The sequence below is a fragment of the Quercus robur genome, chromosome 8 (assembly GCF_932294415.1).
Source record: "Quercus robur chromosome 8, dhQueRobu3.1, whole genome shotgun sequence".
NCBI lineage: Eukaryota > Viridiplantae > Streptophyta > Magnoliopsida > Fagales > Fagaceae > Quercus > Quercus robur.
This window is the reverse complement of record NC_065541.1, coordinates 23,826,379-23,898,467: the sequence shown is the minus strand read 5'-3', so window position 1 is coordinate 23,898,467 and position 72,089 is coordinate 23,826,379. Positions and strand designations below refer to the sequence as shown.

The 72,089-nt window shown below is 35.9% G+C and overlaps 4 protein-coding genes across 5 annotated transcripts; 1 reads left to right on the top strand and 3 right to left on the bottom strand.

The window, feature by feature from the left end:
• Positions 1–8,311: 8,311 nt before the first annotated feature.
• Positions 8,312–12,966, top strand: LOC126695045 (probable protein phosphatase 2C 39). 2 transcript variants are annotated; one of them, XM_050391654.1, is made up of 6 exons: positions 8,319–8,505; positions 9,944–10,061; positions 10,822–11,070; positions 11,179–11,455; positions 11,921–12,075; positions 12,272–12,966. In XM_050391654.1, the coding sequence occupies exons 3-6, from the start codon at positions 10,876–10,878 to the stop codon at positions 12,407–12,409; spliced, it is 765 nt and encodes a 254-aa protein (XP_050247611.1). In that variant the 5' UTR covers positions 8,319–8,505; positions 9,944–10,061; positions 10,822–10,875; the 3' UTR covers positions 12,410–12,966. The 2 variants fall into 2 exon arrangements, with proteins under 2 accessions (XP_050247610.1, XP_050247611.1); XM_050391653.1 differs by lacking the exon at positions 9,944–10,061 and having other exon boundaries at positions 8,312–8,505.
• A 14,537-nt stretch (positions 12,967–27,503) lies between these two features.
• On the bottom strand, positions 27,504–29,495 carry LOC126695044 (squamosa promoter-binding protein 1-like). The gene is made up of 2 exons (XM_050391652.1): positions 29,080–29,495; positions 27,504–28,014 (listed from the first exon to the last, which is right to left on the bottom strand). Exons 1-2 carry the CDS (start codon positions 29,424–29,426, stop codon positions 27,822–27,824), a joined length of 540 nt encoding a protein of 179 aa, XP_050247609.1. The 5' UTR covers positions 29,427–29,495; the 3' UTR covers positions 27,504–27,821.
• A 16,555-nt stretch (positions 29,496–46,050) lies between these two features.
• LOC126696068 (uncharacterized) lies at positions 46,051–47,460 on the bottom strand. Its single transcript, XM_050392852.1, has one exon. The coding sequence runs from the start codon at positions 47,458–47,460 to the stop codon at positions 46,051–46,053; it is 1,410 nt and encodes a 469-aa protein (XP_050248809.1).
• Positions 47,461–53,880: 6,420 nt separating this feature from the next.
• LOC126693943 (uncharacterized) lies at positions 53,881–55,435 on the bottom strand. Its single transcript, XM_050389997.1, has 2 exons — positions 55,155–55,435; positions 53,881–54,414 (listed from the first exon to the last, which is right to left on the bottom strand). Exons 1-2 carry the CDS (start codon positions 55,287–55,289, stop codon positions 54,040–54,042), a joined length of 510 nt encoding a protein of 169 aa, XP_050245954.1. The 5' UTR covers positions 55,290–55,435; the 3' UTR covers positions 53,881–54,039.
• Positions 55,436–72,089: the final 16,654 nt, after the last annotated feature.

Below are 72,089 nucleotides of genomic sequence, written 5' to 3'. Positions count from 1 at the left end.
TATCAGCCACATTTAGATAAGAGCCTGAAAAAACAGTGGAAAATTTAGTGAAAATATAAAATTATATGGGAATGATACAGAATTTTTCAACCAATGTCACAAAAGAATTTTTCTTTTTTCTTTTTAAAGAAAAAAAAAATACACACGGCCTTCAAATGATCACATGGGATAACCTTAAAAAATGAGTAGGGATAGCCAAAACCCAGCCAGTATTGGGTTTTACCTGACCCGATGGGGGATTCAGATATTAGGGCGGGTTTTTTTCCTACACCTAAGCTTGTTTGATAGGGTACGGGTATTACCCAACTCAACCTGATGATAATTTTATTTTATATATATATATTGAAAAAAAAAAGTAAAATTTTTTTTCCATAAAAAATCTAATCGGACCAAACAATTTCAAATGCAGATTCAGAAATGAAATTATTAAAAATGAGATGTGAATAATGCTCCTTCCTGCGAATCTACTGTCAATTCTTTTTGCATCATTTCTCTGTTAGCCATTTCAAATACAATTTTGACTTTTTATTTTAAAAAAAAAAAAAAAAAAAAAAAAAAAAAACACACCTTATAGATTTTTTTGTGTTTGGATTTGGAAATTTGTTGGGAGAGCAGAGAGATGAGATGAGAACTGATGATTTAGCAAGGGTAATTTGGTAATTTTCAGAAGAGCCCAACGGATTAAAATCAAAACGCGCATGAGCTTTTTGTTTATGGACCTCCAGAGCTCCATAACTCAAACACGCATTCTCTTTACAAATATAAAACGCAACTTTTTTCCAAAAAGTTGCGTTTTATACTTACCAAACACTATTTTTGGGCTGGCTTTTTTGAAAACGCGCGTTTTGGGCTTCAAACGCTGAAACAAACGGGTACTAAATACAAAAAAGAAACACATAAACATTAACATAGAGGTGGTAGGTTTGGATTTTAGGTACTCACTGAGGAAATTTTGGAGCTAGCGAGTAAGGGAGTGTTTATATAATCCTTGATTGCCCAATTTGACTAATCACTAAGGTGATTGGCATCCTATGTTCCCTTGTATATCTCATCCCCTCCGTGGAGGTTGGCTATGGTTGGGGCAAGATAAAAGAAGGGGATTACAGCTTAGTTTTTTTTTTTTTTTTTAAACCCACGTGACAACCACTTAGGCGGTGAAAAAAATAATATTTTAATATCATAGTTAATCACATCAGCTTTTCTTTTCTTTTCTTTTCCTTTTTTGTTTAATTGTACCCATAGTTTTGAAACTCAAATTGTTCAAATAACCCCAAAAAAAAAAAAGTGAGAGGTTCAAGATTTTTGAAGTCGAGTTGCAGGGACAATTTTGACACAATACGAAAATGTTAGAGAGTAAACTGACACATTTGAAACGTTAAGGACCATTTTGACACATAAGAAAAATGACCGGGACCAAATTCATGATTTACAAATTTTTAATTGTACCTATGCATGTGCATGAGATTCTAAACTAGTTAAAGTTAAAGACAAGGACATCAAATCCTTATCTCAACCACCAAAAAGGGTGGAACTACCTCTTGGCCTTAGGATTATTGGCTAAAATCATGCACTTCTTAATGGGTAAATTGGCTATTTAATCCTCTTTCTTGAATATTTTAGTCAAAAAGACCCTCTTGTGAAATATTTAGGGCAGTAGCCCTATTTTTGAGCCCAATCTTAATAGAGTAGAATTTTCCTTGCATCTCAATATCTTAGAAAACAAGTTATGTGTTATTTTTATTTTTGGAAAGAACTTAATGTTTGTAAAATCAAGTTGTACATGTATTTAAGTAGAACTCGATATCAATAAAATCGATTTCTTTGTACATTATTTTAAGAAGAAGTTGATGGTAATGAAATCAAGTTCCAAAATAGGACTACGAACCTAAATATTTCAAAGGAAGGCTTTTTGTATAAAATTTCCAAAAAAAAGATGGTTAAATGGCCGATTTCCCCCTTCTTAATGCCTTGTAAAATGAAAGTTCAATTTTATTGAATATTCAATTATTCAAAAATAAATGAAGAGTTCGATTTCCCCCTTGTAAAAAGAAAATTCAATTTTAACAAATATTCAAAAACTGTTTTCCCTTGTGCCTTTCAAAAGTTTTCTATCTTGTATCAACAAAAATTGGTTTGTCATTCACATCAGTATCCTCAAATATTTAGCTAAACTAATCTAAAAATATTTACTTTTACTAGTTTAGCTATCTATTATTTTCATACACATATATTAGCCTCAATACTTTATCAACATTGAAATTTAATGTAACGAGGATAGAGGCTCATTACATGTAGTGATGAGACTATCCTCCTTAAAATTTTTAATTAATTTAGTGAGGCTGACGCATGCTTGTTTTGATTGAGTTTAGCTAATTTTTTTTATGAAATATTAAATTGGTGGGATTGACGTGAATGCTCATCTATGTTCTTTTAAAAAATCAGTTAAAAATAATTGGATTTTGATTAATCCATTTTTTTTTTTTTTTTGAGGGGGTTGATTAATCCATGTTCTTTGAATAAATTCTACTATTATTTTTAAAAAATAATTATTCAAAACTAATGATGGAAAATTATAAAGATATGAAGATCTAAATTCTATAAAATCAATATGCCGTAGGTATAAATTGTTTATTAAGATACATAGGCAATTAAGGGTTGCTTCAGTAAAAATCAAAGGTCTAAATAAGTACACATAAAAACACAAGCTATTAGAGTTATTTTATTTTATTTTATTTTTATTTTTGAGGGAAAAGACTACTTACTTAAATAAAAGAATGTTGGCTAAATCAACTTGAAAAAAGAAACACAGTGTGGTGAAACATCCTCCATTCATACAATAAAATCTGAAAACACCAAAGCATGTCTAGCCAAATTATGAGCTACTCTATTACCTTCTCTCCTAACATGAGAGTAATGTAATTGATTAAACTTACTAAAACAAAAATTAACATCTTCAATGATGAGACCATAGGATGACAAGGGATGATCCTCCTCTGATAGAGCCTTCATAAGAATAGAAAAATCACCCTCCAAAATAGCATTTGTAATACCCAACTTTGCAACAAACTCTAAACTCTCGTTTGGGAGGAGGGAATGAAATGAAATGGAAATGAATGAAAAGAATAATTTTAGAATATCTTTCCCTGTCTTTTTTGGGAGTTTAAGTGGGAGGGAATGGAATGGGTAGGAGGGGACACTCATTCCTCTTTATTCCCTTAAAACCTCAAATTTTTATTCCTCCCAAAATTGGGAGGAATGGGAGGAAATGAAATTAGATTTAATGAATTTTTTAATAAAACTCCCAAAATACCCCTATATATTCAACCCTTTATTTTAAAATAGGAGTCTAATAGTAATATTTTCATAAAATGATTCTATTTCATTCCCTCTATGTTACTCCCAAACAAGGTTACTTACATTCCATTCATTGTCATTCATTTCCATTCCTTTATTTTAAAACATCCAATCAAGGTTACTTAATTTCATTTCATTCCATTCAATTCCATCCTTTTCCATTCCTTTCCCTTGCTTAAGTACATTCCATTCCATTCCATTCTATTCCCTTATGATCATTCAATTCCATTCCATTCCCTTATAAACTCCCAAATAAAGCCTTTACAGCTACCGAGGCTTCCACCTCCACGGCTTGGTAAGTCTAGGAGAGTTGTTGCGATAGAGAAGCAATGACCATACCATGGTCATCTCGAATCACAACACCAATGCTAGATTTATTCTCTACTGTGAAAGCAGCTCCATCAAAATTAATTTTGAGCAAACCGAAAGAGTAAGGGGAGGGGGGGGGGGGTTTCCATGAAACACGATTCCGAGCTTATGGACGCACTTGACGAGGATATAGCTACCAGAACTCATGATACTTGTCTGAGGAAATTTGAGAGTGGTGGTGGAGAGGGTAAGTTGGTAGAGGTGTTGTTGGATGCCTTTTGGAAAATGGATTGATCTTTGTACGAAAATTTGTTATTTATTTATATTTAAATATGAAATTTAATAATTATAATAAATAAGCATTTATAATGATTTTTCTTGTGAAATTATAAACCTCAAAAATTTATATAGCAAAATATTATGAGGCGAACTAAAATTTACTCAACACAAAAGCAATATATATATTTTTTGGTGGCCCAATTAGCTTTGTTTCAAACGCCAGTCTTTTGAAATCTGCATTTAGACCACCCCGACAATTGCATAGTAGGATATTCATCTAAGTACAAAAATTGTTTAGAATCTCCACCGAATTAGGCCCCATCTTGGCAGATGCCATCATGCTCTATCCCAACCTTCTTAGTAGATCCTTGGAACCCACCCATTCCAGTGTCCATATCACATATACTTCAGAATCCTCAGTATGTCCTCCTTGCAAAACACCAGTAGATTGCACCTCTTCACTGGATTGAGAAGTTGAAACAATTTTATTGTTGGATAATTCTCTAGGTGGGATTAGACTAGGGGTGTCAAATGGGTGGGTTTGGGGTGGACATAATTGGGTTGGGTACATAAAACTCATTTGCCTATTAAAACCCATTTAATTAATTATTTCTAACCCAAATCCAACCCAACCCAATTATTATGGGTAAACCCCAACCTATCTAATTATCTAATTATCAAAATTACAAAAATGCCATTAAAGTGAAAATCTCAACACCTTCTTGGATTCCTTTTTCACTCCCTCTAATCTCCATTCTTGGGATTAAAAAATTCCACATAAGCACATCCACATCAGCAATTATATTAAAAATCCAAATAATTTTTTTTTTCTATTTTCTCTCACTTTCTTGGCAACCAAACAGCAACAAATACAAAGAAATGTCCTTTCAAGCTCAAAAATTTCCTAGAATTTCGAAAGCACTTGGCACTCAGTCAGTGATCAGTCGTTTAGCACCTCTTCCGCTTCTCCACAACAAAACCCAGCAACAGCAACCATTTCCATTTCCTCAAAACCCTTTCACCTGCACACGGCGTCGTTTCGACAGTCACCCTCTCATTTTCCCCAAAATGAGTTCACGGACTGTACCAACTTTCGCATTGGACAGCAATGGCGATTGCACTAACCCAAAGAACCAGAGCATTTTGGAGTTGGTTTCAAAGCTCTGAATAGTGTATCGGAGTAACGACTTGGACCAAGTCAAAGAGATTTTGGTAGCGAGAGAAACGAAATAGAAATGAGAATTTGAGAACGAGAAGAGAGAGAACGCGTGTTGATGATGGGGAAATTCCAGAGCCCATGAAATAAGCAGAAAATAGCTTTAATTTTTGAAACCCTAAAAATTTGGTACTTGGAAAAGGGCTTTGGTCAAGAGCGGGTTTTGAATGAGGATTTGCCTTGCTTGTTGCTGGTTCTGTTCAATTAGAGCTTGTAATGCGAGAAGAAGAATGAAACAAATTCTATTGTAATTTCTATTTTTGTCGAAGAGATTAGGTAGTGTTTGGAAGAAAAGAAAATTTCGAAAGTGAAGTGAAGGAAAAGGATGAATGAAAAGGAAAAATAATTTCTATTTTTTTTAATGGGAAGGGCTGAGTTGAATTTGGGTATATTGTTTTTGGGTTAAATGGGGCTTAATGGGTTTTTAGTTAAAACCTAATAATTATTGGGTCTAATTGGGTTGATGCCCATTTATCCCAATTAATAATTGGGTGGGTTTGGGTTCAATTAGAGTGAGTGGGTTTGGACGGGCAAATGGGTTTGGGCTTACTTTGTCACCCCTACCTACAATTAAGAACTTATAAGTATAAAGCCTCTTAGAAACCTACTAACTGACTATAGCCTATTTGATACAAATAGAAGTGATATTCTGGACTTTTATGTTTGAATGTGCGTATCATCCTCATAAAACAAATCCCTTATTTATACTAGAAGCTTTTATTTTGATTGCATTTACTTCCATATACTTGGGCTGGAACTCCCCTTGTAACTGCCTTGAGGTAACTGTTACCTCTCTTGTGCTTCTCATGTGTTCTTACTTAGAGAAAACTGCTCAAGGTAACTCCTAATCTCTAGTCTCCAACAGATTAAAGCCATCGGCCTCTCTTCAGTGCTTTAATCTATTGTTAATTCACTAACGACATGGCAATTCTATTGGCATTCATTTTCCGCACGTCTCCTTTTTATTTAGCACGTGTTCAATTTATAAATTTTTTTTTTTTTTGAGAATTAATTTATAAACTAATTATATGGCCTAACAAAAACAAAAACAAAAAAAAAAATTACGATTTTTAAAATAATTGGAAATTCTGTTAACTATTTTGAGAATTGTGACACCCCAAATTGTGATTATTGGATTATTTGAGTATGTGTTGTGTAGATGTGTGTTATGTCCCAAATTAACTGTTTATTAGGTGGAAATTGGGTTCATAAGTGATTATGAAGCGGTTTAATTGCAACTTGACTAATCATTTTGGAATGGTAACTCACATGTTGATAGTGCTTTCGTCGAATTTTACAAATAGTATCAAAGCAAACCTAGTCATGTCAAGAATTGGTCACTAAACAAATCATGATTTATATGGCTTTGGTCAAATATACAATATAGTAAGAAAGATTTCATATAGTTTTGTTTCTAGGTACAATTTAAAAATAAAAATTACAATATCTAACCTAAATTTTATATTTGAGTTTGGAGACAAAGTTATAAAGTGGGAAGGTGTTACCCACACATACCGAGTCCTAAAACTTGTCTCATTAGCAAATGTAAACAATTTACAAACAAAAAATAAACCACAATTCACATAAATTCACCACATTCCATAAAATAAAAAGTGCATTAATATATTAAAATAAGTAAAAGATGAACCAAAGCATCACATTCCCACAAAAGTATTAAGGATCATAGATCCTAAAAAAATATTAGGAGGATGGAAAATATTTGTGTTTTCCACTATGTGTGTTTGGTAGAGATAATGAAACAGTGGAATGATAGATAATAAATTACTATTATATGTTTATTAATAAAAGTTAAAGAATGAAAAGTGGAAGGGTACTTGTATAATTTTTTATTTAATGTTATTTCTTTTTCTATTTTTTTTTTTCAATTTAGAATAGAGGTGTGCATGAGTCGAGTTGAGAAATTCTCAACCCAATCATATGGATTGGGTTGGAACATTTTCTCTTGCTGAAAAAGGGAAAAAAGATTTCATCATCTATTTATGAGATATATACATACATACATATATATATATATATATATATATCAATAAATTAATACAAATTCATACAGTATGCATAAATTGTATTCTAATTTTCATTAAAACTAATTCTCAACACACCAATATCAATCAAAAGAAACTATTAAAATATGGTTAATAAACTAAACTTATATATATATATATATATATATCGGGTTGAGTTGGGTTGAAAATCTACCAATGATCAATGCAAACTCGACCCTACCCAAGACTAAAACAAAAGTTCTAATCCAATCTAATCAAATTTTTTGTCCCATTTTTTTTTTGCTACACCAATAGAAACTTGCCACATGTCTGCATATTAATTAAATCCTAATTTTATGCATTTTCTAATTTTAGTTTCCTTAAATAACTAATAAATAAAAAAACCAAATCATATCCACCAGTCCTCCACTACCACCAACCATCACTGACACCATTACGAAGAGATCACCAAATGTCATCAATGGCCAACTGCTACCTTTAGCCAGCCATCCACCACTGTAGACTAGTAACCAAAAATAAATAATAAAAAATCCCCCAACACATCCCCACTAGTCACCACCACCACCCTTCTCCAATGTCACCAAGAAGAGATCGTGGTGTAGTCTATTATTAGTTGTTATTGTTAGGACAAAAAAATAATTTTTATATTAGTTTCAAATTTAAACTAATAATAACTACTTATCTGTAATTTATTTGTAAAAATATTATAGACATCTCTCATTTCTTTCTTAATAATTTTTTATTTTCCCTTTTCCTACATCTTCCTTTTCATACCTACCAAACATAGCAGAAAGCTAGGTACATCACATGGGTGATCTTTGGTCAGTTTCTATTGGTCATTCGAGCTTTCATACACCCGTTGGTATTTATTTATTTTTCTCTTTTTAGTTGAACAACACCCTTGCAAGTTGCAAATTGCTGATCAATGATAATGGCCACAGTTGAAATGGATAAGGTAGAAAATTAGGAAAAGAAAAAAGGGGTGAAAAGAAGAAAAAGTAATAATAATGGTGAAAAGGAAAAGAGTTGGAAAGAAAAGACAAAGGGGTGGCGGGAACGCGTCTTGATTACTGCGAAGAACGCGGCATTATTGTTGGGCAAAAACAGTGGGCGTGTCAACAGGACTTTGTATCCTCATCTATAACACTTCACACCTGTCCTTCTCTCCCCTTTACTCTCTCTCTCTCTCTTCTCTCTCTCCACTCTTGGCCACTATTTTTGCTTCATTTTTTTCAATACTATTCTACTTTACTTAGTATATTTATAGGCTGCTCTGCATAAATAGACACCATGACAGGCAAAGAAATCCTCCACAAGATGAAGGTATTTGTTTTTTCCACATGTTCTTTCGTGGCTATCTTATGTTTTTGTGTCTGTTTTCTTTTTTGGGTCGTTGACCTACTGCTTCTTGGCTTTCCGTACGATCTGTTTTTTTTTTTTTTTTTAATTACTTTTTTTTTTTTTGGTGGTAGTTAAGAGTTGTTTGAATTGCATATTACAGACACACACAAATTGACATCGACCCAGTTCTATAAACTTTATGTTTGGTTCATTTTATGATATCATGATTGATTTCTTGTGGATTCCAGTAATAGATCCAATCAAGATAAAATTTTTCTTTTGAAAGTGAATTTTGTTTACACTTTTAGATTTCTAGTAATTAATCTGAACCATGAAATGGCTTCATATCAATTGGAGAGGATCATAATCAACTTACTTTATAGGTTGGAATGAGTGTATTTTATCATTTGGTACATGTTTCAGGAACTTTTTGGATGCCATTGAACTAATACTTATGAACCGAGTACTCTTTAGATCACCAAAATTTCACATTAGTAATGTCCAATGCCTATTAGTTCACACTGACATTTGTGATCATCAAGTATAAGAGAATATCATTTTTCTTATAAGCTACTCTACATTCTTAGGCCAATTACGTGTTAGCTCTTGGTAGTCATATAAAAATTATAAATTTGAGACTAAATAACTTTGTTTAAATAATATTTTAAACGGGTGGCTTCAAAGTAAATACTATATTTTTAAAATATTTAAATTAAACCCTTGAAGACTGTTACATATTGAACCTCTGGTAGTTTCTAATTGAACCCTTGAATTTTAAATCTTATTAATATAAACCTGGAACATTTCGGGATTGATTTGGGGGTTTGATGTTTTGGATTTGATTGAGTACAACTTTAATGTATTTCATAACTTGTTCTGAAACATATAATGAGAATGTCCATGATTATAAACAAAAATATAAGAGTATAAAATAACCTTTTGTAATTCATTATATTGTTTGTGTTAGGTTAGATGATAGCCTAACTGCTCTTTTCTTCCTTTAAATGATAAAACATTCCCCGTCTATGTTGCATTTTCCACATTGCTTCTTGCTTACTCACATGAATGGAAAGGCACCTAAGAAATCCAAACAAACAAAAATCCATTGAAATTCTTAGAAACATAAATATATATATAGAGCTCGTTAACAGCATTGGATTGGGCAATCACGCATGTGTGCATCTGTGTCTGTGTGCTCGCAAGTGCATGTGTACACGGACTATTTTGTGTGTATGTGCGTGCGTGTGAAACAGTAGCATCGTTTTGTCTATTATTCTGCCTCTCTTTTTCCTTGTAGTGTTGTAATACCACGTGCTAGACTTGACTAAATAACAAGGCCCTTTTTCTCAAAGAGTTGTTCCTTACTCTGAGCATCTTTGATAGTCTAGTTCCATATTTCATTTCAATCTCTGTAAAACAGGTTCTGGCAGTGGAAGTGGTTACATAATTTTTAATATTATGTGCCAATGAACTCTAGCTCAACTGGCAACTCCTTCCCTTGTAACGCAGGGTGAGGTTGTGGGTGCATGACCCAGTAGGTGTGTGTATAACTTATCAATAAAAAAATAAAAAATAATTATAATAATGGTCTGCAACATGGAAAATGTATTTTGACATCTGATAGGATGTTTCTGCCCGTCCATCTCTTTCACTATTGCTGACAGAAATAAACATATAAAGTTAGTTCAGATGCTGTGCATCATTGTGTTGCAATGTTGTTATTTATATAAATAAATATGCTTAGATTTTAGTTTGGAAGATGTTGTCAGCTTGAAGGAATGGAGGTCTTCTGTAAGCAATATGAAACATTTGCTTAGTCTTGCACCTGAAATAGTAACAGCCAATGGTGAATCAGAGTTGCATTGGGTTAAGGTCTAAGCATTTTATATTCGATTTATAGCCACGAAATGCTTAAAATTATTTCAGAAGGGAACTCTCTCTCTCTCTCTCTCTCTCTCTCTCACACACACACACACACACACACATGCACACCAGGTTGCTTTTATTTATCTTTACAAGATGCCTCCCCAACATAATAAAACATTCATATAAAAAACGCAAGAAGGAAGGCTTGTTCTCAGTGACTGATCTCTCCATGCCTTAACAGTTTGGCTATTCCACTTCCTCTAAATCCCCCACATACAACTTGTAAAGTGGAGTGTAATTAGACTTCTAGAATGATGGTTGTAGATTGGTGTGCTTATGCCTGTTTATTTATCATTCTGAAATGGTTTACTCTCATGTCCTTCACAAAAGTATTCTCGTTTGGATTGGCCATTGTGAATATATTTATTGTAGGAAAAGGTTGGGTTAGGTTCATCAGATGCTGACTCTGGAAAAGGAAAGAGCAAGATGTCAAAGAACATTACGCATGGCTTTCACTTGGTAAAGGGAAAATCCCATCATGCCATGGAAGATTATGTCGTTGCACAGTTTAAGCAACATGACGACAAAGAGCTTGGTCTGTTTGCAATCTTCGATGGTCATTTGAGCCATAATGTACCTGATTATCTGAGGTCTCATTTGTTTGACAATATTTTAAAGGAGGTAATGCATGCAGTTGAAAGACACGTATCTATTTCGTTCCCTATATATATATGGTATAATTTTTTATGAATGTATCAATATCTTAATTATTTTTCTCTCTCCAATTAGACTGACTTCTGGACGGAACCAGAGAAAGCGGTCAAGAGAGCTTATCGTGTAACCGATGCTAACATTTTGGAAGAAGCAGTTGATTTGGGTAAGGGTGGTTCAACTGCAGTTACAGCAATATTGATTGATTGTAAAAAGCTGGTAGTAGCAAATGTTGGGGATTCCCGAGCTGTTATCTGTAAGAATGGCGCAGCCAAACAACTATCAGTTGATCATGAACCAAGCGTGGAAAGGGGGAGCATTGAGCAGAGAGGCGGTTTTGTATCAAACTTTCCAGGTAACCAGATTTCTTCAATAGAAGTTACTATTGATCTGAGATGACATTTTTTTGATGCCACATGAAACTTATATCATTCTCGTGTGTGTCATAGCATTTAACATAAAGTTATTATTTTTTATTCCTTTTGATGGTGTCCACTCTGCACATTTTAGATGATACTGAAAACTATATTATTGTCGTCACACTTAGTTGCAAGCAATCCAACTAAGATCTTTGTTTTATTAATCATCAAAGATCATAAAGTTGATGGATTTTTTTTTTTTTTTTTGGGGGGGGGGGGTTGATAAATATAAACTTGATGGAACTCTGAAATAGGTTTGCACTTTCTGACCTTCGGTGCTAGTGCTGTTGGCTACAACTACAGAGAATAATTAATGTCATCATCTCCAGCAGTTTCCCACTCGGTGCAATGTTTTATTTACATCTATTTTGATATTAAGATTACTACTCTGATGAGTGCAGGTGATGTTCCACGAGTTGACGGTCAATTGGCAGTGGCAAGGGCATTTGGTGACAAGAGCTTGAAGAAACACCTGAGTTCAGAGCCTGATGTATCAGTGGAGTTTATAGAAAATGACACAGAGTTTGTTATCCTGGCAAGTGATGGATTATGGAAGGTTTGTTTTGTTATAATTTCCGGCCAAGCTACCTCTTATTCATTTATTCATGTCTACTTCTGTTTGATAGTACAAAACATATTACATCAGATTGTTTTATTTAAATTGAACTTCTTTTTTCTTTTTTTTTTTCCTTTGAATTATGTTTTGTACTTCTAATGGACTGATTTTTTTTTTTGGCTCAATCTGGTGCCAGGTAATGTCGAACCAAGAAGCAGTAGACTGTATCAGGCAAATCAAGGATGCTAGATCAGCAGCAAAGCACCTTACTGAAGAGGCACTTAATAGGAAGAGCACGGACGATATTTCCTGCGTAGTTGTAAGATTTCAGTGAACTAAGGATTGCTCTCCGCGCTTATGTTTGGTAAAAGTCTCTGTTTCAAGTGATGTTTTGACATCCGTTGTGTAGAAATAAAACTGATGCCTTACATTGTGCCATATTAAAGGCTTTTATTTTGGGTTTCTCTGTATCAGTGTCTAATGTGCAAGCAAACCGTGAGAGAACTGCCTAATTTACTTGTTCTGGAAAATAGTGTTCTTCCCTTTCTTTTGGGGTAATACCCTTGAGAATCTAGCTTCCATAATAAGGAAAGGGAAAAAAATGTAAATGAATTATCAGGCAGAAAGGTAGGTGAAATGTTATTGTTTCTAGTTCTTTTGAATTGTAGAAAGAATCATTCGTGCTGGAGAATGCAGTCGTGTTGGTTGGTCTATTGGACAAAATAGACTAATAGAAATTGCTTTGTAAAACATGCTGGGACCCAAAAGTATCTTATGTATGGTATTAGTGTATGAGACCCTCTTTTTATATGTATGTGGGACTCAATACAGATGGGACTTTCATATGTATCTTGAGGGCGATGTTGAATATAGTCCAATGTTCTAAATACCGATTCGGTGGCTGTTTCATATAGTCCAATGTTCTAAATGCCAATGCGATGGCAGTTTCAGTTTGTCCATTAAAACAAAATATGTTTATATATATAATGCAAATTTTACTTGATGCTTTCTAAATTGTCTATTAAAACAACTCAGACTTGATGCTTTGGGCACTGTTTATTGTAGGCGCTGCCGGGTAGTGCCATAACTTTGTAGTTTCTTTATTTTTTTATCATTCAAGTTTACCAAAAAAAAAAAAAATTGCACAATCAAAATTTGACTAAAATTCATTTTAGTCAACTTTACTCTTGTTTAATTAAGTTATTTAAGTTTCAAATTTATTTAATTCAGGTGTTTTTTTTAATGATCTATCCAATTATGTTAAAAATTAAAAATATTTTATTAATTTTTTATGTAGGAATTAAAAAAAAAAAAATCTTTTCATTGGTTAATTGCATATTTAATGAATGAAAAAAAAGTTAGAGAACTAAAAAATGAATTTTAGTCAAATTTAGAAAGTGTAATTTGCATTTTAGTGTGTATGTCCTAGTTACAATCTACTCAAAAATAAAAGAAAGACAAGGCATAGATCTACCTATCTAAAAGAACTAAACTCAGAGACTAGGTTACAAAATTGGAAGGTATTAGACACCGATTCTGCTTAAACAGAGTCTGGTCTTCTAGACTCTAATGACCAATCACATAAATCTATCTTATGAATGTATCCTCTTTTTTAGAAAAATTCAGATTTGTTTTTGTAAATAAATAAAATTGATTTGATTCGTTAAAAAAGAAACAAGATCTGTTTTTGTGTAGATTAAAAAAAAAAAATTGTAAAGAAAATCAAATCTGTTTTTATATAAAGAAAGAACAAGGTTTTTGTAAAAAATATTAGATGGGAAAAATTAAAAAAGGTGATTTTATTAAGAAAAATTAGATTTGTTTTGAATAGTAAAAAAAATGATTTTTGGTTTATATGTAAAAAAAAAAAAAAAAAAATCAGATGCGTTGTTGAACATAAAATATAAAATAATTTTTTGAAAGATGACTCACACTCATGCGATAAAATTATTTTACATGCATCACACATTATGAAAAAGAAAAGACTTCAATCTAATTTTTAATTTCTTCTTTTAAATCCCAAAATTTGCACTTGAGTCAAAGAAAACTTTTTTTTCTAAGAAAATCAAATTTGTATTTAATGAAAATACTGATCAGTTTTATGGGTTTAAAAAATCAAAAATGCATTTAATGAAAATGCAGATCAATTTTTGGAGTTAAAAAAATCAGATTTGAAAAGTTTAGATATGTTTTATATGTTAAAAAAAATATAGATCTGTATTTAATGAAAATACAGATCAGTTTTATAGGTTTAAAAAAATCAAATCTGCAATTAATGAAAATGCAGTTCAATTTTTGGAGTTAAAAAATCAGATCTATTTTATGTGTTAAAAAAAAAAAAAAATCTTTGATAGCAGATTTTTGAGACTTAAAAGAAAAATCATAACAAAAAAATATAACAAGAACATGCTTTAAAGAAAAGTTTAACAACACATGGCAATAACATCAGAAATCAAAATAATAAAAACACCCTAAACATGTTCATGCTTCATCAAGTAGAATTAATAAAAAGGAACAGAAAAAGAAAAGAAAAACTAGCTCTTGCATGAATGTGCTCTTCTTAGTAGTGAAGGAATATTTCAAGGTTCAAAGAAATTTATTCAATTCTCTTTGAGACCTAAAATATTTTGCATACAGAAAAAAAACTCCTAAGGTCAGAGCCTCCAGAATGTCTTTAACGTAAGAGGGAAAATAAAAGAAGAGAAGAGTCAAAAAGAGGGGAGTCAAAGAGCGTGAAAAAGTGTGCTAAATTCTGAGATGCAGCATCTATTTATAGAGGCTGGGATGTTCGAAAAATTAGTTAAATGATCAGAATACAAACTGGGACACGTCCTTACCTCTAAAAAATTGAAAAAGGTAAGGTTTATTTCAATTCAAATGCCCTCGGGCCGAGGCCTGCATTTATGTCAATCAGTACTCCAAAAGTGCCGAATGGCCCTTTTGGATTCTGGTCTCGTGTTCGAGTTTTGGTCCATTTTGGACACATTTTTTAAGGTTTTTTGAGTCAGGACTTGCACTTAGACACGTTTTTAATCCATATTCTAAAAATTAAACTCATTTTCTGATAATTCAAGTCTTTTCAACAATGATTATCTTGTAGATAAATACTCCAAAAAGTCTTGATTATCCACAATTTTGTTGTTATCTGATTATCCTCTTTTATTCCCATACAAGCAAGCCTATTTTTGACACTCATTAGCAACCAATCACAAAATTATTTAATTAATTTTAATTGTCTAGCCAATCAGAATTAATTTAAATTAATCGTGCGTGGTTGGTTCTATCCAAACAAAATGCATGCAGACCGTGCAAACTTGATCATGCTATATCTTTCAATCCGACGGTCTGATTTGGAAATTGGGCATACCACCGTGATTATTAGAATTTCAAGATCATTTTTATGATATGCAATGAATGAATTAATGCATGTAATGCAATCATGAATTTTGGGTATATGAATGGTCATTCTAGCCATCTTCCAAAATTAAATTACGGGTGCAAAATCGAGTATCTATAGCATTATACAAGAAATGGCAAGGGTAATGCTTCTCAACAAGGATATCCCTCAAAAGTTTTGGGGTGAAGCCATGAACATATCATGTCATATTGGGAATAGAATCTTCTTTCGAGCGGGTACCAAGAAAACATCTTATGAGATTGTGAGAGACTGCCAAACTTGGTGCCTCTCAAAAAAAGAGAGATTTTGGAGTCGCCACTTATTTTTTATACAAAAAAAAAAAAAAAAAAACTCAATTTAAATATACATGACTGACTTATTTCATTTCATTGATTTAGTAAAAAATTGCATATTTGATAAATTGAAAATTACATGGCTTTGGATCCTAGTTACAAACTACCAAAAATACATGCCTTTTTGTCCTAGTTACAATCTACCCAAAAAAAAAAAAAAAAGACAAAGATAAAGCCTAGGTCTACCTATCCAAATACTCTAAATTTGGAGGTTAGATTATGAAATAGGAAGGTGTTAGGCACCCATTCCGCCCAGCCAGAGTCTGGTTTTCTAGACTCTTGTGACCAATATACCCTTTATGCATGACATGAATGATATGTTGCACACATGAAAAAAAAAAAAAAAAAAAAAAAAAAAAAAAAACTAAATCACACAAGTTTATTTATGAATGCATCCTCTTCTTTGTAAAAATAAAAAATTCAAATCTATGTTGTAAAAAAAAAAACAAAAAAAAAATTGAATTTGGTTTAGAAAAATTAGATTTGTTTTTGAGAACTTAAAAAAAATGGTTTTTTGAAGAGAAAAATTCAGATCTATGCTTATTAAAGAAAACAAAATCTTTTGATTTGAAAATATATCTGATCTGTTTTTTAAGAACTGAGAAAAAAAAGGATTTTGATTTGTAAAAGATCAGATCTGTTTTGTGATAATAAAAAAAAAAAAAATCAGATTTGTTTTTATATGTGTAAAAAAATATGAAAAAGATTTCTTGAGAAGAGGATTTCATTCATGAAATAAATTTATGCTATGTGTACTAAATAAAACAAACACAACCATTCATGATCCTTTTTTTTTTTTTTTTTTTTTTTCAAAATCTACTATGTTAAAAAATTTAGATCTACATCTAATGAAAACGTAGATCAGTTTTTAATTTGAAAAAAAAAATTTCAGATTTGCATCTAATGAAGATACTGATCAGTTTTTAATTTAAGAAAAGTTCAGATCTACATCTAAGGAAGATGCATATCCATTTTTTATTTAGAAAAATTCATATCTGCATCTAAGGAAGATGTAGATCCGTTTTTGATTTAAGAAAAATTTAGATCTGCATCTAAGGAAGATGCAAATCCATTTTTGATTTAAGAAAAGAATTGATAACATGCAGATTTTGAAACTAAGAGAGAGATCATAACAATAAAAAAAAGAATCAGGAACATATTTTAACAAAATAAGTTAACAATTCATGATATGCATATTTGACACAACTACACTAAAATAAATAATGCATCATCACAACAAGAGCAATATAAAAAAAAAAAAAAGGTTAATAAGAAACAACCTCTTGCATGGAGCACTCTACTTCTTGAGAGGATATTTTAGAGTTCAAAGAAATTTATGCAATTATCTTTGAAACCTAAAAACCCTAGCTTGAGAGAATATCAAAATGGGGATCAGAAATATGAGAAAGTGTCTCTCTTGAGAGCATAAAAGAGTGTGCTGAATTTTGAGATCCAGTTTCCATTTAAACACTAATTATCAACCAATCACAAAATTATTTAATTAGTTTTAATTGTTTAACCAATCAAAATTAATTTAAATTAACCATGCGTGGTCGACTCTACCTAGACATAATGCATGCTGATCATGCAAACTTGATCATGTGATATCTTTCGATCCATGGAGCACTCTTCTTCTTGAGAGGATATGTTAGGGTTCAAAGAAATTTATGCAATCATCTTTGAAACCTAAAAACCCTAGCTTGAGAGAATATCAAAATGGGGATCGGAAATATGAGAAATGTAAGGGTATGAGAAAGTGTCTCTCTTGAGAGCATAAAAGTGTGTGCGCTGAATTTTAAGATCCAGTCTCTATTTATAGAGGCTGGAAGACTCCAAAAAATAGCTTAGATGATTAAAATGCGAATCTGAACGCATCCTTCTGTGAGTAAGTCGAAAATGATGTGCCTTATCATCACCTGAAGAGAGTTAGGCCTTAGCCCTTAAAGGTGCCATTTGGAACCTTGATAGTGCCGATTGGCACTCCAAAAGTGCCAAATGTTACTCTTGGGTGCTGATTGCACTTTTGTGTTTGGGTGCATTTTGGACACCTTTTTTAGGTTTTCTTGAGCCAGGCTTTGCACTTGGACGTGTTTTCAATTCATATTCTAAGATTTTTATCTCTTTTTTGGATAATTCAGGTCTTTTCAATAACAATTATCTTGTAGATAAATACTCTAAAACAAATCTTGATAAAGTTCAAATTATCCACAATTTTATTGTTATCCAATTATCCCTTTTTTGCCTATGCAAGCAATCCTATTTTAAACACTAATTATCAACCAATCACAAAATTATTTAATTAATTTTAATTGTTTAACCAATCAAAATTAATTTAAATTAACCATGCGTGGTCGACTCTACCTAGACACAATGCATGCTAATCGTGCAAACTTGATCATGTGATATCTTTCGATCCGACAGTCTAATTTGGAAACCAGACATACTATCATGACCGTTAGAATCTCAAGATCATTTTTATGATATGCAATGAATTAATTAATTCATGTAATGCAATCATGATTTTTGGGATACATGGATGGTCATTCCAGTCATCTTCCTTGATTAAATCATGGGTGCAAAATCGAGTGTCCATAGAATGCCCTTCATTAACAGAGCTTGGAAAGCGAATGTCAATGTAAAACAAAGACACTGATTTTAGCGGCCATGATAATTGAGTTTGAATTTTCAAAGATTTCCTAGCCCTCAAACCTAAAACTTTGGATCATAGAACTAGTACCTTGCCTTTTAATAAAAATGAAACTACTTGACCTAACTGATAGCTGATGAACTTAGGAAATGATTCTTGACAATTGATGTGACCAAGAGGCTTGTCAATCCTGATCTTGATGAAAGAACTATCTGCGACCAAGGGGCTTTTCAACCCTGATCTTGATAATGGAGTTGTCTACGACCAAAGAGCTTTTGAACCTTGGTCTTAACAAAAGGTAATTGTCTATGACCAAGGGGCTTTTCAACCTCGATCTTGATGAAAGAACTATCTGTGATCTTGATCTTGACGAAGGAACTGTCTGTGACCTCAATCTAGAGGAAGGAATTGTCTGCAACCTCGATCTTGATGAAGGAATTGTCTGTGACCTTGATCTTGATGAAGGAACTGTCTGCGACCTCGATCTTGACGAAGGTACTGTCTGCGACCTCGATCTTGATGAAGGAATTGTCTACAACCTCGATCTTGACGAAGGAACTGTCTGCAACCTTGATCTTGATGAAAGGTCTGTCTGTGAACAAGGTGCTTTTCAACCTCGATCTTGACGAAACGTTTGTCTGTGACTAAGGGGCTTTTCAGCCTCAATCTTGACAAAGGAACTGTCTATGACCAAGGGGCTTTTCAATCTCGAATTTGATGAAGGAACTGTCTGCAACCAAAGGGCTTTTCAACCCTGATCTTGATAATGGAGTTGTTTGCGACCAAGGGGCTTTTCAATCTTGATCTTGACAAAGGAACTGTCTACGACAAAGGGGCTTTTCAACCTTGATCTTGACGAAGGAATTGTTTGCGACCTTGATCTTGGCGAAGGAACTGTCTGCGACTAAGGGGCTTTTCAACCTCGATCTTGACGAAAGCTAATCATGGGGCTTTTCAACCTTGAAACCGGAGCTGGAATGTTGATTAAAGGGCTTTTTAACTTTGACCTAGCCTGTTACCTACAAAAGTTAAAATTTGGAATTAGACTTTAACTGATTAGTGTTTTGTTGTTCCCTGGCTTTCTTGAAATGTGTGATTTTCATTTGTCCCTTCTTGATTTGAACTTTTTATTTTTATCAAGAAAACTTTGATTTTTGTAGTTCTTTGAAAAAGATTTGATCTTTAAAACTTGAAACTTGGAATTTGAGACTTGAACTTTTGAAATTTGAAATTTTGAGATTGAGACTTTGAAATTTTGCAACTTGAAATTTTGAACATGAGGTTTTGAAATTGAATTTTAAAATTTTGAAACTTGAAATTTGAAAGATTGTAAACTTGAAATTTTGAAACTTGAGATTGGAGATTTGAAACTTGAGATCTTGAAAGATTTGAGATTTGAAAATTGAAATTGGAAATTTTGAAAGTTTGAAACTTTGAAAATTGAAACTTTGGAATTTTGAGACTTGAGATTTTGGATTGAAATTTGGAACTTGAAATTTGAAATTTTAAAATTTTTGCAACTTTGGATTGAAAATTTTGAGATTTGGGATTTGAAAATTTGAAACTTGGGAATGAAAATTTTGAATTGAAAATTTGGGATTTGAAAATTTTAGACTTTGAACTTGAATCTTTTATCGTTAATCCGCTCCAAGAATATTTTTCTCTTCTTTTTTTTAGAATTGATTTTTGATTTTTTAGAAGAAGAAAATAAAATAAGGAAATTTTTTTTTTGGGAGTTGACTAAGTCAACTTGACTCAGCAACGCAGCTGAAACTTAAGTGTAAGGGCCGAATTTTGGCCCCCCATTTGTCTTATCTCTCTTTTCTTCTTTATTACTTCCTCCTTCATCACCTTTCTTCTACCATTAAAACTATTCATCTTCTTCCTCCACTTGATTTTCCTTCTTCTCCTCACCATTTCTTCTCCAAAAAAACTCTTTTCTAAGCTTCTCATCCTTCCTTCACTCATCTCCCTCAATATTTTCTTAGATCCTTGTGTTCTTGAGCACTTTTGCCACACACCCATTTTTTTGTGAAACCCATTTTCAAATCCATCTTTTCTTTGCACCAACATGTCTTCTTCTTCCTTTGGATCCTCTTTTCTTACTTTTCACAGCAAGAATTATGATCAAACATTTGATTGGAATGATGAGGAAGGGCTCCTTCAAGACCCCAAGATCCAAGCTCCATGTTCTCACATGGACATCAAGGTGAGTTTTTCTTTGGTTTCTTTGTTTTGAAAAATGTTGTTTCATGCTTCATCAAAAGTTTGATGGTGAGACATTGTCATTTTGTTGTGTGTTCTTATAGGAATTTGGGGCATTATATGGTTGATCATGTTGTAATGTTGGCTTTTGAGCATTTTTTGAAGTGTTGTATTTTTTGTCATGGTGTAATTTAAGCAATGTTGATGGCTTATGGAACTTTTGGTAACGTTGGCAATTTGTGATGTTGTTGGATGAATTTTGTCTTGGATTTTGGGGGCATTGGCATTGTGAAAAATTTGTGTTGTAAGCTTGCATGAACATATTCATGATAAATGTGGGAAATTTTGTAGGCATGTGTAAATTTATTTCATGGACATGTCAAAATTTTGTGGGTATAAGTATGTATAAACTTTTGGGTATGGAAAATTTTCATGGATATGGAAGAATTTTTATGGGCATGAAATTTTGGTTATGGAAAATTTTTGTTGGGTATGTGATGTTGGATCATGGAAAATTTTGTGGTTATGATTTTGGATATGTGGTAATTTATTTGTGCATGGACATGGACATGTGGAAATTTTTTTTTTTTTTTTTTTTTTTTTTATGGTTATCTTGGTCATGTAGGAATTTTTTCTTCATTGCTATTTTGGACATGTAGGAAATTTTTTGATTGTGTATGGTTATGGGAAAAATTTGGTAGTTGTGTATGGACATGTGAAAAAAATTTTATTGCGGTATAATTTTTGGTGGGGGAATTGATTTTGAATTTTTTTTTTTTGTGGGAATTTTTAGGCATGTGATTTTGGTCATGGAAAATTTTTTGGACATGTGATTTTGGTCATGGAATAATGGGCTAAATTTTTATGTTGCAGAGCCTCAAGAGTCGAGGTAGTCTACAAATGTTGAAGAGCATATGGGAAGCATTGTCTCCTACCATCAAGAATATCATCAATGATGCAGGCTTTGGTACTTTCTTTGAAGCTTTACTAAATCAAGAGACTCATGAATACAAGGACCTCCAGCTACTCCTTGCTTTGTTAGAACGCTTCTAGGACACCACATGTACCTTCCATTTTCCAGGCATTGGTGAGGTAATGTTGACATCTTACGACTTTTCCGTCATCAGCGGCTTGAAGTTGGGTGGTGAGAGAATCCGTGTCCATGACTCCCTTTCTTCAAATGAAATCAAGAAACTTCTAGGTGTAATGCCTTCCAAAATGAGGAGTAAAAATGTTCATTTCTTGTGGCTATGTGAGAACATTACCAAATGTGATACTGTGGCAAGGGGTACCCGCATGTTCATGCTTCTTTTCATTGGGACTTTCTTGTGCCCAGATTTAGGCAGTACAGTGAATCTACGTTATTTATGGAGCTTGAGAAACATTGAGCAAATCAAGAATTATGACTGGGGTGGTATGGCTTATGCTACCCTTTTGCATATCATGACTCAGCTTTCTAAGTGTAGCCTTTCAAGCCTGGGTGGGGCTACATTTGTATGGCAGGTGAGGTTTGGAATTTTTGGCTGTGTGGGTTTTGAAAGTTATTTTGGCTATGTTGTAATGGTGATTTTAGGTTTGAATGTATGAATACTTTAGAGTTGGCCCTTAAGTTCGGGAGGAGGTTAATGGCATTTTTCCAAGATTTCTCTATTAGTTGCCCAAACATCATTTGTCAATGCCCTCCAGGCGTTCTTTGGAAATTTGGCGCTTGGTGATTGACAACTTGACTACTGATGATGTGAGTCCTTTCCTTTGTGTGTGTGTGTGTGGGATCTTTGGTGCTTAGTGGTGGTTTGGTCATTTTCTCATTCTAGGTTCTGTTGTGATTTTTCAGATGTCTTTGAATCCTTGGGTTGGATATGAGGAGTATGTGGAGTGTGAGTGGGCTTTGGAGCTAAATAGCCGTCAGGTATTGTTTAAGTGTGGGCATGGAAGGTATTGGTATCTTGGTAATCAGGTGTTGCCTCAGGTTCAACATGAGTATCCTCCTACAACAATTCCAGTTCCTCCTTGTCCCTCCATCCAGTTGGCTGACCATCTAAATGATGAAGAAATTGGTTAGACCCGTGTTGGTTTTGTGGTTTCAGGAGTAGCAGGGACTTATTCTGAATTTATTCGAACTCATCGGCAAGGTTGCCTAGCTGACATATTAGTATTTGTCTTCCTTTCTGAAGTCAAATTTTCATCTTGCATATTCCTTTTCCATAATTCTACTTGGTGACAACATTTGAATGTTGGATTTTTAGACTCCATCTTCTGAAGGAGAGGAAGAAGAAGAAGATATTCCTTCTCCTTACCATGCTGGTAACTCTTCTAGTTCTTTCATGGAAACTTATTCCCATTTTCTGGCATGACAATATGAAGTGATGAATCCTGATGGAACATATAGTTCCATGCCTTTGAATAGGCCAGAGCACACACCAAACGTCCTTTGGCCTGATCCGCTGTGTTCTTGAATTTTTAATTCCTTATCTTTATCTCTTCTTGGTTTACTGAATGGCTCCTGATCTTGGAAGCAACTGATTTTGCCAGAAGAACTTTGGAGGACAGGATCAGAAATCTTGAACTTGAGAATTGTCAATATGATCCTCAATTTTATGCAAGTCAAGAGGGAAATACTGAAGGTGGTTCCTTTAAAGGTGGGTTGAGAAGGTCTTTTTGCAGGCGGACCTGAAGTCCCAATGATGTTTGATTTGTATTTTTAATTTTTCTTGCATAACAAAAGGAAGTGTTCCTTAGATAATCTTGTATTAACTTGCATGTTTAGCTCTTTGTCCTTGGAATTGCCTTGATCATGTAGAGACTTTAAATGAGACAAGTTTAGAATTCACCTGATGAGATCTTGTAGTACCAATTTAAACTTATCTTAATTTTATAGATGTCTCCTCACAAGAAAACCACTGCCAATAAACCTCATAAGCGTCAACGATACAAAGAGGATTGCTTCCGAGATAGAGATGCATCTGAGGCCTTCTTGGAGTATTATAGGGATGCAGTCATTATTGTAGGGAGAGAGGTGGATTTTAAGTCTCTTAAGGGCACTTTCATTCCTGAAGTGTTCAGAGACCGCACTTGGGCTCCTTCTTTCATAGGCTTAGTGGATGTGTATCATATCCTAATTCAGGAGTTTTTCTCAAATGCCATTATGGAAGGAGATCACCTAAATTGTTGGGTGAGAAGGAGGGAGTTCATTGTCTCAACCATGTCTATCTAGAACTTCCTACAGATCAAACCAGTAATCCCGAAGTCTCCTCTTCCTTATGACAAGAGGACAACATCAGTATCGGTAATAGCTCCGGATCTTAGGGGAGAACGGAAGAAACAATCCTTACTCACTACCAGCTTCTCTCTTGCTATGAGAACACTGGCCTATATCATGCTCTTCAACCTCTACCCAGTGAGGAATCTGACAACTCTCTCTCAACCACAAGCATTATTCCTTCATTACTTGTGCTAGAAGAAGGACATAGACATTTGTGCTCACATTTACCATCTCTTTACAAAGTTTGTCAGCAAGAAGAAGTCCCAGATGACTCAACCTTTCTCGAGATTGATCATGTCATGCAACATGAAAGGGTCAGAATTCCTTCTGATTTGCCAGTCATGAAGAGGGAAGACCAAATTTCTGCTCAAACGATGACGAGGAGCAAAGCTCATCTTCGTGGTCTTGAAGAGGGAGAAAAGAAAGTAGAATGTGAGGACACTGCTCATAAGGGTGGCAACACTGATGAAGATATTGACAACTTCACCCTTGGACATGAAGATATGGAAGCCTCACCCTTTCAGTCTTAGGAGCAACCGCAAGCTCAGCCTTAGGGAGAGCTATATGCACCTCCTCATGCCCCCAATCGCCTCGATCTTCTTCTTGATCGCCTAGATCACCTGCAGCAATCTTTCGATAAGCACTCAATCTACTCCACACGTTAGTTCACTTATCTTCAAAAGCAAATCACTACTCTCTCCACTCAGATTAAAGATTTGGCGAGCATGGATTAGCACCTTTGGCTATTTCAATAAAAAAAGGGGGAGTAGTATTTAGTTGAGGGGGAGTATATTTCGAAGGGGAGCAAAATTTTAAGACCTTTTTACTGCTCTTATAGTTTATTTACTTTGATATATTCATTTACATTGCTTTATTTTAAAGCTTTCAATACTTTAGTTTAAAACTCAGTTTATCTTTAGCACTTTGTGTATCTTGGTTTTTATAACCGTTTCTTGATGCTTTGAGTTATCTATTGCTTCTTGCTTTATTTTCTTTATTGCATCATGTGCTTGTTGGACATGCAATTAATTTTTGCACTGCTCTTAATTGCTCGCATGTCCAAATGATCATTTACTCGTTAAATGTTCATTGTGGTCATCTCTTAATGACTGTTCATGTTTGATCATGTTATGCTATAAGTTCATATATCTTTTGTTTTACTTGATCGCATTTTACTTGCTTTTTATACATGCCTTGTATTCTACTTGTCTCGTATTTAATGAAGCTAATTTGTTATGTGCAAGTGTTTCAGGATATAGGTGTATATAGTTCAAGTGCTTCACATGTTTTAGATTTAGGTGTGAGTGAATTTTGCCTCTATTCCCATACTCACGTTTTAAGTCTAGAGTCTTTTTAGGGGTTTTGTCATGAAATAGCCAAAGGGGGATATTGTAAAGTTGTGATTTAATGTTTTATGTTGGCTTTAATTTTTTTTCAAATTTGATTGTAATTCTGTTCAATCATTTCCCTATATTTTTGTGGGATTTAATGTAAGGGTTGTGTGAAAGTTTGGTGAAGAACTTGTGAAGATGAGGATTTCACAATTAGCTCGTGACTGGCTCACGATTGCTGACCCACGAAACAGGCCATGTGAAAAGCACATGCTAGAATTTAAAGAAACTTTGACAAATTGGATTTCGTGAGTCATTCACGACTCAGGCCAAGTCACGAATGACTCGCGAAACTCTTTGCCTGATTTTTTTTAGTGTTCCTTTTCTCATTCCTTTTCCAACTATATATAAATCCTCATTACCCACGAAATGTAAGAAGCAAAAGGAGTATTCACAAGAAACTTTTGAGAAAGAAAACCCTTACCAAACACTTAAGAGTTGGAGATTGTTTACCCACAATCCTCTACATCATTTCACTAGAGTTTCCATTTACTCCTACCTTTCCATCTACACATCTTTGAGAGGTCCTTGGCCCAAACACTTACCTCACCCATTGTTAGTGTTGAGAGAAGTTTTGGTGCCTATGAGAAGCATTGGAAGAAGCCATTGAGTGGTGGATGTAATTGGGTGGAATTGCGGGATCCGGATAACTAATGGAGACAAGACTCTGAGAAGTTTGTTGATAGCAGGAGTTTGGAAGGCTCAGGTACATTGGGTAGATTAGGCTTGGAGGGACTTTTTGATATTTGTGTACTCCAACTTATTCACTACTAGATTGATTTCGGCTTGGATGGCCGTGGAGAGATTTTTCGCTGAGTACTTTAGTTTCCTCTTTGATAACACGTCTCAGTGTTATCTTGTGTTTGTATCTCTCTTCCCTACTCTTTAAGCTTTATATTTATCGCTTATTGTACTTGCTTATGGGTTAGAGTAGTGTTACAGTTTATTGAACTTCATTTGCTCTTGTTCCACACTTAGATAAGTTAGAGTATAAGCAATTAAGTCGTAATTTAAAATTGGGGGTCTAAACAAGCATTAGTGTTTTCACACTAATTGAGCTTTCATAGGCTCAAGTCTAATTCTACTTTGTGTGCAAGTCAAATCTCCTACTTGTACTAGAAATTTATTAGTCTAGGATTTAGTCTACTATATCCATGTTATAGTTCATTGTAACACGGGTTTTGTATTACACTCTTATATAATAAAGATGTAGCTTTTAAGGGTTTTTCCTCTATGGACATAGGCCGTAAGAATGAACCACGTAACCCTCATGTTCTTGTATTCCAATTTTATGCTTCCCTTTTCCGCTTCTATTCAAGCATAGTCAACATAGAATATATCATAGCTAATATTTAACATGGTATCAAAGCCACCTTCTTGTGGCCATGGTTTTTTGTTCTTACGGTGTGTTTAAGAGCAATCTTTATCTTTCTTGGTGTTTCTTCAGTCAAAACTCTTTGGTTTCCCATTGCTACTGTCAAAACTCTTCGGTTCTTTGGTATAGTCATGCCACCGTTAGAAGGTCAACACTACAAGATCATGACCATTGCCTTCCTCAAACCACTGTCATAGAGTCAAACTTCATTCAAGGAATCTTTTCAACCTTATCAAATCTCAAGTTTTCATCAAGCTTCCATCTTGAATTTGAGAGGGGGTGTTAGAGATATATTAGCTCATTAGTATAGGCCCAAGCCTAATTTTACTTTGTATGCAAGCCAAGTCTCCTACTTGTATTAGAAGTCTATTAGTCTAGGGTTTAATCTACTATAAATACCAATGTTATGGTTTATTATAATACAGGTTTTGTACTATACTTTTATATAATAAAGATGTAGCCGTTAAAAGTTTCCTTCGTAGACGTAGGCCGTATGGCTAAATCACATAAGCCTATGTTTTTATGTTCCTATTTTATGCTTCCATTTTCCGCATCTCTTTAAACATATTCAACATGAAATATATCATAGTTAATATTTAACATTGTTTAATGGCATCAAGCGATTTCAGTGTTGAAGTGAAATATCTCATCCAGCAGTGGAGGTTTTAAGTCTTCGAAACGTGCTTATCTATTATAGACTAATGTTGCAAGGGAGCTCTATGCATCAAACTGGAAATTCTATCACTCATCACTCATCAGGTTGGAGAGAAACTTAGGATATAAATTAAGTGCTCTGTATAGATAATTAGAGACCAGGTCCTTCAATTTCAAAACTTATATGAGAGGGAAGTACATAGAGACAATCATAATTACTATAGAACACTAACTTAAGGCCTATTCCACATAGCCATACCAGTTCATAAACAATGACATAAGTAGAACCAAAACAAACAACCCAAGGTAGTTGTTACTTGTTACAAGGACGGTCTCCTCTTAAATATTATGTAGATACGATTTCTCAGTACGCAGCATAGAAAACTATCAATCTTATGCAGAGCAGGGCATGTAAGGATGACAGAAGAGAGAGAGCGTGCCAGGACGCGGAAACCATTGATCTTATCGCATCTGGAGTTGCTTGTAACTGGAATTCCCTGGGATTGTTACCTGAATTCTGCCACTATGATCATCAGTTTGCCTACTCTGAGTTTCCTTTGACTGGTAACCAACCTTTCTGCGGCGCTCATTATGTCCAGCCAAGCGTACGCGGCAGCTTCTTTTGGCTTCATCAAACTCTGATAGATCATGGAACCTATATGGTCCAATTACGAAAAGTTCTCAGATACCATCAAAGTTAAATTCACTGAAAGAGCATACGACATAGAAAAAAAAACAGCCTTGTCCTAGTTTTATAGAAGTGGTAAGTGCTAAATGAATTTATAGGCAAGGGACAAATGAAGCTTTAAGTTCAGCAGAGACAATAATATCTACAAGTAGAAAGTAACTAAAAATTCAAGCAATTTATGTTGATACTGTTGTTCGAATGCCATAACCCTTTATTTATTAAAGGTATTCTTTGAAAACTTCCTTTTAGAAAAAGTTCCTGTTACTGCAACTTGAACCTGTCTTATGTGGTAACTTTCTTTAATTGCATTGCCTCCAGTGTTGGAATTAGAGGGAAGCTCTTTCATTGAATTTAGGGCTCTCCACTACTTTTGGCGAACAAGTTAGCACATGAAATCTTCTTGCAAATGTCTAAGACGTTTTAGTATTTTAGCGTAATAGTTACATTGCGTAACATTGGGTCAAAATAAAGTATAGAAGAAATTCACATGTTTTAGGAATTATTTTTATTTTCTGTCGTTTTAGTATATGATGGAATACACATACATTTACATATAGAAGCCAAACTGGTGGTGGAAGTAATGCTAGGAATCACATTCCAAGTCTGCAAACATATTCAAAGGTTTAGAACTGAAAATTAGCTATATTGGGGTCTACAGGTCATTGTTGCCATACATCAAAAGTTTTGACTTGTTTGTTTTGGTGAAAAACTTCTAAATTATGCCGATAAAGTTAGTTCTTGAAGTATTCTTTGGAACAGAGAATTATTCGAAGCTTCATCTATATATGTGTGTGTGTGGGTGAGAGAGAGAGACGTTTTTAACCAAAAAGAAATAAAGGATGTAGCTTGAAAATTCTGGGAGAATGATCTAGGAAATTTTTTTTTTTTTTTTCACAGAGGCAAGAAAATTTTCCTTATTTACATATAGATTATGATCATCAAGTAAAAAGAAGCAGAGGCCGTGCTAGTTCTACAATATTAAAGAAACTTGAATCAGAAACAATGCTAAAAGAAGGTTTAGAGATCCTGGACCTGCTGCATTGCTGACAAAACCGTTGCCTCTGCCCTGCAACAATCACAACAGATGCCTTTGAATGAAGCTCACACACTTTATGACGGCGATGGTAACGCTTTGCATCAGTTAAATCAGCTCCACATTTCTCTGCCTGACAACACGGCGGTGACACCCCACCAGCACCACCACTAGTGCCTCTTTTACCAGAGAAAACAGCAACTGCTCTCTTTCTCTCATTATCTGCAAAGCTCATCATTTCACCACCTCCCTCTTCTTCATCCAAGTCATCATCTACATCTTCTTCGACTTCCTTGTAGACCTTCTCTTTGAAAGTTCGCTTGCCTTCAAAGCTCCTTGCTTCCATTGAGAAAGGTTGCAAGAAGAAGGTAGTGGTGGAGAGTAGTGGAGAAATGGGGTGGAACTTGGGAGTAATGTAGGTGAAGAAAGTGTAATAAAAAGGTGAAAAAGGTGAAGCAGGACCACAAGCTCCATTGTCTTGAGTGTGTCAGTATATGGTGGTGGAATAGTGAATAACAAGATGTTTATAAGCTAGTTTGGAGAACGGTAAGTTATGATTTGCTGATGTTGGAAAGGTTTGATGAGCCTAATTTTGTTTACCATTGGTTGGTGCTGTACCGATAGTGTGTTGGAATTACATGCTAGACTTTTGGAGGGTGTAGATTACATGCTAAACTGATTCCTGTTTGAGGGTAGGAAGTGCATGAATTATCACAATTCATTGTTAAGATTAAGATATCAGACGTACACGAAAAGTTTTTATTGATAATTTGGTCTTTGTAGGATCTAATTTCATAGTTGATTTCTATAAAGTGTCATGATGATTACTATGAAGGATCATTATTTCCCATTTTAACTCTAAATTATTACTTGCATGTACTAGTTTAAATTATGGACCATTGTGGTCCATCTGGACTGAACTTGAGAAACATTCTGATCAAAGTGTTACATAAATTCATTGTTCCTTGAAATGGACAATTGGTGGTAGAGCCACCTAATTTATAGGCGATTTGATCAGTGCCTGGGTCATAAAAGTCTTATTGAAATAATTAGGATACGTACTAGCCTAAATTCCTTATCATCTTTAACCTGTACTGTCATATGATCATGATACACAAAGCGCATGGCAGAGACCAAAACTTGACTAGAAATTTAAAGCAAAAGAATGAGTCTAGGTTGAGTAATAGCTAGGGCTAGGCACCTTGAACGTCTTTAGGATTGACATTTGAGGCAGCTGGATGGATGTATCTTCCTCTAACAGGACATAATTTCTTCTTTATTGATTTTAATGGAGAACTATAATTTTCTTTTTAGTTGTAATTTGGATGCCAATGACTTCACAACCTAAATAAAAAACAAATGCCAAACAGACGGATTCATCGACTTTATATAGTACTAGTCTTTCATTAGACATGGGATCTCTCACTGTGTCTTTGCTAAGCGAAGAATATTTGTGTATGAGCTCTATGTCTCTTTCTTTTTGCTATATGAAGGAGATGAATGAAGGAAACTCATAGGCATAAACCTTGAGTTCAACCTCCAATGTGATTTAGAATATCTACTCCATGATCGAATGTTATATAAGGCAAACTTCTTCATAAGTGGATATGAATTGCACTGCATTTCTAAAGCCTGTAAAGTTGTTCTTGTTCACTATGAGAAGAGGCTTGAGAGGGACACATCATTTTACCAATGAACCCTTTATTCAACTATACTGTACGAGTGCCTAAAATCACTTCTTTTCAGTTATACATACAAGTAAAAATGTACAGCACGGTACCCTCTTTGTTTGCCTTCAGATGGCCTGTATATCTTTAAATCATGCTTTATCTGCCCCTTCTACTTTACCTTTTCCTGTAATAATTTCATGAAATACAACATATATTTAAATTTTTATAAACCAATATTATGCCTCAATGTTTTTTTTGTTCGGCATACACATGAATAGAAATCTTACATGGAGAAAATTTTAAAAACTTGAAAAATTAATATAATATAATTGGGTTTAAAGTTTTTTTTTTTTTTTTTTTTTTTTTTTTTTTTTTTGAGAAGAATTAGTTGTTAAGTTAGAGACACAGGGATTTGGGTATTGGGTTTAAAGTTAAACTTTTGGGTTAGTGGTGTACAGACCACTTAGCTAAGTCTGTAATAGAGTGGGCAAACTGGTCATTTCCTTTGGGGAATCTTAGAGCTCATTCCAACCATTCACGTGTCCAAGAAATAAATAAATCAAGTCCACACATCTATCCTAGGAATATCTAAGGATTCAGGGGCAGTTATGAAAATTCATGACATAATATTCCAGGTTTGGACAAATGGAGAAGGTGTGCCAAGATAAGGAGTAGGACAAAGAGACTAAGAGCTCGCTGTTGCATTGTGGTGGTAGCATCAGGGCATGCCCACTACAAAGATCCAATGTCATGTAATGTTTGAGTAGTCGAATACAAACAAAGGTGCTGAGGACCAGTACTATGGAGTGCACCCTTGGCCATCAGGCCATGTTGTTGTGAGTGTAACCTTAATGCAAACAAGGAACTCAGTAGGCTTTGGCAGTACATAATACTCCACTCATCTACTATAGTATCAGTCATGCACAACTAGCTACCTAACAAAGAATGGCATGACAATATAGACTCCAAAATATTGTAGCAACTTTTGTACTATGTTCATATCCAATTAGAACCTTACAACTGTTATGCTTACTGTGTATTTTGGGTTTATAAGTTATTATGAGGAGCCCTATTGTAATTTGGTTAGTTTTTTTGGAGTGTAAGCGTAAATGTTGCTAACACTTTCCTACGGTGATTCAAAGTAGAGTTTTCTCTCTCTACTTCAAAAACTATGATTTTTCACCTGGACTTTAGTTTTTAAGTGTTTCAAGGCTTTTAGACTTAGGTTATTAGGTTACATGGTATCCTTACTTCTTATCATGGTTTTGAAACCTAGACTATTCAAAGAATGGAAAAATAGAGAGGTTTAATGTTTTTAAGGTCAGATCAAGATTCAACCAAAGTCAAACCGTGATATGTCATTTAATTTTTTTTAGTAAATTCAATTCATAAGTTATGTTTATATATAATAATTTTTCATATCTGACTAACACAATGCTTGTGGCCAAATGGTTGACATATTAGATATGTCTAATGTGTAGATTATCTACCTTATATTAAAGTCTCAATTGGAGCCTCTAAAAGCTATTATCCCCAACAGTTTCCTGGCTTACAAATACCTTTATGTACTTGAGTCTATTGATATTATGGACAAAGGGACCTTATATTTTGTTATATGAAGGGACCAAGTTGGGTAGCCTTGCAACAAAATGAATGTCAACACTACCACACATTAGCATAACAGATCAAATTAATGACATGACCTTGCAACATGAATTAACATGATAAGTAGTTGATTTAAGCATTTTACAGAAGTCATAAGTTCTTCTTGTCCGATTTATAAAAAAAATTAGAAGAATAAGAGGCAATGGTTTAGAAATGTTTCAGATAATTATTAGTTATCTGATCGTATTTGATATGTTTTCTGTTAAATTTCAGCTGGTACAAAGTGATGTAGAATGATAGGGTATGGGCTGTTAAAGTCAAGAGTTCGGAGCATTTTGGGTAGTGCTTGGCTGCTCTTGGGTAGTGTTTGGATCCATACATGTGTGTAATAGACACTGCCCATTTAACAATATCATCTGTAATGCAAGTTACAAGGTTTACAACTTATCATTGCCAAGAGGCAAGGCCATTGACTAGTGAAAAGAAACGAAAGTTTAGGCAGTTTCTTGAAACGTTATAATACCCAGAGAGATAAGAATCATAAAGAAGTTATATAGCCTGCTACATGAACTTGGAAGACAAAACTGTTTTTTCAGACATATGCCATGATTCGGCCATAGGACCACCGTGCTCACTGGCTTCCGCGTCGCCAGTGAGAATCAACATCACACCCACTTGATTTTTGTCACACAATAATGTGCCCATCACCCTCAGCATTGAGTTGGATTTTGGTCCCATCATCGCTCTTGGATTCTTCCTTTTTTTGCGGGGCCCTTTAATGATAGAACCTTGATCATCAAGCATTAGGACTTGAATTCAAGAAAATAGGTCCACATGAAATTTCAAATTTGAAATTCACAAAAATTGTAAAATTGATTCTTTTCTTATGTTTGCTGGATATTGATCAAGGTTTGTTTGTTTGTTTTTTTTTTTTTGTCCATACGGCTAGGGGGGAAAAAAGAACAAAACTAAAAAACTAAAACAAGGAACAAAGAACAAAGATTTTGTTACTCTTGTAAATAGACAATATATGTGTATTAATTATACAGAATCGAAGATTATGGAAATGAGAAAGGTGCTATTCCTGTCTGTAAAAGAGGATAAGATAGCTGGACAGAGGTCCCCTACACCCTAGTTCATTGTCAAATGTCATCCAATGTTGAGTTGGTTGGTCCCAGCAACTTCAATTTTGACGAATCATGCAGAAGGTAGGTCACATATATGCCCAAAATTTCAGCTTGTTCTATCCAAAAGTTGTCCAGATTAGATCGTGCGTTTCAATAGCTCAATTAGTAAAGGTTTTTGGTCGTCGAATACTATATAGTATATAGTGGTGATAGTGTGGTACCTACACTAACTATGTATGTCCATTTCACTCGCACAAATCTAACTAGTGGCTTTATCAGAAATTGCTTTTCTATCGCGTTTTCTTTTTTATCATTCCTCCTGAACTCTTTATCTATCAAAATTATTCGCCAAAAAATAGACTGCGTATCAGATACCAGAACCCCAGTATTTTGACACAAGCGAGTCCGACACTAAGCAAGGCATTTTGTATGTGGACAGCTAGCACAAAGAGCACATATGCAGTCCATAAAGCTACTCAAAAAGCCTCAAGGACAGTCCAAACTTAGGTCTGGTACAGTCCTTTCTCCTTTGCATGCTTTCCTGCTTTATGCTTTGAATGTCATTCTTTTTTTTTTTTCTCATTATTAGCTTTGATTTGGATATGTTTGGAAGGATGAAAGAGTGAAAAAATAGAAAAAGCTGAAGAGAAAATTAAAGATACCTTGATATTTTCTCTTATTTGGTAGAATAGAAAGATGGAAGTAAAACAAAAAAGATAGAGAGAGGGGGGTATTTTTCTATTCGGACTACCATTTTAGTCATTCCAAAAATGGAAGGAAAACATAAAAGAAAATGGAGTATCTTACAATATAAGTCCATAATCTTAACCTATGGTTTTAAAAACAATTTAATACCCTCTCAAATAGAAAACAATTTAATACAAGGGTTCCTAGGTGAATAGTGTAAGGGCATATTAGAAATTTCATACAAAATATATATATATATATATATATTTTAATTTATATACCCCCTCTCAAACACTTATATATAAAATTATTAATCTATCTTGAAATATCTAAGTAGATTGTTCTATAACATTGTTAACATCAGTTATATAATTTAGAAATAAATAAAATTTGTTTAAAATATCAGGTTCGATATCTGTTATCCATGTTCATTGTATATAATCATAATTTAACCGTAAGTAAAGTAAACAAGTAATGTAATCTTAGTTTAGCAAAAAAAATGTAATGTAATCTTAAGTTTGCTTATCATGAACAGTGTCTAGATTTGATTTTTTTTGGACAAGCAATCCTGGTGGTTTTAACTACATTAAATGATCATGTGCATCTTTTTAATTTTAACTCTTGCGTTTTTCGAATTTCCATGTAATTATGCACTTCATTTGGTTCAGTTTGGTACACTACATATAATTTACTCATGATTTCCTTCCTTACTTTTTCTTCGAACTCAAGTTACCTTCAAGCTTTTTTTGAGAAAGAAAAGTTGTCTTCAATCTTTCACCTTTAGTTGGAGGGAATGCTAAAGATAACAATATTGAATCTAAGTTAATGTCAAATCTATTATCCATGTTCATTCTATCTAGTCATACTTAAGTGCTACCAAATTAAGAATAAAATAATATTAATCTTACTTAAAGTACGTGTAAAGTAATTTTAATCCTATTTGTAAGTAGATCAAGTAGTGCAACCCTAGTTTGTTTAGGATTTTAACTTACTATAAATACCTTTAAATGAATTTGTTAGAGTGAAAATTCACCTTTAGTTGGGTAGTCTAGAGATGTCGATAGAAGATGTTTTCGAAGAGGCAGTAATGGAATATTTGATGAGCTTGCAAAAGAGAGAGGACTGATCGTAGGGGGCACTAATGTGGCACCGGCCTAAAGGTCTAAGTCAGGAGTCCAAAGAGCTAATATGATATTGTAGTGAGTTAAAACCATATGTGTCTCATGGAGCATGTTTTAGCATTTAAAGCACATCTAGAGAACATATGAAGAACATCTAGAGAACATACCTCTATTTATGGAGATGTGTTGCCTTTTATAGCTGTCTTCCAACTGTTGGTTGTCTATCAATTAATATTGTGCATTTATATGATTGGAGTAATGGCTGGCATCTGTTGGCTTTTATTCTTCCATAAATGTTGGTATAGAGTGCTAGTTTTGGATGATACTTATCATTTATTACTTTGATTGAGCCGTCTTCTAACTTAATGGGCATGTAGCTGTTGGGTAACAATCATTCGTTACTTCATTAAATACCTTTATTAGTTATGTTTTTCATTCATTGCTGGATAGTTGGTGGTAGAAGATGATCTTCTTAAATAGATGATCTTTTAGGTAAGATTTTCCTTCTTGATTTTTTCGTTTAACAGAATTCATTATAATATAAGAGAAATGTTAACGGATACCTTAAGAGTATTGGTTTAGAAACTATTTTTAGAAATATTTTATGAGAACATGATAAAGTAATAAAATGTTTTGACAACCTTTTATATTTCCCATGAAAGTAGTGTCAAGACTTTCCTAATATGATTTATTAACAATTGTCCTAAAGGTACCCGTTAACATGACCCATAATATAAAACTTAATGGTAAAGATTTAGCCATTAAGAACTTTTCTCTATGGACGTATGCCTTTAGGTTCTAACTACGTTAATTTCCTATGATCTCTCTTTTTATCTCTCCACCTTTATTTTCTTCTTTCTATTTTCTCATACATCAATGTAGTTTTGCTATCTTTTTACATGGAATTAGAGCTATATTTTATATTTTCTATTAAAAGTTATTTATAATGACTTGAAACTTTACCAAACAACATTAAATTTCCCTTGATGGAAGTTCTATGTTGTGTTAGATATATGTGTGTGAATGGAAGCTCTACATAGAAAAATGTAAAGAATATGAAGAATTAATTACTATAAAACAATGGGTTTCAACCAGTGGTATTAAAGCGCAACACAAGCGTATAACCCAAGGGAATTCCTCCCACAAAATAATACAAATGATCTTGAAAAGGTCCATAACTGAAGTGTTAATGAGGTTTTGAATTCAACTTCACATTGCAATATCATTTGGGAAATCAGAAATGACAGTGGCACTGAGTGAGCAAAGCTCACCCTAGAATTCCCCACTCTCCCTCTCCCTCTCCCTCTCCCTCTCCCTCTCCCTCTTTGACAAGAGAGAATGAAGTAAATGTATATATTAATGAGGTAAATGCATATGTGAAAGAGTATGAGGTTTTACTATGTGGCATAGTTCTTGAGAATTTTTATTTTTTATTTTTTATATTTAGGTTTCTACCTCAACAAAATTTGTATTTAAATCAAAGTATTAATTCATTGAATTAGCCAATAAAGTAAATGCATATATTAATTATCTATAGTTGTTTATTAATTATTTATATTAAATGAATTTATATGTTTATTTTTATAAATTTTATATAAAAACCACTTTTATTTGAATAATAATAATAATAATAGATTTAGAACATGACATTCTTCCTCATGTGTAATTGTGTAGTTTGTTTGGTAATAGTTGAAAATAAATACATTTATTTTGTTATATTAATTATTTTAAGTAGTGCATTAATTATTTAAGTATAATAATTTTGATATCATTTTTCTAAGACTTATATGAGAAAAATTTTATTTGAAACATGGTGTTCTTGTCTAAGCTTAGTTGCATTTGTACAAATTGCAACAAAGTCCAATAAAAGAAAAAAAAAATTAATCACACAATCAAAAATGTAAAAAAATAAAATAAAAATTGATGGATATTTACATTTTTATTTTATCAAAAAATTATATGCATTCTTTCTTCTTCTTTTTTTTCTTTCAAAAACACGATATTTGTATTCTTGAATAGACATAAAACATGTCTATCTATATTAGTCACTATATCACATAATTTTTAAATCTACAAACAGATATAATATAATCAAATCAATACACCACTTTTATTGTCTTAATATTTTGTCTATAAAATAGAACACTTTATTACAAAAAAAATTATTAAAATATTAGAGAAAATTAATAACAAGTTAGTGATATTTAGGATTGAGCAGGAATCCGGGAAACTCAACCTGCTTGCCAACCCAATCTGATCCAACTCAAAGAGTTTTAATAGATGTCCGAGTCAAGTTCAAGCCGTACACTCAGATATATTTCGGGTCGGAATCTATTTCCAAACTCATGTAACCTAACCTGCCTTACCTTGAAAATGAAAGTTCTTACCCCACTTGACCTCACTCAGCCACTCTCTTAAAATCTCTCTCAAGTCTGCCTATTCACTTGAATTTTTAAGGTTTCGACAGATTGAAGGGATTTGTGTTAATTTTTTCTCACATGAGGATGGAAATGAAAATAGATTAGGATTTAGGTTGTCTGACTGTTTAAAGTTTTGGAAAGGGGTCTGGGAGAGAAGAGTGTCGTAGGGCCAACGTGATTGGCCTACACTTCTCTTCTTTCTTGACATAACTAACCTTTCTCCATTAAACTTGATTCCAAATTTGAATCCTTTTTTGAATTAGGTATAATCCATGTTAGATTAGGAATTTGCTAAAGTAGATTTTTCAATGGGCAAGTTAAGCCTAATTCCATTAGTCAATGATAAAATCAAGGAATTTAAATCAATTATGAGAATTTAAACTTTGCCTTGATTGCGAAAAATTCCTTCTTCTATATTCCATATTTTGTATTGTAGTTGACCCAATTCACTTCTTTATGAAACTAACTCTAAAACATTAGGATTAAAACTAAAACTCTGCTTTGTAAGGAGATAAATCAAGAGGGGAATAAATTTAGATTGCATTTTCTATATGAGTTGGGTCATTATTGCCGAAAGCTTTTCTCTTGAAACTTGAATGAAATCTGGCAAGTAATAAAAGATGATTGAGTCTTATGAGATTTGGTCAAGCTCTTAAATTGAAAAAAAAAAAAAAAAAAAAATCGACCCAAGACCCAAGTATCGCCCTCTAAATAAAATGAATACTATCTAAGGACGGGTTAACCCAAAATTTCAGGGAGGTCTGGGTGAAAGAAGTGTCAACCCAATTTGATTGGGTTAAGGTGCAGATCAACTCAATTGAAAAGAAAGAAAAAGGCCCAATATTGACTCAAGACCCGAGTATTGCCCTCTAAAATGAATAGTATCTACGGACAAGTTAACTCGAAATTTCAAAGAGGTTTGGGTGAAAGAAGTTTCTACCCGATTTGATTGGGTCAAGGTGCGGGTCGACTCTAACCTAACTCGAACTCATTCCAAATGATATTTCAGTCAATAGCACTCAAACATTATAACACATCATAAATATTATACATTATCCTTATATTATAAAATATTTCAAAATGCACCACACATCATGTGGGAATTTTGCTAGTTGAGTTGAACTAAAAGGTACATGTTTTATATTTGCCAAGAGCTAGCTTTGTAGCTTAATTAATGATGATGAACTGATCGTCAGTTGATTATGATCGTCCAAATGGAAGCCGTCCCTGACCAATCCAATCTTCTGCAATTTGTGGACGAAAGAAAGGAAGTAGTTCGCCGGCGTTGTGCCTACAAAAAGGTCTCCGATGCCAAAGTCAGAAAGATTGACAAAGGAGAGCAATGAGAATAATGTGTTAGAGTATTTTTTCTTACCCTCCCCCCTCTGGGGTTCAGTCTTTATATATGTGTGCTTACAGGTGATTTCTTCTAGCCGTTGGTGGAGTCTTGATGGAGGATTTAATCTTGCTTGGTAACGCCCTTGCAAGGTGTTAATGATGAGCTGCCCTTTCCAACGGTCTAAAGGTTGATTAATGTCTTGTAACGGCTCCGTGAAGAGTGGAGGCGAGTGTTCATGTCTTTGAGCGACGACCTTTTCCCTCAGGACGGTTTTATTAAGGTCGTCCATAACCCGCATTGTATGGACGATTACAATTTTGGTCGGGCGTATCAACTGCCCCCCTATTCCATGGTCGTCCATATCTTGGACGATTATAGGAATATGAAGAGGTTTTTATAGGCTTATATTTTATTTTATTGCCTTTTTTTTTTTTTTTTTTTTTTTTTAGTTATGGCATTTGGAGTTCTGCTCCGCATTGATTGCGTAGTGGCAGCTGTGGCTCATCTCAGTGCCACGTGTTTGATTTCTATTGGTTGGAGTGTCTCGTTTTCGGTGAGTGCCTTTTTAGTTTTCCCGCACTTTCCAAGTTGGAGTCCTTTGATTTTTTTTGGCTTTTCCTTTTCCCATTTCCCCATTCTCTGTGCGGTTGATCTCTCCTACGCGTATTTTGCTCCTCACTTCCTCAGTTTTCTCCCTAACTTCCAGGTACGCCCACCTCATTTACGCTTTTCTTTCCTTTCTGATTTTTCCTTGTATCTGTGTCACTTAAGCTCCCTTTTCTTTCTACACTATCCTTTCTTCTTACTGAGTGGTGGTGTTAGTTTTTTTTTTTTTTTTTTTAATGGTGGATAATTTCGAGGTTAGGCGTAACTTCCCCTCCGTAGCTTTTCTCCTCGCCCGCTTAGGTTCCTTGGTAGAGCTTTCCGGTGACCCGTTGGGTGCGCCTTCGCTTGCCGGTTCGTACCCACTAGTTGAGGAATTTGTTAGTAGGGTACCGGGTTAGATTTGGCGTTGGGTGCTTTATACCGTTTATTGTTAGAGTCCCAAGCTTGGTTCCGGTCTATTAGAGGGCTCCTGAGAGAGGGAAGTATGGGTTTAGAGGAAGGGTTAGGTGATTTAGAGAGGGGTTCGACCTCTAACGTAGTTGAGGAAGAGGCCGGGATCGATGCAACGACCACTGCACTTTCCCGTGCTCCCTCGTCCTCCCATTCTCCCGCTCCAGCAACGGTCCGTCAATTTCATGCCCTCAAGGAAAATTGTTCCTTGAAAGTTGAGGTTTTTAGTAAATTTAAGGACAGATTCCAGTTTCTGGAGGGAACCAAGGCTTGTCTTCCCAGGAAGGGCGAAAAGGCTTGCTCCTTTGCCCACGGAGAAGTTTGCTTTTACGAGGCTGCTTTTTCGTGTGGCCTCCGGTTTCCCGTCCATCCGTTCATAATGGAGCTTCTTTACCATTTTAACCTTGCACCGAGGCAACTTATGCCTAACTCCTGGAGAATAGTAATTAGTTGTATGGTGATCTGGACGACCATTGCTGATGGGGATATGATCTCAGTTAATGAGTTTGTCCATCTGTATCGTCTGAAAGAGTCCAGAGAATTTGGGTACTATGAGTTTGTACCCTGGAATAGGAAGGCTCGTCTGGTAGTTGACCTTCCGTCGTCCTTTCGCTACTGGAAATCAAGATACTTCATTGTATCTGGGGACGGTTGGGAAACATTGCCTGATGATTTGTGGGGGAACGTACCTAGGTTGCTACGCCGATGGGAGACCCCTTTGATTGGTGCGTTTACCCCAATATTGTTGCCCTTTTTTTTTTTTTTTTTTTTTTTATTGATGTCGTCCTTTTTTTTTTTTTATTGGTGCGTTTACCCCAAGGACGATTGAAGATTTTGGTGAGCTGATCAATCCACGTACCCTAGCTCGTCACTATCTGGGACCAAAACCTTCCCTCTACGTACTCAGTACCCTCGACCGTGAAGAGAAAAAACGTAAGCTGTACTTCAAGATAAATTTGTCATCTCTTTTCTTCGTGTTTATCTTCATTCTTTTTATTCGTCCTTATCCCCCTTTTATTCGTCCTTGATCTCTTTTGTGTAGAAATGACGTCGAAGTTTAACAAAGAGATGTACAACAAAATTAAGGGCAAAAAGAATGAGCCCCTTTCTAGTATAGGCTAGAAGAGGTTGAGGTTCACGGATGAAGAAAATGAGAAGGAGAAAGAGGTGGTGGAGAGAGGGTCGTCCACACCTACCCTTGATCTAGACGAGGGTGTGGCTGCATCTCCTGGCATTTCGGTTGAGGAGGTGGCTCGTCCTTTCAAGAAGCAGAAGGCGGCCAGTAAGGGGAAAGAGAAAGTTGGTGCCAGCGTTTGGTCGGACGCTGAGACGGCCATGGATCGTGCCAACGAGCTTTTTACCCCTAGTGAGATGAGGGAAGTCACGAGCATTCCTTCGCACAAGATGGTTAGCCGTCACATTCATAAGCTCGTGCAGGTGATCCATCATACTTCTTGTCCTTTTCTTCGTCTTTAACTACTTGACCATTTTTGTTGCTTTTGATTGAACTAATTATTATTAACTTTGTTCTCGTCCATAGGTGTTGGGGGAGACCATGCACATCACCACGCAGTATCTAGCGAACGAAGAGAAGGCCGTCGTGGCCAACTCGAAGGTGGAAGCTTTAGAGGCTGAGGCCTCGAGCTTACGGAAGGACTTGATCACGACCATGGATTCTCTCAACACCTCCAAGGAGCAGGTTCGAGTACTGACGAAGCAGCTGGACGTTGAGAGGCAATCTGTGAAGCAGAAAGACGAGCTCCTGGCGGCGGCCGCCCAGAAGATGAAGGTTGCAGTGGCCAAGGCCGTCACTGCCTTCCAGACCACGGAAGAATATAACACCATCCTTTTCCAGTGGTACTTCAAGGGGTTTGAGCTGCTGCGGAGGTACTTGATCAAGCACGGTCCTGGCGTGAACCTTGAAGACTTAGACTTTAAGGCCGTCGACAAGGAGATTGAAGAGGACGAAGCGGCTCAGGCAATGGCGTCTACCGGTGTTGAACCATCCCAGGCCACTCAGGACAATGGTGCTCCCCCTCCAGCTTGATTCTGCTTTTTTAAAGAAAATTTCTTCTCTTACTTTCTTTTTTTTTTTTTAATTTTTTTTTTATGTACTAAGTTAAGAACAGTTGATGTTTGGATGCCCCTCCTGTTTTTGGGGCCCCCATTTTTGCCTTCGGAACACTTTAACTCTATGTTTAATTTTTGGCTATAAACGTCTGTGTGTTTATTTTTGCTTTTCATGATTGCATGAGTTGTGTGAGGATTTTTGTCTCTTCCTGGGGGTTTTAGATAGGTTTCCCCATTTACTGACTTTTTGGTCGTCCTGTATGGACGAGGTTACCTTGATCAACTTGAGGAGTTTGATCCTCTTGCTTTGTTGTATGGACGAAATCATTTTGCATGATCAATTTGGACGATGCGTATCCGTTTAAGGAATTTTGTCGTCTTATTCTGACGATGTACATCCACTTAAAGAATCTTATCGTCCTTAAGCCCTTTTTTTTTAGACGATGTAAATCCGTTTAAGGAATTTTATTGTCATTTAGCTTTTTGAGACGACGTGTATCCATTTAAGGAATTTTTGTCGTCATTAAGCTTTTTGGGGACGATGTACATCCATTTAAGGAATTTTATCATCATTAAGCTTTTTGGGGACGATGTACATCCATTTAAGGAATCTTATCGTCATTAAGCTTTTCGGGGACGATGTACATCCATTTAAGGAATCTTATCATCATTAAGCTTTTTGGACGATCGTTTGTGCTTTTCTTTGAAAACGGTGGCGCATGATTTGCTCAATAACACTTTAGAGATGCTGGATAATACTTATGATTTGAATAATTGCTTACATAAGATAGAAGTATCAAATTGGTTTTACAATGAAGTTTATGGTTCCTTTTCGTAATACCTCTTTAGATGTTCGACGTTCCACGGACGAGGTAGTCTTTTTCCTTCTGAGTCCTCCAGGTGGTAACTGCCCTGACGTGAATAATGGACGACTCTGTAGGGGCCTTCCCAGGACGGTCCCAATTTGCCATGCGCTGGATCCTTTGTTGCAGGGGTGACTTTTCTAAGGACGAGGTCTCCAATGTTGAATCTTCTCAGCTTCACTCTTTGATTATAATATTCGGCTATCCTCTGCTAGTACTTGGCCATTCTTTCAGCTGCCTGATCTCTAATCTCGTCCAGACTGTCTAAGTTTTCTTTCAATTGGTCGTCATTGGTTTGCTCGTCAAAGAATTCTCTCCTTAGGCTTGTGAGACCAACTTCAACTGGTATGACTGCTTCTGTGCCATATGTCAGACTGAACGGTGTTTCTCCAGTTGGTGTCCGCGCTGTCCTCCTATATGCCCACAAGACGCTTGGCAGTTCTTCAGGCCACATTCCTTTTGCCCCCAACAACCGGGACTTGATGATCTTGAGCAGGGTTCGATTGGTTACTTCCGTCTGTCCGTTGGCCTGAGGATGACCTGGTGATGAGTACTTGTTTTTTATGCCCAAGCTCGAGCAAAATGACCTGAAACTTTGGCTGTCAAACTGACGACCGTTGTCCGATATGATCGTCCTTGGTATCCCGAACCTGCAAATAATATTTTTCCAAACAAAATTTTGTACCTTTACTTCGGTGATTGTTGCCAGAGCTTCTGCCTCCACCCATTTTGTGAAGTAGTCGATGGCGACGAGCAGGAACTTCACCTGTCTCTTTCTCGAAGGTAAGGGACCCATGATGTCGATCCCCCACTGTGCGAATGGCCAGGGAGACGATATTATGGTCATCTTTTCCCCGGGGATTCTTTGAACATTCCAATATCTTTGGCAACTGTCACACGTCCTCACGAAATCAGCTGCGTCTCGTTGCATTGTTGGCCAAAAGTAGCCTGCTCTCATGATCTTCCTGACGAGGGACTTTGCCCCCGTGTGATCTCCGCAGATTCCCCCATGTACTTCTTCAAGGATGTATCTGGCTTCCTCCTTTTCAACACATCTCAAATACGGTTGGGAGTAGCCCCTTTTGTAGAGTTCGTCATTAAGTATCGTAAATCTGGCTGCTCATTTCCGTACCTTTTTAGCTTCTTCTGGATCAGGCGGTAGTCGTCCTTCTTGAAGGAATGTGAATATCGGGCTCGTCCATCCATGGTCTGTGTGGACGGAGGAAATTTGAAGTTTCTGTATGCTAGGATAGTTTTGTTCTTCCGTCTTCCAATCGAACCTTTTACATTCGCTGTCCATTGAGGCGCTTCGGGCCACCTCATCAGCTTCTGCGTTCTGATCCCTAGGGATCTGGACGAACTCTATGTAATTAAAGGAGCCTATCAATTGGTTCATCAACTTAAGGTATTTCTGCATCCTAGCCTCCTTTACTTTGTACTCCCCTGTTACTTGCCCAATGACGAGTTAGGAATCGCTTTTGAGTACAACATTCTCAGCTCCAAGTGCCCGGGCTACTCTCAATCCCTCCAATAAGGCCTCGTATTCTGCTTCATTATTGGTTACAAGGAATTTAAGTTGGACTCCATACTTGAGGACATTTTTTTCAAGGGAAGTGAAGACGATGCCTACTCTGCCTCCCCTTTGAGTGGACGATCCGTCAGTATTTACCGTCTAGATATTCTCTACGTTCCCAGGGATGGTGAATTCCGCTATAAAATCGACCAATGCCTGTGCTTTTATCGCCATCCTTGGACGATATTTTATGTCGAACTGGCTGAGCTTGATTGCCCACTGCACCATTCTTCTTGCCGCTTCAGGCTTGTTCATTGCTTTTTTCATAGGTTGATCCGTCATCACGATGATGGGATTGGCTTAAAAATATGAACGAAGTTTTCTTGAAGCCATAATCAGGGCGAAGGTGATCTTCTCTATACGAGGGTACCGCGCCTCGGCACCCTGGAAGGCCTGGCTAACGTAATACACAGGAAGTTGCAAACCGTCATCTTCTCTAATCAATGCCGCGCTGACAGCCGTGACCGAGACGGCTAAGTACAGGAATAGATCTTCGCCTTCTTTGGACGGGCTTAAGAGGGGCTAAGATAATGTTTCAGCTCTTGGAACGCCGTTTCGCATTCCTCCGTCCAAGAAAACGCCTTCTTCAAGGTCTTAAAGAATGGAAGGCATTTGTCCGTAGCTTTCGAGACGAACCTGTTGAGGGCCGCAATTCTTCCTGTGAGAGACTGCACTTCTTTGATCGTCCTGGGTGAGGACATTTCCAGGATGGCCCTGACCTTCTCGAGGTTTGCTTCAATCCCTCTTTGCGATACCACAAACCCGAGAAACTTTCCCGAGGAAACTCCAAAGGCGCATTTGGACGAATTGAGCTTCATGCTGTATCGCCTGAGAGTATTGAACGTCTCTCTGAGGTCGTCCAGATGGTTCTCTTCCTCCTTACTCTTGACGAGCATATCATCAACATAAACCTCCACATTCCTCCCGATTTGCTTCTCGAACATTTGGTTTACCAATCTTTGGTAGGTGGCCCCTGCATTCTTGAGCCCAAAAGGCATGACCTGGTAGCAGTAAAGTCCCTGGCTGGTGATAAAAGCGGTCTTCTCTTGGTCTTCTTCAGCCATTTGTATCTGGTTGTATCCCGAAAACGCGTCCATAAATGTGAGAAGTTTGTGCCCTGCTGTGGAGTCCACTAGCTGGTCGATCCTGGGCAGTGGGAAGCTATCTTTTGGGCAGGCTTGGTTCAGGTCTGTGAAGTCGACACACATTCTTCACTTCCCATTTGCTTTTTTGACCATGACTACGTTGGCCAACCATTCTGGGTAGTGGACTTCTCGGATAAATTTTGCTGCAAGCAATTTATTGACCTCGTCCATCACTGCCTTGTTTCGCTCGGGAGCAAAGACTCTCCTTTTCTGCTGGACAGGTTTCTTCCCTGGATCAACATTCAGGTGATGTTGGATGAGGCTTGCTGGGATCCCTGGCATATCCTCATGGCTCTAGGCGAATATATCGAGGTTGCTCTTCAGAAAGCTGACAATTTCACCTTTCATCCTTTGACTCATGCTCGTCCCTATTTGGGTCGTTTTTGGGGGATTCCCTTCAGCCAGCTCTATCGTTTCAAGTTTCTCCATAATCTCTGGTGTCTTCTCTTCAATTGTCCACGTATGGTTTTCTTTTGAGGCCAGGACGATGTGGTAGCATTCTCTTGCCAGTACCTGATCTCCTCTAATCTCCCCGACACCGTGTTCTGTTAGGAACTTCACCTTTAAGCAGTAGGTGGAGATAGCAGCCTTCCAGTGATTAAGCATTGGTCTCTTTATGATCACATTGTAGGACGAGGGTGAGTCTACTATCAGAAAATTGTGCTGGTTGGTTACCTGAAGGGGGTATGACCCGGCCGTTATTGTCAACGCCACGATTCCTCTGGGGTATACTTTGTCTCCGCTGAAATTGACGAGGGGAGACTCAAAAGAACGGAGCCTTTTTGGGTCCAGCTTTAGTTGTTGGAAAGCAGGAAGATAGATTATGTCTGCTAAACTTCTGCTGTCAACCAGGACTCTTCGCATGTTGAACCCCTCGATCATGATCATAATGACGAGTGGGTCATCATGGGGCTGCTTCACACTTCTGGCATCCTCCTCAGAGAAATGCAAGTCCTCACTGGTGCGTCTTTGCTTTGATGGAGGTATACTGTGGACGCTGTTTACCTGTCTTTGGTATGATTTCCTAAGAGACTTGAATGATCCCCCGGTGGTTGGTCCCCCGGCGATAGTCTTTGTTTCCCCTAGTGTGCTTTGTGGACGAGGTTGGGGGCGATCTTCGTCTCTCCGTGCATTAACTTGCTGGCTTTTCTGTCCGTACCTGCCGAAATCCCCCCTTTTTACATACTGTTGTAGCTTCCCATTACGGATGAGCTCCTCAATCTGTTCTTTTAGGTCCCTGCAGTCCTCCGTGTAATGCCCGTGATCTTTGTGGAAACGGCAGTATTTCCACTTATCGCGCAATCCAGGCGCTGAATGGAGTGGTTTTGGCCACTTTAGGGATGGTTCGTCCCTTATTTCTGTTAGAATTTGATCGACTAGCATCGCCAGCGGAGTGAATTTTGATGGACGAGGGTTTTTGTCGTCCCTCCTCCGATGTCCATCGTCATTCCGTCTGTCAGCCCGATCCCTTTTTAGCCCTCTTCGATCGTCCTCCTTTTCTTTCTCCTTTTCCCTACTCTTATCTGCTCCGTCAATAGCTGCGAGGGCTTCTTCCGCGTTCATGTACTTCTGAGCTTTTAGCAGTGCCTCGGCCATCGTCTTAGGGGGGTTCTTTGCCAAGGATGCCACAAAATCCCTGAACTTCAATCCTGCTTTGAAGGTCGTGAGATGTACCTTGTCATCTGTCTCGTCTATTTCCAGCATTCCTCGGGTGAAACGTGTCACGTAAGACCTCAGTGGTTCCTTCTCTCCCTGTCTGATGGTAAGCAGGTGGTCAGCAGTTCTCTTTGGTCGCTGCCCACCTACGAAATGACGGACAAAGGAACTGCTCAACTGCTCGAAATTGTCAATGGACGATGTTGGCAACTTGTTGAACCATTCCCTGGCTGCTCCTTTGAGGGTCGTAGGGAATGAGCGACACAAGATCTAGGGTCGTCCTGAAAGTATTCAGGTGATCCAAGGGGTCTTTCAGCCCATCGAAAGGTTCCAGCTGGGGTAGACGAAACTTGGAGGGTACAGGGCACTCTTAGACGGCTATGGTAAAGGGTGAATCCGTCTTCCGGACGATTCTCTCCAAGCTTTGGTTCGTCTTTCCCTTGATGGCGTTCCTTAGTTCGTCCATCTCTTTCCTCATTTCTCTTAAGAGATCCGAGCTTGCTTCCTCCGGAGTGCTGGTTCGCCTTCTGTTGCTGTCCTCGTCGTCTCCCCTGTTTGCACGATTACTTTCCTGCAGCAATCGTTGCTTCATCTCTTGGTTCTGTCTTGTGAGTTCTTCCACGGTTGCTAATAACGACTGGATTTGTAGGGCCAGCGCAACAGGATCTGGGTTTGTACTGGATTCCATTTGGACTGGGGATAGATCACGTGTTGAATCATCTTCCCCACAGACGGCGCCAAACTGATGATGAACTGATCGTCAGTTGATTATGATCGTCCAGATGGAAGCCGTCCCTGACCAATCCAATCTTCTGCAATTCGTGGACGAAAGAAAGGAAGTAGTTCGCCGGTGTTGTGCCTACAAAAAGGTCTCCGATGCCAAAGTCAGAAAGATTGACAAAGGAGAGCAATGAGAATAATGTGTTAGAGTATTTTTTCTTACCCTACCCCCTCTGGGGTTCAGTCTTTATATATGTGTGCTTACAGGTGATTTCTTCTAGCCGTTGTGGAGTCTTGATGGAGGCTTTAATCTTGCCTGGTAACGCCCTTGTAGGGTGTTAATGATGAGCTGCCCTTCCCAATGGTCTAAATGTTGATTAATGTCTTGTAACGGCTCCGCGAAGAGTGGAGGCGAGTGTTCATGTCTTTGAGCGACGACCTTTTCCCTCAGGACGGTTTTATTAAGGTCGTCCATAACCTGCATTGTATGGACGATTACAATTTTGGTCGGGCGTATCAATTAACATCTCCTGGTTTTTCTAACAAAGTCGACTCCACTATATAGAAAATTAAGACAATTACCAACATTAGTGGTAGGTTACCTAAAATGGGATAAAGGGTGAATATAGGTAATTAAAACCAAAAAACACAACCAAAAAAAAAAAAAACTAAAAGGTACATGTTTTATATTTGCCAAGAGCTAGCTTTGTAGCTTAATTAACATCTCCTGGTTTTTCTAACAAAGTCGACTCCACTATATAGAAAATTAAGACAATTACCAACATTGGTAGTAGGTTACCTAAAATGGGATAAAGGGTGAATATAGGTAATTGAAACCAAAAAACACAACCCAAAAAAAAAAAAAAACCTACTGCATCAACTCACCAATTTCCCTCCTAAGATGGGTTTTAGCTATAGTTGCCACCTATCTTTATGATGGGAGTGCTGGTCATTCCTTAAACATCTTTTATTACTTTTGTGTCTTAGTAATTGTAAAAAAAGTAAAATGGGTGATTTCAAAAGTGAGAAATGATATATAAAAAAAAATAATGAATAGAGAAATAATATTTAAATAAAATAGAGTTTAGAATAAGGAATCTGGTGTGGAAGAAAAAGAAAAATATGGTTAATTAAAATAGAAAAAGTAAGGTCTTTTCCTAAAATAAGGAGAAAATTAAAGTTTTTATTTATTTATTTATTTATCCAATATAGAAATTCTACTCTAGCCTAATCTAAGTATATATGTGTGATGGTAGGTTCCAGTTAGCTCAACTGGTAAAGTTACTGATAGTTGAATAAGAAATTTAGGGTTCAATCTCCCCACCTACAGTAAAAACTAATTAGTGTCTTAATCTGATAATAAAGAGCTATCATCAATAGCGGACGACATAGGTTGAAACTCTTTATAAAAAAAAGTATATGTGTGTGAAGCTCCCTCCTAGAAATTTGAGCCTCGGCTCTTGCCCCTTACACCCCATAAACACTTATACTTATGCAGTGACCATCACACTAAGAAAGAAAATTGAAGTTAATACCAATGATATTTGACCGCAAAATTTTGGTTAATATATCATACTTAAGTTACTTAAAATAAGATATGTTTCATATATATATATATATATATATATATTTGGCTCTTTCTCTCATATCTCTTGACAAAACCACTCTGTCACTTTTATTCCTAAACTTATCATAAAAAAGTCATATTTAAGGAAAATAAGTTTTCTTTATTCGTTATATTTTATGCTTTATATACAACTAATGCCCTCTCTCAAGCCAACGGGGGCTTGACTTAACTGGGTATGGTTCGTTCGCTCTGCCTAACACACTTAGGTTTGATTCCCACTACCAGCAGGAGTCCGTTGGTAGGCATCACATCCCTAAGCGTGTGTGCTCTGCCCGGGGGTTTAATATAACCATAAACACCCCCATTTTATTTTCCCAAAAAAAAAAAATGCCCTCTCTCAAAAAAAAAAAAAAATATATATATATATATATATATACAACTAAAATGAAAATTTAATTTGCGGTATTAATTTGTTTTATAGTTAATTCATATTTACTTATTAAGGTTGAAATTGTTATAGATTGTAAGGCTAAGTGACGCTATAAATTTTTTCTCAAAAAAAAAAAAAAAAAAAGTGAAGCTATAAAATTATTACAGCATTATATTTTTTTGGTGGAAAGAGGACGTATTATTTAATAAACAGGAAGCTTGGTACAACATTGTATGTCTAGAAGCCATAACAGACTGATGGCTATTAACAAAAGGGCCCAGATTGCATTCCCTAAGGATACCTATTCGCAACAAGTACCATGTATATTGACATTTTACAAAATTTGGACATCGATCATATTCTTGAAGCCGGCTATCTTGCTCCGTCCCCTCTTTGCGAGTCTGTCTGCCACTTCATTAGCCTCTTGGTAAACGTGACGCGGACGGACGATCTATTCTGTGTCCAGGAGCAGCTGGTACAATAACACCAAAAGATGTTAGCCAATGAATAACAAATTCTGGAATCTAGATCAAAGCTGCATTGTTCTACACTTTAGAAGTTTTTTTTTTTTTTTTAGTTATATTATAATTTTATTTAAAAATATATATCCATCTGGATATGAAAAAAATATTAAAAAGCAGAAAATTTAAAATATTATTATTAAAAATACACGTTACAATTGAGTCAACAAAAATTAGTTTTTCAAACTAAAAATTTTTAAGATCCAATTTAAGATTGACTTACAAAAAAGATTAAGTAGATTTGTGATATTATTAATTCAAAAGAAAATGTAAGTAGAATTTGAATATAAAAACTTAATTAGGATTTTTGTTATTGTAAGTATAACTAGATTTTAAATGGAAAAAAAATATCAAAGTTAAATAAGTATTATTTAATTAATATTTAAATATAAAAATTTCATTTTAGAGTTAGCCTTAATCCTTAAAATGCATTGGGCAGATTAGGGCTGTCCAAGCAAACCGACCTCTCGACGGAACCAACCAAACTAACCAGAACCAACCATCGGTGGCCTGATCCGATCCCTTTGTCAGTCGGCTACAAGTCTAGTCACTCAAAAACCAACTTTGGCAAGTCAAATGGCGAGTCTCCTCCAGCAAAACCCTAGCTACCTGAACTGATCAAAAAACCACCTCAAAAACCCTCGAATCTACCAGATTCTACCTAGACTCGACGACTTTTGGACCCTTCGCCTCTCAAATTCGGCCACATTTGGCCTTTCTCTGCTTAGATCTACGCAAATCCGGTGATGTTTGCTTAGATTTACTCAGATCTAATGATGTTTGGAATAGATTTGCTTAGATCCAACGATTTTTGGTGTGGATCCGGCAACATTTGGCTTAGATCCTACAAGGTTTAGCTCAGATCCATTCAAATTCTAGCCAAATCTTTATCTCCTCTATTTAGATCTAGCGAAGATCTACCACCACCACAGCTCCATCGGTTCAACCGAATCGACTAATCCTCTACCAGAACCTAATCTAACTCAACTTGCGATGGTTGTCGGTCGGTTGCAAGTCTTCACTTCTTCCACCTGATCTGAGCGGGTTGAGTGGTAGGTTGATTACAAACCCAATCCACCCGACCCGTGGACAGCCCTAGGGCAAATTATTGTTTTTGAGGAGGTCATGACAGGAATACAAATCTTTTGTACCATTTTTTGTGTTCTACTCTATGTTCCACCGATTACAACTTGCCATGTATTTATTTAACTTTCCTTATAAAATTGCCAAAGTTTAATATGAAAAAAATAAACATATAGCAAATTGTGATTAATGGAACATAAAGTAAAACACAAAATATGGTACAAAAGATTTGTATTCATCATGACAGTAGCTTTGCACTTGGTTGAAACTTGAAACTTCACTTGAAAACGAAAAAAGTGAATCCGTCATCACAATAGTGTACCGGTCGACTTGAGTGCCACTGAGGCACTGACCAACTTCACACTGAAGTTGAAGTTTGAGATCCCAAGTATTTTCATTTTTTTATTCTTTTGTGGAAGTTTATCAGAATACATTGATCATAATTTTACATTAAGGTTCGAAGTCTAAAATAAAAGGCATGAGAAAAAAATTTAACCATTCAAACAAACGAAATAAAGTAAAATTCAAAACTAAATTAATATATAAAGATTAGTGTAGGGACACGATTTTAGTTGACCCAGTCCTGGATAGTCAAGCCTTGGCCCAAAAAGTCCTCCACAATGAATTTTTGTAGAGTGTGGGCTGAAGAACTTGGTTCCAGTTGGCTTAAACGGTTCGTTGCATGGGCTTAGGAGATATAGAAACAAGAATGAAGAAAGTGGATGTGAAGGGGGGAATTTTATTCATGGGCATGCATTCGTACAGTGAACTTTTGCTCCTCTGTTCCTTCGCTCCTTTTTTCCTCCGTCCCCCTCTCTTGGGGGACTCTTACATATTATATAAGCCCTCTTTTATCATCTGGGCCTTACACTTGTTGATCATCTAGACCCCCACTTGAGCATCTGTCCCATCAGATACCCTTATCAGTTCTTTGTGAGTTGCAGTGACCAAGGTAGCACTGTTCAGGGGTTTTCTCTTCATTAATGTGGCCAGGAGAGTAGCTATGGTGCATTTAATGTAGTGGTGGTGACAGCCTTTGCTGGGATATTTTGGGACTCCTTTCTTTTTACGTGCTGGGAGGGAGGACTACAGTAGCTGGGATGCACCTTTGACCTGGATTTTGGAACGTCCGAGGAGGAATTACTCCTCGGACGTGTTCTCTTTGCTCCAGTGGGCTATTCAAGGATTCTGGGCCGCGACGTCTCCTCGGACAGAATGGTCCTCGGACGGGCCCAGGGCCCAGTCAACTTATTATTCTGGGCCGGTCCCTACAATTAGACAAAAATATATATGAAGTGAATATTCTTAATATATTTCTACTCAATCATGTTTCATATATTCAACTTTATTTTAAAACGCAACAATTATCTATGATTGTTTTTTAACTAAATATTATAACAATTTTTCTTTTAATTTATACAATCAAATAATCTTTTATTTTGTTATGAAACCTAATTTTGACTGAAAATGCTTGATTCATAATTGCAATATAAAAAAAATAAAAAGTAAATAGAAAAACAAGTTTTCTGTAAAGAAAATAATACTAACTACAAAAGATGATAATTATATTTATCATTATATGTCCAATATTCTTTTTATATTTATCATTAGTGTTAAGACAAACAAACACATTGGAAAAAGAAAAAAAAAAAAAAAAAAAAGCACTTCACATTATGTGAAAATGTAATACTACATCATAAAATCTAAAGTTTCAAACTTTAAACTTTGAGCCCCAAACATCAAACAAGCATATTGTAATACTAAACACATATAATATGTAAAAATGTAATACAACATTACTTAATATCTAAAGTCTCAAACTTTAAACATTGAGTACCAAACATCAAACAAGATATGGTAATACTAAACACATATAAAATGAAGTGATTATTTAATATTTAAAATTCTTTTTGAGTTATTTTACAATTTAGATTGACTAATTGCAATTTGGGAGGGCGAAGTATAAATTTTTTTAATGTAAACTTTTATATATATATAGTAAAATCATTTTTAAATAATTCCAAGGAACTATGACCCAAGTTAACAACATATATATATGCACCTAATTAAAAATACTTAAAGATGTCAACTAGTTAAACTATAAGACTTTTAGCTATTTTGAAGTTTCAACCTTCAAAGAGTGGTAATAAGAAATATTAATGTTCAACTAAGGTCATACAAACACTGTCTTGTGTATGCAAAGCAAAATAAACATTGAGATTGCGAATTCAACATCAACACCATTTTATCAACACAATTTTATCAGTTTCTTTGACCACCAAAACTCTTACACAGTGCTCTCTAATCTACCTTTCCATATCCTTCAGGTTGCTTTTCTCAGTTTCTGCATCTTGAATGCTTCTATACTCTGCTGTATCAATCACATTATCATCAGCCTCCGCAACTATTGTCGCCTTGATATGTTGTGTGGTCTTAGTTGTGACATCAAAAGCACTTTCCATTGCCCGTTTAACAGTGTCACTAACATCCTCAGCCGTGTCCATTGCTTTCTTAACACCTTGTTTCGCTGTGTCTGCCACGAAACCTGTCACACCACTCATATCATCTTCATCATCGTTGATATCTTGTGCTTGATCTTTCGCTTCATAATTAGTGCTTGTATTTTTTGTGCTTCCTGTACTATCAGGCACATTTCTAGGTTCTGAAACCGCTTTGCTACCCTGAAATATATTTACACGTAAAATTAGTTCTTGGTTTAAGGCAAACCATGGTCCATGAAGTAAAATTACGTAGTCAAGCAATCTCCCCCACATATAATTTGATTCGTCATCGATCATTTGTTCAATCCAGAAAATAAAATAAAAAGAAATCTTTTTTTCTTCTTTTTGATAAATCATTTGGATGATAGTTATAGTTTGAGTGCATAGGTATAAGCCTTGAGACATGATCGATCCATATCACAAGAGAAAGGCCCACAACCGTATACACAACAAGCCTTTAATTTTATCAATTCTTACTTCAAATCTGACAGTATCTCAATCAATTTATTAATTTGATAACTCTTTTTTGATATAAAAAAGAATTACAAAAGCTAACTAAAATACAAAGGTACACAAGTCAAATTACCATAAATAAAACATTTTATTTCGTATTTAAGATTTTTCTTAATTACTTTTTCGGAAAAAAAAAAAAATTGTTTTAGATGTTATAATCGGATGTACAACCATAGCTAATTTTATAATAAAAACTAATTACCTGGCTATGTAAAATAAATAAATAAGAACACCCCAGATTAGGGGAAAATGGGAAAAAAAATTTATATATATATATAGATACACATAAATACCCAAAACAAAAACAAAAACCGACAACATTAAAATGGAATAGCTAACTAAAAGAGGCAGGTAAGAAAGAAAAAGCAGAAAAGAAAAATCCCTTGTAGAAGAATATAAAGACATACTTGGGCATGGTAAGAAGTGGAGAAGCAAGCCCTGCAGAATCTGCTACTTATTTGAACATAGCCAGGAGGGTCATGATTAGGCAAAGAATTAGATATGCGGAAGAGGGCTTTCTTTGCTAAAAGTTTTGCAGCCATTTTTCACACAAAGTGTTAAATTGTTAAATTCTCTCTCGTGCTTTATATCACCAGCAACACCACCACCACGTGTACGTGTTCTTCTAATCCCTGAAGTAGTAGTATATACCCTGAACAGACTCCATCTGAATAGGTAGCTGAAATATCATACTCCTATATATAGAATAATGTCAAACTGTCAAAAAAGGACGCTATATATAAGAATTTTATTAGTCGGTTGGCGGATTGGATGTGCACTAGGCTCGGGGACTTGGACACGTTTTGGATATGCTGAGGATGACTCTGATTTTGGTCATTTAGCTACTCAACACATGTTGATTTAACTATAATTTTGTGGTGAATTGGAGGTGGTAATGGTAAATGTATTTTTTGTCATCATAAGTTCTTCACCGCTAAAATTTATACGTATATTTTGACTTTTTCCCCCTTGAGTAAAAAACATGAATAACTTATTGAAGAAGAAAAATAATAATTACAAAAGATCTTTTTTAAGTCTCCTAGGCAAAATTTTGGGAAAGGAGGGGATAAAATTCCCTCAAGATTACACGATAGAATCCATCTAACTAACATTGTTGGTCACGAAATTCGTTTCCCTATACGTGTGATTTATAAAATATTTTTAAAAAGAAATCAAAATGAACTTAGTTTCATCGACAATATGTGTAAGGTTGAATTTATTCAACTATCTAATTGGTTTTATTCCGTGCCAAATTTGCTTGTATTTCAGCATTTAGTAACCTTGTATTTAGGTGGGTTTGATGTAAGGGTAGTGAGTGAGATAGAGTGAAGTTTGCTCAAGAGTGTGCAAGAAAACAGATACTCGTGGCTTGGCCTCGCGGGTGACTTGCGGCTGCAAGCCGCCAAACGAAGCACACGTGCCAAGCATGCCGGAAGGTGAACAGTCATGCTAGCTGGAGCACTACAGGACAAAACAGGACAACTGGCCATACGGTTATCTCGCGACTGGATCTCGCGACTTAGTCAAGCCGCAAGGTCAAGCCGCGAGCCACCCCTGTTTTGTAAAACCTGACGTTTCACATTCCTCTCCCACTTGAGTATAAATACCCCTTTTACCCACAAATGTAAGAGAGCTTCCAGAGAGAATTTTGAGAGAGAAATCCTAAAGAAAAACAAGATTGATTCACCAACAATCTATACATTAGAGTCTCTTCAAATTCCTCAACTCTCTTCCTCTCCATTGTCAAATCCTTGAGAGGCATTTTACCAAACCTTGTTCTCACCATAATCATCACTGTGAGAGAGCTGTTTGGATTTCTGGGAAGCAGTTAGGAAGGAACCAATCTTCATTGGTTGATGTTACGGTCTAGTAGCGGAATCCGGGAAGCTAGAAAAGAAAAAGGTTCGGCGCAACCTCGTTGGAGTAAGAAACTTGGAGAGCTTAGGTGCACTGGGTAGATTAGGCTTGGAGAGTCTATTGTTGTCCTTGTATCCCAACTACATTTTCTAGTGGATTGTTTACCGCTTGGAGGGCGGCGGAGAGGTTTTACGCCGAGGGCTTCGGTTTCCTCTTCGATAACACATCGCGTGTTGTCTTTGTGTTTGCATCTTCCTTCCTCTTTATCTTTGCCTTTTTATTATCTACTGTGGGTTGTGATTTTAATTTGGCTTAGATAGTTTTACCAATTACATATTTTAGCTTATGTTAAGTTTCCGCACACTAGTTGTTTAACATAATGCTTGAATTGGTTAAGTTGTAATTTAGGGGTCTAAACGTTCAAGGGTGTTTATACACATATTTGAACTTTCAATTGGTATCAGAGCGGGTACACTGTTATTGGTTTCATTACCATTGTGTGATCCTTGACTCCCTTTTGAGATGGATTGGTCTCAATCCCTAAATGCACATCCATATTTTGATGGTAGTAATTATGCTTTTTGGAAGGTTCGCATGAGAGCTTTTCTGTGTTCTATTGATGAATCTGTTTAGGATGCTGTTGAGATTGGTTGGACTAGACTTGAGGCAGCCAAATCCACATGGGATAAGGCAGCACTTGCTGCATCTAATGCTAACAGTAAAGCACTCAATGCTATTTTCTGTGGTGTGTCTCCAGATGAATTTCACAGGATTTCTCACATTACCGTTGCCAAAGAAGCATGGGAGATATTGGAAACCACCTATGAAGGCAAGAAGAAAGTAAAAGACACCAAGTTGCAAATGCTGACCACTCGGTTTGAGGAGCTCAAAATGAGTGAGGATGAGTCCTTTGACTCTTTCTATGGGAAGCTAAATGAAGTGGTTGTCAGCAAGTTCAATTTGGGGGAGAAAACGGAGGATTCTAAAATTGTAAGGAAGATCCTTCGATCTTTGCCGGAAAGTTTTCATGCTAAAGTGACAGCGATTGAAGAGAGCAAGGACCTTGATGACATCAAAGTCCAGGAGCTGGTTGGTTCTCTGCAGACTTATGAGATGTCGCTGCCCAATCAACGGAAGAGTAAATCTCTTGCCCTTAAGACCATTAATGAGAAGGTGGAAGATCAAGACTCATCGGGAGAAGATGTGGTTGACAAAGATGTTGCATACCTTGTCAAAAATTTCAGAAAGTTCTTGAAATTCAAAAATAATGGCAAATTTGATGATAAAAGAAAATTCCAAAGTTCTGGAAGGGAGAAAAGGGAATTCAAAAAGAAAGATGAAAAAGAATCCCAACCTACACAAGGTGTCACTTGTTTCGAATGTAACGGGCATGGACACTTTAAGAAGGAATGTCCGAATTATTTGAAATCGAAAGGCAAAGTGTATGCCACGACATTGAGTGACTCGGATTCATCTGACTCAGAATCTGAAGAAAGCTGTGATGGAGAGGGGAACTACTCAGCTTTTATGACTATTGCTCAGGTTGAGTCTTCAGACGAGTTGAATCTGCTTGTACGAGACCTTGGAGAACATAGTGATGAAGAATCAGTGGGAATTGTTGAAGAATCAGATGCTGAAGAAGATGAAAGCACAACCAATCTTCAAAAGAATTATAACTCACTCCTGGAGAAGTCGGGTGAGTACACAAGGGTGGCCAAGGCTGTTGTGAGAAAAATGAAGAAGGCAAAGGAGGATTACAAAAGTCTCCTAATCCGATATAGGGAGGCCAAATGTGAGATAGAAACACTGAATGGTGAGCTGTCCGAAACTTACACAAAAGTGAGATTTCTTGAGTAAGAGGTTGTGTAAGCAAATGCTAAAATAGAGAGGGTCACCACCAAGAAGCTAGATGATGTTATTTCATCTCAAAAGAGTTTTTCAGACAAATCCGGATTGGGATATACCGGAGGAAGTAGCTCATCTAAAACTGTCACTAAAGAAGTGAAGTTTGTAAAGGCCAAAGATCTAGTTGTAGTTGACCTTACTGATGAGAAGCTCAAGATGGAGGAGAAGAAGAATGTGGTGAACCAACGGTTGTTGAATTTCCGTAAGCAATCTGTGGGCAGATCTGAATCTCGTGCCAAGTCACGTCCACGACCACAAAGAGGTCCTAGAGCAACTTATGTGTGTCATTATTGCGGACTTCAGGGGCATACTCGACCAAATTGCCAAAAGCTGAGAGCAAAGAATAGTGCAACTCCTCAAAGGTCACGGGGACCTAGAAATGATAGAAGAGATTTGGGAGGTGAACAATCTAGAGATCAGAATGGTGATCCCGAAATGATGAACGTGATGAAGATGATTGGTGCATTCACCAACTGCTTGGAAAGCTTCTCACGAAGTTTTGATAGCCTTAACTCCCGTACCCAATCCTATAAGGAAATGACCCCAAACGCAAGTGGCGTGTGGGTGAAAAAGGGTACTCATGCATAAGCATTACAACATGTCCATGCATTAATACTTCATATGCCTTGCGACGATGTTTGTTTGTTTGCTTGTTGTTTTTGCTGTTGGTTGTTTGCTTGTCTTCTTGTGCATACTTTTAATTTATTTCGTTTTTTATCAATCTTTTTCTTCTTGTGTCAAAAATCCAAAAATCACATAAAAATTAGAAAATCAAAAAGTTTGATTGACATTGTTGAGCTTTTGTCTCAAAACCTGTTTTGCCTTGTACCTTTGTGCTAATGGCTTTGTGCATTTTCGAACATTGCTTGTCTCTTTGTACTCATATCACTGTGGGAAAAATCTTGAAATCTATGTGATTGTTGTAAATAGATCTTCAATCTTGCCATGAATGATTAGTGAATGGTTATGTTGATCTTGAGACATGCATAGACTTGTGTCTATATATCTTCCCACTCTTTATTTTTGTTGTTGTTAAAAAGAGCTCACTAAATGTAAATCTCCAAATGAAAAGAGATATTAAGCTGCAAAAGCCTGTCGCACATTCTAGTATTCGACTAGGAAAAAGGATAAGCGACCTTATATTAAAGAGAATGTTTATTCAAAAAGCCAAAGGCTTGTTCATTAAAGTAAAATATCATATATCACTCTCACAATGAGAGGTGATTGTCTTAAAAGATCAAAATGATCAAATGTTATGGTTGAAAGTGGAGTCAAATGTAAAGCTCCAAGATATGTTATTAAGTTTTGTGGGAGGTCATATATACATATTTCTATAATTGAGATGGGTCATATGATCTAGTGCTAATTGTGTGTGCCTTGGTTGAATTGATCATTGAAGTTTCACATTAGACTAAGGACTATCTCATTGTTGATATCCACACACAACATACAAGTTTATGTTCAATAAATGCTATATTCATTTGTGTGATTGTACTTGATGAAATGTGTTTTTACATGCTCAATCTTTGTTAATTCAAGCACAAAAAGATTTTTGAGTGTTTTTGGTGTTTTTGGAAAGTATTTTGTTTGAAAAATCTAAAAATTTCAAAAATCTAGTTTTGCCCTGTTTTGGCAACTAAGTCGCGGGTAAGTCAAGTAGCGAGCAAGTCAAGTAGCGAGCCTCAGTTGCGTCTTCGCGGGTCATTTTTGGCGACTTGTTCGCGAGTGGAAGGTCCAATCGCGAGGGTCACTCAGAGATTTTCGCGGCTTAGCTCGCGACTCACTCGCGGGTAGACCTTTCAGTCGCGAAAAAAACTTAGAAAATTTTTTCAAACTTTTGTCTTTGAGTGTTTTGGCGGCTTGAACTGGCGACTTGTTGGCGACTCTCTTCAGTCGCGAAAAACGCATGTTTGGCAAAAATAGGGGCAGTTTTTAAATCTTGTTCAATTTTTTTTCCCTCGAACTTTTGTAACTGTTCATCTTCTCTCTCAACTATCTCCTTCCCAAACACTCCGTGCTCCCATTTCCAATCTCCATTGTTGCATATTTTCTGCTCAAAATCTTCAAGTAACAGGTATGGGTTTTCATTCTTGAACTCCTTTCTACTTGATTTTGTGTTTTCCCCCCTTGATTTTTCGTGTTTGTTTATGTTTTTAAGATGGGTTTATGTTACGGCTATTGCTCTATGTTCTTGCTAGGCTTGTGGTTGCTGCTGCTTGAGTGTGAAATTTTTTTTAGTTGATGTTTTTGGTCCTCATCATATGCTTAGCTAAATTTTTTTTCTCATTTTATCTAAACTTGTGCTGATGAGTTGTTTCTAAATGTTCCCATTGTGGATGTGTAGTTTACTGTGCTGAATGTGCATGTTCTATTATGTGAATCTGTTGGGAGCATCTATGAGTTTCACTGTGCTGATTATGAGTCATGTCATTTTCATTCCATTGTATGTCTCATTGACATATATTTGTCTTTAGGATGTCTTCTATCTCTGCTGATTATCCCCTGCATTCTCCCTGTTGCTTTTATGCTTCCTCTTTTAGGCTTGTTTATCCATGTGGTTAATCTGAGTAGCATAATGTTTAAGTGTTCAAGTTCATCTGTGTGGCTGCAAATTTCTTTGTTAATTACATGGTACTGACTAGTTCTACACATGTATTGTTATATGCTGTTGTGGCCTCTTCTGATTGTTCACAGATGGCTCCCTCACCTTCGAAGAAGAAAACTCCAGCAAAGAAGGCTGACAAACGACTGAAAATGGATTCTAATCTGTTTAGGTCAGTTCAACACTTTGAGAGATACAAGGATTTCTTCTTGAAAGTAGGAATTATTCAAGAAAGATTTGTAGATTTGGAGGATTTAAGAAGCTCCTTTATCCCCAGCTGTTTTGAAGGGAGAGGATGGGAAAAGCTTCTGAGTGATCTCCCTGTAGTGTGTGAACCCCTAATTAGGGAGTTTTATTCAAATGCTGTAATAAGGGAGAATGAGTTAAGCTGCTGGGTTAGAGGTAAAGAATTCATTTTGGATGCACATGTCATTGATGATGTGCTATGGCTTGAAGGATTAGAAGATCAGGAATTTATCAATTACAAGGATAGGATTGTTTCTATTGAAACAGTTCAACAAAGGATAGGTGGGCAGAGAGAAGGGAAATGTCTGAATACCACAGCTTTTCCAGTGGACATGAGGTGTCTAACAATAATCATGATGTTTAACCTCTATCCCATAAAGAAGTTGACTACAATCAACTGTGCAAGAGCAATTTTTTTGATGGATCTCAAAGAAAAGAATTTCATTGACATAAGCTCCCACATATATGACCCCATTGTGGATGAGACAAGAACAACATCTAGGCCAAAATTGATCTTTCCTAGTTTGCTAATGAGGATCTTTAGAAAGAAGGGTGTTCCAATCCCTCAAGACATCAGTCCCATGTCCACACCCTCTGCAATTAACAAGCTTACCTGCAAAAGGATAAGTGTTAGGCTTCCAGGCGAAGAAGATGAAGGTGATGAAGGAGAGGGTGTCCCAATGGAGACTGAGGCAGAGGCAGCAAGGCATGCATCAACCTCAACACCCAGGAGGAGTGGCAAAAGGACTAGAGCATCAACTTCTTCAGATACACCTCCAGATGCTTTCCAAATCATTCTGGAACGACTTGATGGGATCAGAGGAGTCCAGACTGAGCACTCTGAGAGGATGAGAGCCATGCAGGACTAGATTGATGTTTTGTCTGCAAAACTTGACAGCTTCACCCCCCAGCATGGACAGTGACCCTTTGGCCATTCATATCAAAAAGGGGGAGATGTTTCTTTCTGATGTTGATGACATTGTTGATGAGAAGCAGAAAAGCAGCGCTTAAGGGGGAGTAAAGCAGCTCTTAAGGGGGAGTAATATGTTAAGGGGGAGTTGTCAAAATCAAAGACTTTGTTTTTTTTTTTTTTATGTTTATGTTTTGGGTATTTGATGTCTATATGGTTTTGTTACACTGTGGTTTTGGTGTATAGTTGTTTCTAACTCATAACTTATACTCTTGGTTTAATCTTTTATATATTTTGATGATGTTATTTAGGATGTATTGTGTTTTGTACCCATGTGCTTTTGTAAGCTTTTAGGGTTAATGTTTTATGCATATTATGTAGGCTTTATGGTTTGTACCTTGCTTAATGCAGCCTTTTATGCCATGTTGAAATCAATACTTCAATCTAAATGTCTTGCATTTTGATTTATGTACTGTCACTCTTGTGCCCTTGTAGGATTGTTCCTAGATGCATATACTTTATGTATTATGCATTGGTTGAGTGTTGAACATACAAGTATCTTGCCTTGTGCTTGTTAACTTGTATGTCCTTGTGTTCATTCCAAGTGTGAATGAGCACTGTGATCACTACCTTGTGGTGTTCACTTGGTTGATCAAGCCATGGTTTGTTTCTTAACTCCATCTTTGCTTGATCACATATTGCATGTTTCATATGCATTTCACGATTTTCTGCTTAACAATGATCATGGTGTATTGTTATGTTTCAGGAGTCTTTTGTTCATATGATTCAAGTGCTTCACAGCTTCTAGAATTAGGTGTGAGTGAGTTTTGTTCAACTGTTCCCAACTCACATGTTAAGTCTAGAGTCTGTTTTAGGGTTTTATCACGGAATAGCCAAAGGGGGAGATTGTAAGGTTGAATTTATTCAACCATCTAATTGGCTTTATTCCATGCCAAATTTGCTTGTATTTCAGCATTTAGTAACCCTGTATTTAGGTGTGTTTGATGTAAGGGTAGTGAGTGAGATAGAATGAAGTTTGCTCAAGAGTGTGCAAGAAAACAGATACTTGCAGCTTGGCCTCGCGGGTGACTCGCGGCTGCAAGCCGTCAAACACAACACACGTGCCAAGCATGTCGGAAGGTGAACAGTCATGCTAGCTGGAGCACTACAGGACAAAACAGGACAACTGGCCATACGGTTATCTCGCGACTGGATCTCGCGACTTAGTCAAGCCGTGAGCCACCCCTGTTTTGTAAAACTTGACGTTTCACATTCCTCTCCCACTCGAGTATAAATACTCCTTTTACCCACAAATGTAAGAGAGCTTTCAGAGAAAATTTTGAGAGAGAAACCCTAAAGAAAAACAAGATTGATTCACCAACAATCTATACATTAGAGTCTCTTCAAATTCCTCAACTCTCTTCCTCTCCATTGTCAAATCTTTGAGAGGCATTTTACCAAACCTTGTTCTCACCATAATCATCACTGTGAATGGGCTGTTTGGATTTTTGGGAAGTAGTTAGGAAGGAACCAATCTTCATTGGTTGATGCTACGGTCTAGTAGCGGAATCCGGAAAGCTAGAAAAGAAAAAGGTTCGGCGCAACCTCGTTGGAGCAAAAAGCTTGGAGGGCTTAGGTGCACTGGGTAGATTAGGCTTGGAGGGTCTATTGCTGTCCTTGTATCCCAACTATATTTTCTAGTGGATTGTTTACCGCTTGGAGGGCGGCGGAGAGGTTTTACGCCGAGGACTTCGGTTTCCTCTTCGATAACACATCACGTGTTGTCTTTATGTTTGCATCTTCCTTCCTCTTTATCTTTGCCTTTTTATTATCTGCTGTGGGTTGTGATTTTAATTTGGCTTAGATAGTTTTACCAATTACATATTTTAGCTTATGTTAAGTTTCCGCACACTAGTTGTTTGACATAATGCTTGAATTGGTTAAGTTGTAATTTGGAGGTCTAAACGTTCAAGGGTGTTTATACACATATTTGAACTTTCAATATGTTCTATAGACTGATAGAGAGTGATTGAATTTTGTAGTGGTAGAATAACATTTAAGGCATCTCCTTCACAAATAGCATATTCGTATCCTAATTCTCTTTCTTTTGTTGCTCCTAATTAACCTTGTTGCTTTGGCTTTTGCTTAAAGAAGATCTTTGATCATTTGTCAATTTTGTCCGTGCAAATATAACTTCTTTATTATGATTTCTAGATCCATTGATGCTTGGTATATTTTCTCCAATCTGATGACAATGTCAAAACTCATTTAACAAAATTAAGAAGGGAGAGGGAGATCCCATTGACTTTCTTTCGAGTTCTTTTCTCTTGCACATATAATACCTAGACATTAAAAGTTTAGTGTATATTTTATTAATATGGCTAGTTGAAATTACCAATAGGCCACCCCTCCTAGGGCAGCAAACTATATCCTTTTCTCTTTATTGTCTTTTCTCCCACATTTCCCTGTTGCCTTAATTAGTGATTAGACCCCATGAAAATGCCCTTGCAACCATCATATGTTTTTATCCCATAGTGAATCAGTGAACTTGATCTTTCCTGGAAAATTGAGGAAATGCGGAAGAAAATAAATACAACCAAACAAGAGAGATACCCCACCCATTGCCTTTCATTGAAAGAGAGGCATTTCATTCGGATTCAAGCTCGTTGAAATCCTTATTCTCCCGCCTCTTCCCCATCCAACCCCCCGGGTCCCCTTTTTTTACTTAATTAGACTTTGAGTCAATTAATTTTATCACATGACCTTTCTAAGGTATTTATTTTTTTACTAGAATTTGAGTCAATTAATTTTAGACCACTACTAATTTCTCAAAAAAAAAAAAAAAAAAAATTAGACCATTACTTCTGACGTGATCCTCCTGTGTTCTAAACAATTTCTCCTTTTTTTTTTTTTTTTTTGAAATAAAATTTCTTCAAAAATTGGACTCAAATCAACTTCAATTTAAATAGTTGGGTAGTTAGAAAAGGGAAGCTCTTGACAGTCTAAATCAAAGCTTAAATCTATCAGAAGCTATTTGTATATTTAGACCCCTATATATAAACTCAAATTGTTTAACCTAATTAATTAACCAAGTTGTTATTTAGGTTTATTATGCAGATCTAGGTTAAACAATAGCAATCATATCACATAGAGCGGAATAATAAAGAAGACAAGCGATACGATGACCTAGGAAAACCAATGAAACCATCCAGTTTCAAGGTAAAAAATAAAAATTAAAAACTGGGGAGGATTTAACCTAAACAATCTATAAGGCAACAAATTCACTAAATAGAATAGAAGTTTTTACAATAGATTTTTCCCTAAATCTAACGGTACCGCTCGTAGTACTTACTCACGTGACCACACACAACTTCAAATCCACGGACTCTTCTATCTGAATTTGTTGCACACAAACACTCCAGTTTGTGACTCAAAAATCTCCACTCAAAGATTTAGATCATCCATACAAACTCTCCAGTTTGTAACTCCAAGATCACTCTTGAAGGTTTAAATCTCTATCACCTTTGATGGCTAGTGATAGCAGCAACTTTTACAACACCGGATCTTGAGTTTTTTCAAAGAATAACATCGGTAGAAGATTTGAGAGAGTTTTGAGTACAAAAACATAGATCTACAATACGAGGCACAAAAAGCACTCTACTCTCTCTCTAAAAAACCACTTTAAAACGTGTTTTAGGGTTTTCTTTAAATACTAGGAGAATTATAGCTAAAACTTTAATCACTTAATAGGCTTGATAAGCTGTTGGGATTTAATTAAATTCTGCAGATCCGTATCTCGATCGGTCAAACCACAATCTCAGTTTGTCGAACCTGGCATATTTCGAATTCCCTAAACCTGCAACTTCCTTATTCTTGTATTCTGATTTGCAGCACCTATTTAATATAACTTATAGACTCTATAATTTATACCTAGACAAGTTTATGTTCACGGTTTGCCAATTATTCTGAACTTTTAGAACCTAAAAAAAGCTATACTTTTTCATGCATACCTCCAACATTGGTCCATATTTGAACCATGTGGTTCTCAAATGAGTCAAATCAAGAGAATTTAAATAAAAAGTATCATAAGACACTCTTCAATTTTGTATGTAAAATAAAACCATAAATGACACATCCATCCAACAAGTCTAAACCTAAACACCAACCAAGTATAAACCTAAACACCAACCAAAGTTTTGCACAGTATCTGCCATTTCTGCTTAGCCGTGTCACCCACAGTATCTGCCATTTCTGCTGCTTTTACTGCTCCATCTTTCGCATTATCGGTGGTCATGTCTAAATCTATTTGTTTGGCCTCGTACAATCCTTCACTCACAGGGTCATTTGCTATGCCCGGCGGCGTTGATGGTCCACGATCTCCAACTCCTTCCGTTTCTGCTACTGCGTTGCTACCCTGAAAACCAAGAACCATTGAACAAATGTGCATTTTCACTTGTTTTTGTTTCTTTTTTTTAGCAAATAAATGCTCCTACCCGAGGACTCATGAAAAGAGACAAGATTCTTGCGAATCAATATTATTCCATAGTGCTAATAATATTATGCTCAATATGCTAATATTTCCCAACATAATTTCTAATCAATATTATTTCATAGTGCAAATGTTTCTTCCGAGAATAATTTTCAATATTGTTTGAGAGAGTTCAAAGGGTCTTCTTAATACAGCAATCAATTTATCAATCTAATCTACGTAATGTTTTCCCAAAATATACATATATATATATATATATATATATATAAAATCTACGTAACTACGTTACTGGCGTCTCATGCAAGGTCAGACCAATTACTACAATTTTACTAGTCAAATCAGCCCAAGGTACTCCATTAATGTGAGCCAAAAATGGCGAACTAAATTTTAAATAACATTTTCATCAAAAAAAAATTAAATAACATCTTACAATGTTTGGGTTTTGGGTTTTAGTTAGATTAATGGGTAAAATTTCTTATCATCAAATAAAAGAATTGAAGTTCAATTAATCCCACTTTACTAAAAACCAATTAGTGCTTGTCTTGACAATTTGACTTATTAAAATTTCATTGTATTTTTTATTTATTTTTTGGGTATCTATAAAAAATTAATAATGCAAAGTTGGTAGAACACAAATTAATTTTCTGTTACTACATACATAACACAAATTAATTTTACTTTTGTGATATTAGTATCTTTATGGATGATACTATAAAGTGATTATTTTGATCACCCCACGAAGAATTATATTTTGTTTCTTAAAGCATGATCGACAGAAGACTTTAACAACCATCCATCTACACCAGCCATAAAAAAGTATATATATAATATTAAAAAACCAAAAAGGTGGAAGATAATTACTTCAGCGCGTTCATAAGCAGTGGAGAAGCAAGCTCTGCGAAATCTACTGGACTTAGTTAGAGACAATGGTGATGATTTTCTTTGTTAAGTATATTGCTGCCATGCCAACTCACTCTCTGTGATTCCTAATTTCCTTCACACTTTTTTTTTTTTTCTTTGGTTGGTCCTATATGGTCAACTATGTATATTTAATAAAAAAAAAACTATATATATATATATATATATATCATTTAGGGGTGGCAAATGGGTGGGTTTGGGGTGGGCATAATTGGGTTTGGTATATAAAACTCATTTATCTATTAAAACTCATTTAATTAATTGCTTCTAACCCAAATCCAACCCAACTCAATTATTATGGGTAAACCCCAACCCACCCCCAATTACCTAATTATCAAAATTACCAAAATGTCACTAAAGTGAAAATGACTAAAGTACTCTAAAATCTTCAAAAATAACCAAAATGCCCCCAATTTAAAATTACCAAAATAACCCCAAAACCTAAAAAATGACCAAAATACCACGAACCCAAAAAATGACTAAAATACCCCCCGAAAGCCAAAAAATTACCAAAATATCCCCTGAAACTGAAAAATTACCAAAATACCCCTAAACCCAAAAAATTACCAAAATACCCCCAAAACCTAAAAATTACCAAAATAATCACGAAACCTGCAAAATTACCAAAATACCACCACAACCTAAAAAATGACCAAAATACCCCTGAAACCTAAAAATTACCAAAATAATCACAAAACCTACAAAATGACCAAATACCACCAAGAATCCAAAAAAGACCAAAATACCCCTGAAACCCAAAAATTACCAAAATACCCCCAAAACCCATAAAATGACCAAAATACGCTCGGAATAAAAAAAATACCAAAATACCCCTCGAAACATAAAAAATGACTAAAATACCCCTAAAACCCAAAAAATGACCAAAATACCTCCGAAACCTAAAAATGACCAAAATACCCCCAAAAACCCAAAAAATGTCCAAAATACCCCCGAAACCTAAAAAATTACCAAAATAATCTTAAATCCTAAAAATTAACCAAAATAACGCCGAAACCTAAAAATAACCAAAATGGCTCCGAAACCTTAAAAATGGCCAAAATAACCCCGAAGTCTAAAAATTGACCAAAATAACCTAGAAACCAAAAAATGATCAAAATACCCTCGAAACCCAAAAATTAACTGAAATACCCCCCTGAAACCTAAAAAATTACCAAAGTACCTCTGAAACCTAAATATGACCAAAATAACCCCTAAACCTTAAAATGACCAAAATATCCTCGAAACCTAAAAAATGACCAAAATACCCCAAAACCTATAAAATGACAAAAATGCCCCTTAAACCTATAAGTCGATAAAAGTACACCCTAAACCTAAAAAATGACCAAAATACTCCCTAAACATATAAAAAAAAAAAAAAAAAAAAAAAAAAAAAAATGACCAAAATACTCCCTAAGCATAAAAAATGACCAAAATACCCCCTAAACCTAAAAATGACTAAGATAACTCGGAAACCTAAAGAATGATTGAAATATCCCCAAAACCTAAAAAGTTATTAAACGACCTCCAAAACCTAGAAAATTACAAAAAATGGCCCCAAAATCTAAAAGTTAACGAAACACCCCTAAGACCTAAAAAATTAGTGACATTCCCTCAAAACCTACAAAATGACTGAAATACTCTTAGAACCTTTAATTTAACGAAAATACTCTCAAAACATCCAAAATACCCCAAACCCCTATTTTGGTAATTTTAGAGGCTTCGGGTGTATTTTTTTTCATCTTATAGGATTAGTAGTATGTTGGTCATTTTAGATATTTTGAGGGGTATTTTGGTCGTTTTATAGGTTTAGAGGTATTTTGGTCGTTTTAGGGGTTTCAGAGTATTTTTAGTAATTTTAGAGGTTTCAGGTTGTTTGTGGCCATTTTAGAGGTTTTGGGTTTATTTGGGTCATTTCAAAGGTTTAGGGGTACTTTCGTCACTTTATAGGTTTGAGAGTATTTTGGTCATTTTTTAGGTTTCATGGGTATTCTTGTAATTTTTTAGGTTTAGGGGGTATTTTGGTCATTTTTAGGTTTCTAGATTATTTTGATCAAATTTTAGGCTTCAGGGTTATTTTGGCCATTTTTTAGGTTTCAAGGGTATTTTTGTCATTTTTTAGGTTTTGGGGGTATTTTAGTCATTTTTTAGGTTTTGGGGTTATTTTGGCCATTTTTTAGGCTTTGGAGTTATTTTGCCCATTTTTTAGGTTTTAGAGGGATTTTGGTCATTTCTAGGTTTCAGAAGTATTTTGGTCATTTTTAGGTTTCTGGGGTATTTTGGTCATTTTTTGGGTTTCAGAGATATTTTGGTCATTTTTTGGGTTTTGGGGCTATTTTTGGAATTTTTAGGTTTTGGGGGGTATTTTGGTCATTTTTAGGGTTTCGGGGGTATTTTGGTCGTTTTTTGGGTTTCGAGGGTATTTTGGTCATTTTCAGGTTTTGAGGGGTATTTTGGTTATTTTTTGGGTTTTGGAGGTATTTTGGTCATTTTGTAGGTTTTGGGGTTATTTTGGTAATTTTTAGGTTTTAGGGGTATTTTGGTCATTTTTTAGGTTTAAAGGGTATTTTGGTCTTTTTTTTAGGTTTAAAGGGTATTTTGGTCTTTTTTTAGGTTTTAGGGGTATTTTGGTCATTTCTAGGTTTAGGTGTTATTTTGGTCATTTTTAGGTTTAGGTGTTATTTTGGTAATTTTTTAGGCTGATGGGGTATTTTGGTAAGTTGGGTGATTTGTAGAAATAATAGTTGGATTATAATTGGGTCTAATTGAGTACCCAATTAAAACCCAATAAATATTAATGTTTTTTCTATTTTTCTTTTTTTTACAAGATAGAATTTCTACTCTAACCCAATCCAGGTGTATATGTGTGTGAAACTCCCTCCTGGAGACTTGAACCCCGGCCCTTGCCCCCCACACCCCACATAAAAGGTGGCGCATGCAGCGAGTAACACTTCAAGAGGCTTGGAGACACGTTTTGCCAATATAAGGATGATGCATTTAACAACTCAGCAGTGTTCACTCTAATATTCGGTGTAGAATAGAAGGCAGCTTAGAGTGTAAATTGTTAAATATTAGTTATGATATATTCCATATTGAATATACTTGAATAGATGCAGAAGTGGGAAGTATAAAATAGAAATACAAGAACATGAGAGTTATGTAGTTCAGTCTTACGGCCTACATCTACGGATGAAACCCTTAAAGGCTACATCTTTATTATATAAGAGTATAATATAAAATCTCTGCTACAATGAACCATAACATGAGTATATATAGTAGATTAAACTCTAGACTAATAAACTTATAGTACAAATAGGAGACTCGGCTTACACACAAAGTAAAATTAGGTTTGGCCCTATGCTAATGGATTAATATATCTCTAACATGAACGATTGGATGACTAAAACTAGCTTTGTGCTCTTCAAAATTGTCATCAGACTTGTATTCTCTTACTAGAGAACTCATGTAATTACAACAAATGTCCCGAGTGCACATGTAATATCACAAAGGAAGCAAAGTAAGGGAAAGAGAGATGCTTTGTGGTCCAATCTTTGCAATGGTGGTCCTCCTCATCATGGTCCAATCTTTGCAGTGATGTTTCTAATCTGGTGTTAGGTGGTGGCCCAATCTAGGTTTGGGTGTTGGTAGTGTTTTGGGTTTTGGGAATGTTTGGGTTTAGGGCGTGGTGGCTGTTGATAGTGCGATAGATAATGGGTGTGCTGGCTATTGGTAGTGTTTGGGTTTTGGGCATAGTGGCTCTTGGTAGTCTGATGGTTGTTAAGTGTGATTGGGTTTTGGGTGTGGTGGTTGTTGATAGTATGGATTTTAGGTGGAGTGGCGAGTGTATCTTCTTTTTTTTTTTTTTCTTTTCATATTGGTGGTGGTGATTGGTAGTGAGTGTGGGTTTGCTAGTTTGAGAAGAAAGAGGTATGACTTCGTTGGTTGCTCTTGTTTCAGAGAAAAGAGGAAGAGAGAGAAAGATGAAGAATAAAGAAAGAATATTTAAATGAAGTAGAAAAAAATAAAACATTTGATGTATTAGGGTGTGTTTGGATACCGCTTATTTTGCTGAAAACTGAAAATACTGTAGCAAAATAAATTTTAAATGTATGAATAGTGCTATGGGTATTTCATAAAAGTTTTGTTAAAAAAAGAGGTTTGTGGATCTCATGAATAGTACACGGGATCCACTGGAAAAGAAAAAAAAAATGCCAGTGCACATTATTAAAAAAAAAAAAAAAAAACACTAAAACGTAGATGCTAGGTATGTTTCAGCTGTACCCAAATAGGTGCTTAGTGTATCGTGAAGTGATGCATTAAAATAAATAAAGTAATTTTTGAGTTGCTAAAAGCTAAACTTTTTAGCATGATCATTGTGAATACTCTTAGATCCCAATAGTAGCATGGGCTTGGGGACC

What these genes read in the sequence shown, in the direction of transcription:
- LOC126695045 (XM_050391653.1), top strand. Translation starts at nt 8,473, where the DNA reads ATGACAGGCAAAGAAATCCTCCACAAGATGAAG. An exon ending in AAATCCTCCACAAGATGAAG is followed by an intron (nt 8,506 to 10,821) that starts GTATTTGTTTTT and finishes TATTTATTGTAG; the next exon opens with GAAAAGGTTGGGTTAGGTTC. An exon ending in TTGACAATATTTTAAAGGAG is followed by an intron (nt 11,071 to 11,178) that starts GTAATGCATGCA and finishes CTCTCCAATTAG; the next exon opens with ACTGACTTCTGGACGGAACC.
- LOC126695044 (XM_050391652.1), bottom strand. Translation starts at nt 29,426, where the DNA reads ATGGAAGCAAGGAGCTTTGAAGGCAAGCGAACTTTCAAAGAGAAGGTC. An exon ending in TTTTGTCAGCAATGCAGCAG is followed by an intron (nt 28,015 to 29,079) that starts GTCCAGGATCTC and finishes TGGACCATATAG; the next exon opens with GTTCCATGATCTATCAGAGT.
- LOC126696068 (XM_050392852.1), bottom strand. Translation starts at nt 47,460, where the DNA reads ATGCTGGAAATAGACGAGACAGATGACAAGGTACATCTCACGACCTTC.
- LOC126693943 (XM_050389997.1), bottom strand. Translation starts at nt 55,289, where the DNA reads ATGGCTGCAAAACTTTTAGCAAAGAAAGCCCTCTTCCGCATATCTAAT. An exon ending in CCACTTCTTACCATGCCCAA is followed by an intron (nt 54,415 to 55,154) that starts GTATGTCTTTAT and finishes AATATATTTCAG; the next exon opens with GGTAGCAAAGCGGTTTCAGA.